The sequence below is a fragment of the Mesoplodon bidens genome, assembly GCF_964165515.1.
Source record: "Mesoplodon bidens genome assembly, chromosome: 7".
Lineage (NCBI taxonomy): Eukaryota > Metazoa > Chordata > Mammalia > Artiodactyla > Ziphiidae > Mesoplodon > Mesoplodon bidens.
The window spans coordinates 81996663-82068751 of NC_138164.1; the positions used below are offsets into that span (position 1 = coordinate 81996663).

Below are 72089 nucleotides of genomic sequence, written 5' to 3' on the forward strand. Positions count from 1 at the left end.
CAAACCAGTTCATTCTGGTTGCAAAGTTATGCCACTAAATTTTCTCTTCTGCTGTGTAAACAATGCAGAAATAAATATTGCTTGCTTTCCAATGGGCATATTTATTCCAGAACACCAATTTACTCTTAGGGTAGTGAGTAATTTTCTTTTAAATATTGAAACTGCTTTTCTTAATGTCCATATAACATTGTTTTTTTCCCCTAGACTGTAGAGAAGCACATTAAAAGCTGCAAAGTCCTGAAGACTTTCTATCCCTCCTCACACTAAAGCATTGTTGCCTCCAGACACACTTCACCTGTTAAGGACCCAGACTTGCCTTAGCTGATCTTTTTCACTGCCCTCCCAGAAGTCTTTGTCCATCTCTAAGAGACCACCCTAGGGCTAGAAACAAATTGGATTCTATGGACCTTTTATGTTTTAAATTCTGGTTTTAATGGGATTGTAAAAGTTATAATAGAGGAAATTATTTGGGTCAGAGGTGTTAGGCACCTCTTCCCTTGGGCTTTCTAGCTCCTTTGGTTAGAGAAAATCTCTAATGAGGACAAGGTCATAGGAGCATATTAAATTGCCACACTATTCTGCTGCACAGGTTGTATTCCTAGATTTGGACAATAACCTGGCTCATTCATTCAGTATTAATTCATTCACTTCCTCAACTAGATGCCAGAAACTGAAAAAAATATCAATACTAAATAACCATTTTTAAGCACTTGGATATACCAGGCACTGTGAGCTGTATGTTTTACATACAGGATCTCATTTGATTTGTACAATTGCTTGATGTAAGTAATGTTATTACAGCCATTTCATATGAGGAAACTGAGACTTGAGCAGATTAAGGAATTCACCCAAGGAGGAAGAGGGAAGGAGCCAGGATTCAATACCAGGTAATCTGAGTCGTATCAATCTAAAGAGAGTTCTCCACGGGGAGTCAGATACTAAAGGTTAATTAGCTAAGGTGTATTCAATTACTATTTGATCATAATCATTAACCAGCCATTACACAATTGTGATGAGGAATGAGAAAAGGGATTGAGGACTATTAGATTCTATTGAGATATCAGAGAATGCCTCCCTGAAGAAATGACACTTAAGCCGAGACACAAATATTTAGAAGGAGTTAGTCAAGTAAAAAGTGGGAGGACTAGTGAGCTTTCCGGGTGGACAGACCTACCCAATATAAATAAATAAATAAATAAAAGAAGAAACCAAGACTTATTGACTGATTAATAACAACCGGGCTATACTAAGTCCTTTATAAGGCTTATCTCTTTTAATCTACATAGAAACTCTTTAAGGTAGATATTATTATTTATCCTTATTTCACTTATGCAGAAACTGAAACTGGGTATAGCTAAGTAATGTAACCAAAGCCACAATCCAGTAAGGGTGGGACAGGGCCTGGACTTAAGCAGTCAGGCTAGAATTTATGTTCTTGATTACAATTTGTTGTAAATGGGAAGGAGCCTTGTACATACTTGTCGTGTGTTGAACAGTGTTTCCACAAAACTCGTCTACCCAAACTTTGGAAGGTGACCTTATTTGGGCCTTGAAATGAAATCATTCTGGATTTGGGGTGAGCCCTAAATCCAATGACTGATTTTTTTTGTAATAAGAGAGGACACGGAGAAACAGAGAAGAAAGCAATGTAAAGATACAGGCAAAGATTTGAGGGACACATCTACACACTAAGGAACTATAAAAATTGCCACCAAACACTAGAAATTAGGAGAGATATGGGACAATTTCCCCCTCACAGAAGGAACCAATCCTGCTGACACCTTGAGTTTGGACTGCTAGCCTCCTCCACTATGAGAGAGTCAGTTTCTGTTACTTTAAGCCACCCAGTACGTGGTAACCTGTTATGGCAGCCCTAGGGAAATAATACAGTACACTTTGCCACAGGGGAGCCTAGTAATAAAGTTTAGGAGGATTTATTTAGTTATTCAACCTTATTCATTGTTTATACTGTTTGTCAGATATTTTGACAAGAGTTATGAAAAATGCACATGATGCAAATATGGGATCCATCTTCAAAGACTGCAAGGCAGAAACTGATAGGTGTCATATAAAAGTATAGATTAATAATAATAATCACTCTCATGTATTAAATACTTATATGACAGGAACTGTGAGTGATGGCTTACACACACTAATTTAATATGCAAAAGGTAGATATAACTTATTACATTTAACAGATACAGAAACTGAAGCATGATGAAGTTTAATTACCTTCTTCAAGGTTGTACATTTCTGCCAATGTCAGGGCTGGATCTCAATTTCCAGTGAGATGATAAAGGAAGGAACTCAATTAAAGAGAATACGTTTGATCTGGATCTTGAATGATGAATAATGTTGGGCCTTGATGAACGAAAGGCAAGGAAAAAGGATATTATGGGTGAGAGTAACAGTGAGCCTAAAGGTAGAAAAACAGAGAATGGGGCTTTTGTTAGCGATAGAGTGCTCCAATTTGTTGAAATGTGTAGTACACTAAAAAAGAAACATGGGAAACTGATTTGGAATGGTAGATTCAGACCAGTTGTTGACCCTTGAGCAACTGTCAGGAGGAACTGGGAAATTATTCTTTGAAGAGATTGAAGTTCAGAAAGGTTGTGCTAAAGCAAGTAGAATGATCCGATTGTTGCTTCAGGGAGATGAATCCCACCGGAGTGTGAAAAACAGACTGGAGACTGGCACAGACTGGTAAGCAAAGATCCAGTTAGGAGCCAAATGTCATAAGAGAGAGGGGCAAAAGCCATTCACATTCCTCGGAAAAACAAATCGTAGTCCAAACCCCACCTTCTCGGTGCTCTGTGTTCACCTAGAAGGGTGGGATAGGGAGGGTGGGAGGGAGACGCAAGAGTGAGTAGATATGGGGATATATGTTTATGTATAGCTGATTCACTTTGTTATACAGCAGGAACTAACACACCATTGTAAAGCAATTATAGTCCAATAAAGATGTTAAAACAAAACAAAACAAAACCTGTTGAGCCTTTCTGTGCTATGCAAGCAGGGATTCATATGAAAATGTCCTGGTTTTACATCATAACTTAAAGGAAAACTCTCACAATGTCTGGAGCCCTTGCTATCCTGCAAATGAAGGAGGAGGATGTCCTCAAATTTCTTGCATCAGGAATGTACTTAGGTGGCACCAGTGTTGACTTCCAAATAAATATACACCTACAAAGGAAATAGGGGATGACATCTACATCATAAATCTGAAGAGGACCTGGGAGAAGCTTTTTCTGATGGCTTGTACCATTGTTGCCATTGAAAATCTGGCTGATACCAGTGTCGTATCCTCCAGGAACACTAGCCACAGAGCTGGGCTGAAGTTTGCTGCTGCTACCAGAGCCATTTTTATTGCTGGCCACTTTGCTTCTGGAAGCTTCACTAATCAGATCCAAGGAGCCTTCCAGGAACCACGTCTTCTGGTGGTTATTGACCCCAGGGCTGACCACTAGCCTCGTATAGAGCTGTCTTATGCTAACCTGTCTGCCATGGCTCTGTGTAACAGATTCTTCTTTGCACTATGTGGACATGCCATCCTCTGCAACAACAGTGGGTTGGACGTGGTGGACACTGGCCCAGGAAGCTCTTTACATGTGTGGTACCACGTGAGGACCCATGAGAGGTCGTGCCTTATCTCTACTTGTACAGAATCCTGAAGAGATTGAAAAGGAAGTGTAGGCTGCTGCTGGAAAGGATGTGACCCAGGAGGAATTTCAGGGTGAGAGTAACAGCGAAAATAAAGGCAGAAAAACAGAGAATGGGGCTTTTGTTAGCAAGAGTGCTCCAATTTGTTGGAATGTGTAGTACACTAAAAAAGAAACACTCTGTTTATAAGCGTGTTTGTAACACTCTAGCCCCTGAATTTACTGCCACTCCATCTGAGGTTACAGGCCCTGCATCTGAAGGCACAGGTGCCCTCTGTGCCTATTCACCAGTTCCCTAGGGAAGACTGCAGGGCTCAGCCTGCCACTGGGGATTGGTCTGCAGCTCCCACTGGTCAGGACACTGAATTGGTAGGAGGAATGACCACTAAGTGGTCTTAAGCTTTCTTCCACGGGCTCCTCCACAGAAAAATGGAATACCATTGACTGAAAATAAACATCAGTTTCTTTAAAATAAACATACAACAACGAAAAACTAAGACCAGATTCTCCCCTAGAGCATCTAGAAGAATGCAGTCCTGCTGGCATCTTGATTTTAGCTTCATGAGAACTGTGTCCAACTTCTAACCTACAGAACTCAAAGAAAATATATTTGTGTTGTTTTAAGCCACTAAGCTTGTGTTCATTTGTTACCACAGCAACAGGAAACTAAAACAGATAAGCAGGAGAAAAGATATTTTTAGGTAATATTAAGATCTAGAACAAAGAAAAAGTTTTAAAGGATAGTATGATAGTGAGCCAGTGAAAAGGCCCTCACACTTGGCCTGTGCTCTTGGTGTGTATAGAGCAAGAATGAGAACCATTAAGATGGAGATGGAGAAGTAGGCTTCATTAGAGAGGAGATACTTTAACATTCTGCGTGAGATCATCTAACTCTGATCTCAATGAGGAAATTTAAAACTGGTGTAGGCTCAGACATTAGAATTTTTTCTGTGATGAATGTTGTATTTTATCTATGCCTAAAAAAGAGAAACATGGGCCCTCTTTCGAGTTTTACACAGTAAAGGTAGGGATTTCTTTTTTAAAAAAATTAAGGCTTTTTGTAAGAGAAGTTTAAGGTTCACAGCAAAATTGAGGAGAATTATATAGATTTCCCATGTACCCCCTAGCTCCACACATGCACAGCCTCCTCCATCATCCACATCCCCCGCCAGAGTGGTGCATTTGTTACAATTGATGAACCTACATTGGCACATCATAATCACCCAAAGTCTGTGGTTTACTTTAGGGTTCATTCTTGGTCTTATGTATTCTATAGGTTTGGACAAATGTATATTTATATGTATCCAACAGCATGATATATTTTCACTGTCCTAAAAATCCTCTGTGCTTCAGTTATTCATCCCTCCCCCACAAACCCACCCCTACCCCATAACCCATGGCAACCATTGGTGTTTTTACTGTCTCATAATTTTGCCTTTTCCAGAATGTCATATAATTTCACATAATTGGAATCACACAGTATGTAGCCTTTTCAGACTGACTTCTTTCAGTTAGTAATATTCATTTAATATTCCTCCATGTCTTTTCATGGCTTGATAGCTCATGTTTTTTTAGCGCTAAATAATATTCCATTGTATGTAAATAATATTCCACAGTTTATTCATTCACCTACTGAAGGACATCTTGATTACTTCTAAGTTTTGGTAATTATGAATAAAGCTGCTAAAAACATTCAAGTGCAGGTTTCTGTGTGGACATAAGTTTTCAGCTGAGTTTTGTTTTAAATATAAAATGGACACTGATTTCCAGTTAAATTTGGATAATTGAACATATACTTTGTGTTCATTTTCTCCAAACGTTTCACTAAAATTATGGTGAAAAATTTTTTAAAAAGCTATAAACCCCCAAGAAAAAAGAGAATGGGACACCAGGCAACAATATTTAGAAGATGTTACCCAGCTTTTAGACAATGGAAACCTGATAGACAAATGAAAAGTGACCTAGAGAGTGGGGAAGGGTGATTTCTAAATGCCTTTCAGTGGAAGCCAAAAGGAACTCATCTAATTCATGCATGAACTGTGGAAAAGCTTGGGAATTGAAATGACCAGGTAACTCTGAAAACAGGATGGTTGACTGAGGCTTGAAAAATGATGATTTGCCACAATTGTATATGAAGAGGAGTTAGACCCACCCCAGCCTACACAGACCAGCAGACAAGCAAATGGATCTCACCTATCATGGAAGAATATTGAAATGTATCTCTGCAGGGTGATCATATACTCCCAGACCTCAAGGACAGAGGTGTAGCTGAGGTCTGGGGTGAGATAAGATGCCTTACTGAAGTCAGGAGGAAAAATGAAAGTTTTCATACTGAATAGTAAGACTCTATCCCCAGCTCCTTTCTCAGTTCATCTCCTAGAATGCTGGTTACCAGATGTTTAATCTTCTTCAGGAAAAAGCTTGGAGAACTCCTGTAGACAGGAGGAAGGGAAATTATGAGGAAGATTAAATAAGAATGTTTCTTGATTTGAAGGACATACAAGGCTCTGCCTCTTAGTGACAAGCACAAAGACAACAAAAAAGTCCCTTATTAAGTTTTCAGAACACTAGAGATAGGGTACCATAATGGTTCCAGAGAAGGATTAAAAAAAAACAACATACACAATGCTTCAGGAATCAGAATAGTATTAGTCTTCCCAATAGCAACATTAGAAGATGGAAAACAATGAGATAATGCCATCAAAAAATATTGTATCAATACTTAGAATTCATAGAAGCAAAACTATCAATCAAGTGTGAAGGTAGAAAAAAATCATTTTTCACATTTGCAGAGTTTCAAGTAACAAGACTTGTTATAAATAAATAAATAGCAGGCCCCTGTTTATATACATAAACAGGCTCCTGGTTCAGGAAACTGTGGGAGTATATAATCCAGGAAGGATATAGGATCCAGAAAGCAAGAAGGTGACACAGGAGAGAGATGGAAAGCCCCCCAGAATGATGGTGACTGAGGACTCCAGGTTGGCATCTATATGACAGAACTAGAAAGAATCTAGTGTAGACTGAAGGGCAGAAAGCTCCAGGAAAAATGTATCCAGGGGAAAAAAAGAAACTAATAGATTCCCTGATGAGTTTGATTATATCAAGATAACTTAGTTCTCTTGGTATGTTTTGAGATGGATTAATGACAGGAATATAGAAACATAATAAAACAACATCAACACATAGCAAGATACAGTTATGAACTCTAGGGAAAAGAAAATGGTATATAAGAAAGGAAATGAAAGCAAGGTAGCCCTATGGTTTGGCTGTGAGCAGGGAGAGGTGGATGGCTTGAGGTGGAATTCTAACTCTGCCACTAAACTGTGTGATTCTGTGAGAGTTGCTTGTCATTATTATTTTGATTGGTATATTAACATTACATTTTTATTTAAATAAAATTAGTGAGAGAATGGGGGATAGCAAGTGTGTGTGTGTGTGTGTGTGTGTGTGTGTGAGAGAGAGAGAGAGAGAGAGAGAGAGAGAAAGAGAAAGAGAAGTGTAAAGCAGAATTAAAATTAATTCCTCATCTTTCAAAAGAGGATGTCAATAGATGTCAAAAATTGAACAGCAGCCAACATCAGTGTAATGATTATAATAGCTGACACATATAGTACTTACTTATTCTATGCCAGGGACTCCCTTATCCTTTAACACACACATGCACACACATACACACACTCATTTAATCTTCTCCACAAAAGTGGTACCTCTTAGTAGCAAGAATTTTCAGTAGGTTAAATGAGTCAAAGGACTGCTGCTGTTAAAAAAAAAAGTTTGACTTCTAAATCTAGTTTCATATATCACTTTGATAAAATAAAAGTTAAACTAAATGTAAAATGTATAATGCATTAGAGATATGTTTGTATTGTCTTACTTGCTATGGTAGAAAAGTGCTTTAATTTCTGTTATTACCAACATTTTGCCTCCCTAGAATATGAAGTCATGAACTCTTGAAAATTGTTCTCCTCTCCCCATCTACCCTCTTCTGATCTTTTTTTTTTTTTTTGCGGTACGCGGGCCTCTCACTGTTGTGGCCTCTCCCGTTGCATAGCTCAGGCTCAGCGGCCATGGCTCACGGGCCTAGCCGCTCCGCGGCATGCGGGATCCTCCCGACCGGGGCACGAACCCGTGTCCCCTGCATCAGCAGGTGGGCTCTGAACCACTGCGCCACCAGAGAAGCCCCCCTCTTCTGATCTTATAGCCACTGGGATAGGAAGCACTATAAGAAAGCTGAGCTCCATGCAAATATCGGGGTTGATTTGCACCCAATTTGCACGTCCTGATATTGTTTCAAGACTCATTTCAACCTTGAGGACTATCCCTAGAAGGATAATACAAGTGGCTAAAGAATGGGGGGTTCATTTGCTCCTGAGTCATCTCACTCTAAAAGGAGTCAGTCACCTCAGATCCATTGTTAGCTGCATCTGTCCCGAGGAGGAATTTTTAGATGGTGAAGGGCCCAAGGGTAGAAGAGTTAGGGCTGTTGATTGATGCCATTTGCCATTGACGTTTTCCTTTTCTCCACTCACTAAATAAATGTGCTAATTTTTCTCTTTTAATGTCTGGGGTCATGCCAGTGATGAAACAGGAGAGTGGGCTAGGCAGAAATAAAATATACTTATTAGAAATTAGGTTATCTCACAGAAGCAATCTCCCAATGTCATTTGAGTCCATAATTTTCAAACTGATTTAAACAAGTGTTCTAATGATGGCTCTTTTGTACAATCTACGTGTCTGTGGATAATTTTTCCCCAATTCCTGAATGAGTTAAAAGTCTGATGATCATAGGGGAAAGGAGACTATTTTTTTAAAATATTTTATTGGCTCACACATAGACTGTTACAGTAGTTAGTTTCTGAATTGAGACCCCTTTACCTTCATCTTCTCTCCACACAGTTTATCATAACGCTGCCTGATAAACTTCTAAGAACATACTGTGCTTGATAAAATCATTTCTTTGCTCATGATTAATATTTTTCCCAATTATACATAAGAAAAAATTCTGAATTTCTTAATTAAAATCTGAAGTCTCTAAGAACAAGATACGTGTCTTATTTATTTCTTCTTCCCTGGTATCCAGTAAAAGCATGTAAGTATGACTTAGCAATGTTAATAAACATTTAATTGAATTAACTTGAAATTTAAGGCTATCTTTTGTCTTATCCCGTTCTGCCTTTCTAATATTTTGTTCTATAATTATTCTTACATGACCCTTCCCCCTTTCCAATACTTTTAATTTATATTCTAAACCTTGGATTTGTCTATCCATCCTTTTTCCATTCATCCATTTATCCATTCATAAAATACTTTTAAGGTGATAAATCAAAATACTCTGAGTCGTAAGTAATGGAAACTCCAACTCCAATTGGCTTAAGTATTAATTAAATGGGGTTCATTGACTCAAAAATTTGGAAGATCAGTCTAGTTAGAGGGCAGGTTTCAGGTATGGTTTGATAAGAGCTCTGACTCTGCTTCTCCACAATGAATGACCAAAGGTATTGGCACTCTGTATCCAGAGTCTCAGTGAATGACCACAGCCTCTCCATTTTATACAATAAAACCTACCCACTGTGGTTCTCACCACGGTGTAATGGTGTATTTACTGTTATTATAACCCCACCAACAGGCACAAAAAATTGTGTAAATTGCACAGTTATTCAATCCTGATTTATCAGTGCCCTTTTATTCTTTGTATTAGGGAAAAAGCCATACATATAATATAAATATTATTTCAAGCATGTTTTCCTGCTGACTTTCAAATAATTAAAATCAACCAGCTGTAGGTTAGCCTTTTTAGGTCAAAGAAAATTTTCTGCTTGATCACTAGAGGACAGCAGTTAGAAAACATTTATAGCTGCCTTTGCATTTCATTACATTTTTGTTGTTCCTTCTCCAAAATTATGAATAGAGTATGCTTATAGCAGTTAAATATTCTGTATTTTAAATATTCTATCCTATTATCAAACTATGTATTCAGATATTTACTCTGGAAAGGGTAAGTTTAAAAATTCTAGAAATGAAATCTTTTTACCTTCTGCCTCTCACAGCATGACTTAGATAACAGTGTGAAGAAGTTAAACAGACAATCTCTAGGTGTTTGCAGCCAAGTGGGTGATTTCAATAATGTTATATGCTTTCTTCCAAGGAATACCATATTCCATAATCTGGAATGATAAGCATAATGGTACCCAAGGGAATCAGTCACCCAGGATGATGAAAGCAAAATAGCATCCCTATAGAACTCAGAGAGAGAGAGAGAGAGAGAGAGAGAGAGAGAGAGAGATTTCAATTAGGTAATATTTCATCAAACCCAAAGAACTTGCCATTTAATCTATTTATTAGTCTGTAAAATACCTTAATTCAGGGTCATCTCTGTTTTAGACTCCTTCATGTTGAAATATGTATTTCTTTAATTCTCTTTACAAGTTGCATCTTTTTTCTATTAACTTTTTCCCAATATTCTCTTATACAATCACAGCTTTTACTTTAAGAAAAAAAAATTTTGAGAGTTTAAAGAGGCTAATACTTTCAAAGTCCTTTTGTAATTTATCTCATTGCTGTATGTATATAGTGTGGGATTCAAAACTAGGAATACTTTTCTGGCATTAGAAGAGCAATAGTTGGTCTTCATTCACTTTAACACTTGGGTTTTTCTAAGGCACAATGTTGTGTAAGTGAATGAGAATTTTTTCCCCTTGGGTACACAAAGAAAGAAACGGAATAAAATGTATACATCTTTCTAATGGTAAATTATAAAGAGTAAGATGCACACAAAAAGGACACATTACATATATGACTATATACATGTATTTTGGTAGTTAAATGTATATACTTAAGATTACAGTTTATTTAGAACTCCCTACTTCCAAATTTTAAATCAGACAGATCACAGGTAAATCAAAAGATAATTTATATTAGGCCATTAAATATAGCAGTGCAAAGTACTGAGTTATGTACACAGATGTGGGTAAGACAAACTAAATTATTTCTTCTATCTCTGTTTCTCAAGAAATTGTATAATCATAATTTCTTGGAAATGTCTCTGAAGATAACACTGCAAAGTCAAATAAAGCTGAACTAAAATCTGTCCACTTAAAAACCCTTGGTAAGAAAAAAGTCACAGATGAATCCTAGAGCTTATTTGTACAGCCTCAACCCGAAAGAAGGGTGTAATTAGAATGAACATTGATTTAAGTATTCAAAGTCAAATAAAGCCATACTATAAAAAACCTTTCCAAAGCAATTTTCTCTTTAGGAACGTGCACGCTGTACAACTGTTATGAAAAGCTATAAAACTGTGCTGAATCAACTGGTTTACTACACCTTAGAGAGAACCTAACCCACAGTGAGTGTAAATATCTGTTGAGTGAATATTTGCTGATAAATATTTTTTGAAATAAATTTGCCTTAAAAACACCTTACCAGTGATTTATAAATAGCCTTAATTATAATGCCTTTAAGTATATATATATATATATATATATATATATATATATATATATACATACTTGGTGATTAGAAAGGAAACTTATCAAACTTATATAACTATTTCAAAATACTTATAAAATTATCACAATTTATTCTATTGGGACTGAAAACATTAACCCACTTTTACCCCATGATTACCATGTCATTTCTAAATCTTAACAGAGTGAAGTTTCTTTATAATGACTCTTTCATTAACTGAGGGACTCCCAGACAACCAAGTTATTTCTAAGGACATTTAGTATTTGGTCAGGTAATTGCAAACATATTGCCCACAGAAGATGCTTCATATTTTTAGGTGTAGATTTTAATTTAACAAGTGCCAAAAAAGAAGGAGAAGGAGGAGGGAGAGGAAGAGAAGAAAAGAAGAAGAGGAGGAAGAGGAAGAGGAAGAGGAAGAAAAAGGAGGAGGAGAAGGAGAGAAGGAGAGAAAGAAGGAAGGAGGGAAAGAAGGGGGAAGGAAGGAAGGAAGGAAGGACGGAAGGAAGAAAGAAAGAAAAACAGTTTTAATTACATAAAGACAATTGCTTCTCAAATAATAACATATCCTTCCACCAGAGGGCAACATTTGCAAGACATTTAAATGATCTCTCAAAAGTATTTCCTACCACAAAGATATAAACAAATACAAACGTAACATTGCTATTGGGTAATAACGTATGTAAATTTCAAAGAATACTATGATGACAATTATTTAAGCAATTGCTTATAAAACTTAAAAATACTCAGTAAAACACAAACAATAAATTTACTTCTTTAAATATGTAAGAAAATAGAACTTTCAGAAAGGAACATATTTCTCTATATCATTGGCATTTTTTTTCAGTTCATTATTAGCTGTTTAGTTCAAATATAATAAAAAAATCTTAGGGTGGAAGAAATGAAGAAAATATTGTTCTACATCAATGAATAAATTAATGAAAAAGTCATAGACTTTTATAAGTGGAAGGGATGATGGAGATCACTTACTACAAGACTTCATTTGTACAAATAAGGAAACTAAAGTTTATTAAAGTTAAGTAATTGATTCAAAGTTGCAGGGATGCTAATCAGCAGAACCAGAACCCAAACGCAGGTCGGCTGATTTCACATTTCATACTCTACACCATTGATATTCAAATCGTGATCTACGGGTGCAGCCCTGAACTTGTTAGAATTGCTGAATCTTGGGCTCCACTGTAGAGCTATTGAATCAGAATCTGTATTTTAACAAAATCTTAAATGGTGAAAAACTACTCTAACCCATGCTGCTTCTTCATCACTGGTTGCATGACTTCAGGCAATTCATTAAATCTCATTTCCCTCCTCAATGAACTGGGAATAAAAAAAAAACTGGGAATGAAATTAGTTATTTTGAAGAATCATTTCAAAGAATAAATGAGATAATGTAAATGAAAGTCATTCATAAATTATAACACTACACACGTTAGTTATAGTCAATGAAACCTTCTCCTTTTATTGCTAAGAGTGCTTAGATAAAGGGGACAATTCTACCAGAGAAAGAATTGCCTAATAATGTAACTTAAGGCTAAAATTGGATGGAAAATATTAACAGTAAGGGAAGGTGTCCAGAGAATGGAAGACTTTTACAATGTCCCTAAATTAATGCCATATGTACAACTACTAATATTTCCTTGCATAAAGATAAATCTGGTGAAAGTAAGGTCACAAAAGTACATATTCAGTGTTTGGATTTGGGGACCATGCATGAAGAAAATATGTTGGATAAGTAAGTAATATCTAAATGTATGTCTCTTATATTGGGTGTAGCTGTTAAGAATAGCCTAAATTGTAGCCTAGTAACAATTCTTATAATTTTTCACATACAATATTTTCCCCTTGTTTATGACTTTGCTCAAGATGTCTCCTCTGGCTGGGATCTCCCCAAGTGCCACCATCATTCCCCACCCAATTTCCTGGGCTGTCATCATTTTTACAGGACTAAGTTTCTCTACAAGTCTTAAGACAGACAAGGAAATATCACCTCTTGAAATCTTTTCTGTACACTTTATACTCCCAAGCTGGGTTACTTAACTTGTCCAATTTCACCCAGAAGTATCTGTCATTGTATTTATGTGTCTATTTCCCATGCAGCTTGTGAGATCTTTCAGGGAACAGCCTCAGAACCTAGTGAAATTTTTAGCACTAAATAAATATTTTTAGTATGAATAAATTAATATTAGCAGTAATTCTGATTTAAACACACACTTTTATCAAGAGAATGGAAGAGAGAGCCAAATGACATTGATTTCAATGAGGTGAATGTAATTATTTTACTTTACAAACAATGCTTTTCTGTTGGATTTGTATCATTCATATATATGTGTATATATGAATATATATATATATATATATGTATATATGAATATATATACACACACACATATGACTTAGCAATCAAGTTTGCCAGTGGTTTAGATCTCTAATCATTTCGGGTGAAACTTAGGCAGGAATGCTTGGAAAAATCATTTTTATGTCACCATCGTAGCTTCACAGATAGTTGTTTGACTTCTATTTTTTATATAACTTTCTGGAATTTCAAAATAATGGATATCCTTAAATGAATTAAATTTAATTTAATGAATTTGGTCACTAAAGATTTGAAAAACTTAGATATTTTGAAAAACACTTGATGAGTCAAGTCCTGACTAGCTTGAATCTTTTGTTTGGAAGAAGGTATTTTAATGAGTTTTCTTTTTCCCCTTTTTACAGTTGATCACCTTTGGGGGTAGATACTATTTTGAGGCATTCCAGAGTTTTAGAAAAATCTTGTTCAGTATTGTAATAAGAAATATATATTTTAATGCACAACAAAATAAGAGAAAGATGCTGCCAGTATCCTTTTCTTTATTATAATTCATAGTAAAATATAATTTGATAAATATTAAATTTAATAATGGTAGTTTTAGCTACTTTTGAAAATTTTTTCAGCTATCCATTCAGTGTATGCATATTCATTGTATTATTTGGTCTATTTGGGTAATATTCTTACATGATCCTGTATTTAGATCCATACTTCTGAGATATGGTAACAGAATCCCTAAGAAAAATCTACTCCCCCTGTTGGCTTAAAGGAAATCCAAGGATTTTGACTTTGCGAATGTGTTTCAAGGACAATCTGTTTTGTAACTATTTGCCTGGATTTCATCTAAGAGGTTCATGATTCATGTCAAATGCATTAATAATTAACATTAAGCTGGCATTGTTTTCTTGCTTTGCTTAATGAAATAGATTCATTGATGCTATTCCTATATATGTGAAAGCAAATATCTTATATGAATTTCTCTCTGTAGTTCTGCTTTAGGAGAAGATGGTACAAAATAAAAATTACATTTTAAAAGATTATAAGTAATTTTAAATAAATCTTGAAAATATCATCAGTGATAATTTGTTAACAAGCACAAGGTATAGCCACAAATTTCATCAGTATATTGGTGTTTCAGTAGTGTGCTGAAAATTAGTTAAGTGAAGAAGCATACAATTCCAAGGAATATATATTAAACTGCTTGTCTTTTATTTAACCAAGAACACAGGAAAACTATTCTTTTTTTTATTATTTCTCTATTCCCTCCCCTGCCTCCCTCCTTCCCTCTATCCCTCTTTCTTGCTTCCTCCTTCTCTTTCTTCCTTTCTTCCTTCCTTTTTTTCTTACCTATTGGGTTAAAACAAAACACAGGAACAATATAATTATGCACTTTGTATACATATATTTTATATTCAAGGGAGCCCCGGTGCCCCAAATAACACAAACATAAGTAAAATGTGCTGTAATCTTCCTTCCCTGCAGCACTGTCAGAGATGGCATCAGCGTGCTGGGCAAAACATAGGAAACTAGAAGTAACTTGTCAATTTTTAATAAAGTCTTTCTCTTTTGCAGAGCTAAATGCACCATGCTCCCTGCAAACCCTGGCGATGATGACATCTTCTCACTTGGTTTCCATAGCATCCATTCCTGAAGATGCCCAGTATAGTCCTTGGTCAGGGCCATCCTCCCAGCTCCCCTAGAAAGTTGGCAACCTGGCCAGCCAAAAAAAACCTCCCCCTTTCCTGAAACTTACTCTGTCCGTGGTGCTGAACCATTTTCCCGCGAAGCGCCCAGACGGGCTCTGTCAGCGGTGCTGAAAACAAAATCTTCCCTGACGCTGCCCAAATCAGAACAGTGTATCTGTTATTTACTCACGTCCTCAGAGCAGCAAGCTTTCTCCATCTTAATTCGACTCTACCGCAGAGCGGAGTTTGCGCCGGCGTGATGGGAGGAGATCGTGGGCAAGGAGGAAAAACTATAGCAGTATCGCTCACTTGAGACCTAAGATGCTCCCACGAGTTTTGGAATTGCTCTGCTCCTTACCGCAAAGGCACCATTTTTAAAAGTACTATTCTTTTGACTTTGTCCTTACACAAGGGTTCTGTGGTATTTCCGCCCACGTTTAAAAGGCAGAAGATTTGACAGCAACAAGGCTTTCAAAACCGGGAATTTACATTGTTTTCCAGTGGACTGACTTCCAGGACAAGGACTCATCTGCACCCGCCCAAATACCATGGCACTGCGTGCGCCCTTTGCCACCGGATCCTCCCCTTCCAATGAGACTTTCTGATTGTGTCTACCAACTCTCCTATTAGGAAATCCGTGGGTTGCATGCAGCAATTCTGTTGTATTCTCGTTCTCACTCTCCCTCCCATCTCTCACTCGCACTCTTGCAAGAGGCACACCGATACCGTTCTGCTGAGAAGAAAAACCTACAACTACCGTAAGCGATTAAGACAGTATGCGCAACTCTCCCCTTTCCTAGCGATTTCTATTTAAATCTGACAAGAGCCGACACCACGCTTTGCAAGAATGGAATCGGTAAAACAAAGGATTTTGACCCCAGGAAAAGAGGGACTAAAGAATTTTGCTGGAAAATCCCTCGGCCAGATCTACAGGTAAGGAAAAGCAAACCTATGTTTGCCTGGGGCTCTGCATGAAAAAAAAAATCTGCAGAGCTATTTCCTTAAATCCTGGTTGCTTAGAGAGATTGTAATATGTTCGGAAAATCTTTTTTGTTGCTCATTGCTGAAGCGGGGCTGCTCTGGAAACCTACTTATTAATTCAGGAATGTTGCACTAAATTAACCTGTCTTGTGTGTGTGTGTGTGTGTGTGTGTGATTTTTGTTTTGGTACCTGCAGATTCTTATCCTTGCCTACCGAGGATTTATCCTCTTTACAATTAAGAAATGACCTACACCTGTTCAAAGAGCCTTTCTTTTGTTGCTTATAGTGACACCAAAAATTAAATTCCTTTAATGCAGAAAAATGAATAAAAAACACAACCGCCTAAAAAATTAATCAATAAAATTCCAAAGAGTAGTGGTGTAAAGAAAGCTGGGTCTCAGCTTTAAAACCACTTGAGTAGAGAATCCCCCAGTGGAATCTTCCTTCTGTACTGAAGGAAGAAGAATCAAAATATATCAATAATTGATAGCTGAAACAGTTCCTCTCTTTAAATCTGAAACAATGTATATGCATTTTTAATTATTTGACCTCTCCTAGAAGTCTATTTCTTGCATGGGAAATGTCATAGTGCTTTTAAGAAAAGCCATAATAATAACCAGCAAAATGACTTTGGAAGTACTAGAAATGATTAAAAATTTTAATCCTCCCTGTAGTCACTATACTAATCATTCTATAAATTTTACAACTTTAAATTTTTTCAAGAATATTAAATGAATACACATTTTCTTAATAATGTGAAAATCAAGAAGAAAGGGCAGAAACAAAAGGATAAATGATTCTAAGAGAGCGCTAATTTTTGCATTTGGGAAATTGAAGCCTTTGGAAATGTATAGGATATGTAAAGAAAATGACCAAGGCACCTCCCAATTTTCCAAATCTCTCTGGTTCTGGTGGGCTTCTTGTAGGCACCATCATGCACCTATGCGGCAGTAGATACTGCAAAGGCCCTGCAGTCCCGCAGCTGCCCTGGAAAGAACTGTTCTTTCCCAGCTCAACTGCCATCAGGTGGGGAGTTCAGGTGCAGAGTTTAACTTTGCATATATGAGCATATGAAGCCAATGTGAAAAAAATTCACATTAGTTGAATTTTTCTCTCTTAGAATAAATTGCCGTGTACGCTAACATTGGAATTGGGCTTTAGGAATAAGTATTAACATAGCCGCAAATACATTTATCATGTTTCCCCAGTTGGTATTCTGTAGAATTTGGAAGTTTGACATTTTTTTCTGGTAGCCTCAAATTGCTTGACAGCCATCTCCCAAGCTATTCATTCTTGAAATTGATCTAAAATTTTCATTCGCTTTACCTGTGGGTATGAAAACAATTCTGTGTGGATATAATCATTTAAAGGGCACACATAGGAAAAAGATATATGGTGGATTGGAAAACATCTGCAAATCGTAAACAGAGAGGTTCTTTGTTTAAATATCCATCTCAAGGGTCCACGGTGTGTTACCCTCCACATTCCTCTTCTTTTTAACAGAAATTTCGCTGATATATTGTGGACCAAAACAACACTATCAGCTTTTAGTAAAACCATTCTATCACTCTGCTTTCCCCTTTCCCCTCCCCCCAAGGACGAAAGCCTAAAAGCAACTGAATAAGTGGGGTGAAATCTTAGGAAATACTATGCAAGTTAAAAAACACAAAACGAAACATAAATGTGAGATCTTCTACCTTGATGTGGAACATCTTACCAGAGTTGATTTGGGGGCGCGTTGGTATAATCTGGGAGTCTCATTTTACGTCTTTGGAGATGGGTCCATGACATTTTTCGGTGTTTGTAACTGAGATAGTAGTGACACAAAATTGTGAATAATTAATTATTCATGTTCTGGCAGTAGGAATCTTAGGTGTCGGCCATATGTTGTGGAGGCCTTTGTTTCAAACTCAAGTAACAAGGGATAAAAGAGTAAGCTGTGTAACAGGAGAGTAAATGTTGAACTGGCATCCTAGGGGCTGGAGGAAGGAGAAGGAGAGTGCGTGACACTGAAAGAGTGTTCACAGACCTTCTCCGCCAGGGCACCGGACGGGACAGGCCTTGGTGCCAGGGGGTTCCCGGGCTTAGCTGGCGGGGAGTGGGGGGGATCCCGGTGTCCTTAACCCGGAAAGCTTCAACTTGGCTGGGAAGGAAGGGGTAGCGTGGGTGCAGAACTGTGCCTGGGCCCGCCCACCACGGAGCAGCCCTCAGGAGGCTGGGTGGCTGGATGAAAGCGGCTGTTGCCCGGGCAGAGCACAGCGCGCGGGAGGTGTCTACACAGGCGCTGAGAAGACGCCTTTCGGGTCACCCTTACAAACTGCAGACCCCGCAAGAAAGTTAGGCTCAGGCGGTGTACGTGAATCAAGGCGCTGTGGGGTGGATCCCGAGGGAATGGGCACTGGTTGCCATAGGACAGAAGATATTAAAGTTGAAGAGATGTTGCCGCGGGGAGGGAGCCTGGAAGAAGGCTGGAGAGCCCGGGAGGTCCTGAAGCCTGGTGGCGCCCCAGCACGCTAACCCCTGAGGGAGGGGAAGCAGGTCAGGGCCCATCCCCCGAGTCCTGACCGGTCCTGGGAACTGGTAACGGGCTGGCGTCGGGGGTCCCTAACCCGCGGCGTCCTTGCCTCCCCACGGTGTGCCGCGCAGGGTGCTGGAGAAGAAGCAGGAGACCGGGGAGACCATCGAGCTGACGGAGGATGGGAAGCCCCTGGAGGTGCCTGAGAAGAAGGCGCCGCTGTGCGACTGCAGGTGCTTCGGTCTGCCACGTCGCTATATCATCGCCATCATGAGCGGCCTGGGCTTCTGCATCTCCTTCGGCATCCGCTGCAACCTGGGCGTGGCTATCGTGGACATGGTCAACAACAGCACCATCCACCGCGGGGGCAAGGTCATCAAGGAGGTGGGCAACAGCTGGCCCTGTGGTTTCGCAAAGCCACTTCACCTGTTTTGAGCCCCACTAACCCCATTGAATGAGGAAGGCTTGTCCGGCCCCTCGAGCACTGCCCTTCTAGATTGGAACGCGACAGTATAATCAAGCCCTTTTCATGCTGGAGCAAGTCGCTTCTGTTCTCTGGGCCTTCCTCTTCTCCCCTGCAAAGTGTAAAATAAAGCATCTGGCTCACTAGGTTTTTGAGGAGAGTGACTTTATACAAGGAATTGGTCCTTAATACTGTCTGCTAAATCTAAATCGAACAATTTTCTTTTACTCGGAAGAATAGAGCAGCAGATTAGTTCTAATTTCCCCCGGCTTCCAATTCTCACCAACATTCTCCATAACCAACATGAAACGAAACCGAAAAACAAATCAAACAACTGTGCACACATATCGGCAGTTTTAGCCGAGGGGTCTTTAGGAGCGTCCCACCTGACGGAGAGGAGCCGAAGCAGCGCAGGGCAGTCTCGGGGTCACGGGGAAGCCAGTCCCGTACGTAATCTTAGGATGTGCGTTGGGTGACGCTTAGGGAGAGGAGGGTCAACGTCAAGGTCACAGAAACCCGTGGGTCCTGACTTCCTGTTTAGAGATCTGTGCTAACGTAAGCCAAGCAGAGCAAGGGTTGGGGGTTGGGATGAAAAATTTGGGACGGGCTGTGGATGGGAAGCTGTGAGCGCTGATGGGCCCTGGGTATTCCGGGAAACACTGCAAAGTGCGTTTGGTTTCAAAATTTTATTCAGAGAGGGGAAAAATAAGGGTCCCCAGTTCCCCAGGCCGGATAAGGGCTCTTTCATCTTTCCTGCGCAGAGAGCTCTCCCCAGTTTACTGTTAGGTTCACCTTATGCAGCGGACCAGGCTGGTGAGGGCGGAGTTAGGCCCCGACCTTCAGACACACCCTCTCCCGCTCTTCTGATCACCCCTGAGCAACCCCTTCCCCTCCACTGAGTCCCCCAGTTTCCCCGGGCTTTTCCAAATCTTTCTGGCCTATGCCCACCCCCACTGTGCTGGGACCATCCTTCCTACTAGGTCCTCCGACTTCAGCACCTTCCATCCCAAGCTCCCCACCTCCCTTCCCCAGAATTTCTCTAGCTGGGTTCCATTCTCCAAGCGATTCCACTACTGCGTGGTCGGCGTCGGCTAAGTGGATCCGCGTCAGGTGTCTCTTTCCCCAGCCAGCGAACAGAATCCCTTCGTGGGGAGTCCTCATTTCCCAAACTCAAGCCCTGAGGACTCCTCGCTCGCAGAGGCGATCCGACCTTCCAGGCAGTCGTCGGGGAGCAAAGAGCCAGGGCGCCCAACTTCGCTTTTAATCACAATCCATTTCAAACGAGCACGGTTTTTCAGTTAAAAGAGGCATTTCTTCTCCGTAAGAAGATACAGATTCAATTTTGTTAGGAAACGAAAATTAAGCCACCCCCATGCTCAGAATGCTGAGAGTACCCCGGGCGGTGAGGGCAGTTCGATCGAGAATTACTGAAAGTGAATTTTCAGCCGAATCACTGACTCTACTCTCTCCCTCCACCTGTTTTTTGTTTTGTTTTGTTTTCCTATTCCCCTAGAAAGCCAAATTCAACTGGGACCCGGAAACCGTGGGGATGATCCACGGTTCTTTCTTTTGGGGCTACATCATCACCCAGATTCCGGGCGGCTACATCGCTTCTCGGCTGGCCGCCAACAGGTAAAGCATCGGGCCCGGCGGGGGCTCGGGGAGGTGGGACTTATACCCTCCGAGGGGCAGCAGAGGCCGCGGGCAGGGGCGACGGCCCCGCGGGGTTGGGGAACTCCTGGGCGAGGTCTCCTAGGACCCTGGAACCCACTCACGGGGCTGGAACACTGTGCCTCCTTCCAGAATAAGGCGCCCCAAAGGATTTGGGTTTTCCGGGGCGGGCGCACTTTGTCGCCGCCGCCTCCCTGCCCTGGCGTAACCTACTTCTCGAGAAATGGTCGACGTGCCTCCGTGCCTGGTAGGAGCCGAGGCCAGGCGGGGAGCCGGGGAGCAGAGACGGTGCCGCCGGGCTCGCAAAGGGATGGGGGACGTCACTGCGCTCTGGTGTGCACGTCCTTCGGGTGCCCGTGCTCCGTGTGATGCTGACCTCCCCGTAGGGCGCAAAAAACAGCCCGCCCAGATGGTGCTCTGGGTCTGCAGGATTTGTTTCTATGGAGCCAGGCGGGATTTCAGGCGCCCAGGGTGCGACTCCACCTGTTAATGAGCTCTGCTGAGTAGGGGCGGGGGTGGGGAAGGCGCTCAGCTGCTGCCAGAGGCCTCCAGCCTGGCCGCGGTGATGGCTGCAGCCGAGGTCCTAGCGCCAGCCCTCAGCAGTGCCCCCAGCGCCACCTGCAGAGGTACCCCGAAATACGAGGCGAAAGGACTGATGGGATGGGGGTGTCAAGGAGCACAGCCTGGCACGCCGACTGTGAGAGTCAGCTTCATTTGCTTCATTGTGTGTATTTTGATAAATAAAACTAAATGCTTCTTGAATCTAAGTGTTAAGCTGAGAAAGAACAGATGCACTCCGCCCTTTCAGATATTGCTACATAGAGACCCCAAATAAAGACTTTGGGCCTTCTTTCAGACCCTGTACCTATGACTTCACCCCTCTCCCTCCCCGCAAAAGGTCAAGTTTTCATGGGAAGTAATCTAGAACTGGACACCTCTCTAGTCTTGATCTCCTCTCTGCTTTCCTAAACTGGTCTCTCCCTATCCCTCAGTGAAATCTCCAAGGCCCCTTCCCTGGCTTTTGTCACATACAATCCATTCACCAGAGGTGTTTTCCTGCGCAAGATTTCTCAGTCATCTCCAAGGCCTAGGGAGAGATTCTTGGAAATTTATTTTAGGCTTAATGCCCCTAGGGTGAGGATTTTTGGACTGGCCTTCAAAATGTCGAGAGGAGAGCACAATAGATTAGGAATAGTGCCTTTTGAATATCGTCTTTACCTTGACATGATTATGATTAATACTCAGACCCAACAGGAGAAAAAATATTCTTTTAAAAAATGAATCAGTTTAAACTGAAAATTATTAACTGTGTAGAAAACCCAATTTTATGGATGGGATAAATTTTAAAAATTGATATAAGGCAGAAAAATATAAAGGAATATTCCCTTAAATATTACTGGTAATGAACATGTTAGAGTTTTGACTTTTATATCCAAAATGCAGTGTCTTGAATCTCTTTTTTTCCTAAAAATATTTTCTAAAGCAAAACAAACTTCCCAGAAAGATACTCCAAACATACATATGTAAAATATTTTCACTTCAGTGGGAAAACATCCAACAAGTCACCAAAAAAGAAGAAAGGAAACTCAATAAAATGTGAAATAAAAATACAATGGCTGTGCCTTTAAGTTTTTTTTCAGAGTCAAAACCTTCAGCTTGCCAAATCTTAAAATGCTAGCATTTTCCTGCCAGGAAAAAACACCAGGGATGCTCCAGCGTTCCCTCTTTCTAACACTGGGAAGTCAGTAAACAGGTTTTCTTAGTTAAAAAAAAAAAATTCAAGCTCATTGCTAGCATTTGTGTCATGTTTAGTAAAGAAAAGACTGATGTTGACTCAGGTTCTAATTTATTTGGTAGATTTTCCTCAAGGGAAAAATTTTCTGAATTTTAGAATTATTATTTGAATCCAAAATCACCTTACCTTTAAGTGGATATTTAGGGGAGATAAACAATATTTTCATACACAATGCTTTGTATTCTCCAAGGCTGAGAAAATAAAGTCAAAATTTATTGTAAAATCTTGTGAACAGCTAGAAGAGTATAGATTCACTTCCTTATCACATTTTAAGATTTTTACATACTTGCTTTATTTTGAAAATAATATTACAAAACATACAGTGAGAAATATACAACCTCCTGTGAAAACAGGTTTAAAATGTATAACATTCCCTTTTCTGATTATAAAAGTGTTACATATCAAATAAAAATATATTAAAAAGAAAGAGGGGCTTCCCTGGTGGCGCAGTGGTTGAGGGTCCGCCTGCCGATGCAGGGGACATGGGTTCGTGCCCCGGTCCGGGAAGATCCCACATGCCGCGGAGCGGCTGGGCCCGTGAGCCATGGCTGTTGAGCCTGTGCGTCCGGAGCCTGTGCTCCGCAACAGGAGAGGCCACAGCAGTGAGAGGCCCGCGTACCGCAAAAAAAAAAAAAAAAAAAAGAAAGAGTAATAAAAAATCATAGATAACTTAATCACCCAGAGACACCTTTATTGACAAGTTGGTGAATGTCCAATTAGTCCTATACATGCTACATAGAATTTTGGAAGACTTTTTAACATAAAATTTTAAAGATTTTTAGAATTTGCTTGAAAGATGTATATTTCCTTTTTCAAAAACAGTAAAAACAACACAGCAAGACCAGTTTTCCATCTACAGGCATTGTATACCCATTCTCCCTTCCCTACAGATCATTTAATAATAGAACAAGATTTCCCTTGGGTGGGATACTGGGGACAGAGTCCTTTCCCTCTAGGTGTAAAAGAAGCTCATTTTGGAAAGTGTTTACCTTCAGCATTGTAGGTGGAACTAGAGCAGAGGAACTGAAGTGTGTGGAGACAGTTCCTCCAGAGAGAAGGGCTTCTGGTTACACCTCCTGGCAGATTTCTCAATGAAAAACAAATGGTGATGATTTGGCTTCTCCATTTCATGGATTAAGCAAAAGCAGCCCTACTCTTGGTCAGAATACAGATTCTTGGTCCTTTTTCGTGTCCTATTCTAAGTATGCTTGCTTTCCTGCTCAATGAGAAGAGAAGGTGGGAGAGCAGTGGAGAAAGGAAACTGGGTCTCAGGGAGACCTCTTGCATCATTTTTTTCTTTTGCCTTTCCTTAAAGGGCTATTGTACATCCTGGGTCGGAGAATTTAGTCAAATCCATGGAGAGCTTTAGAGTGGGGAATCAAAGGAAGATTCCTCACAAAATCTGTAATATTTAAGATGAGAACATATTTAATACAGTGATAAGAAGGTATTGGAGGCAAATTAATTTTGTCTTTAAACAATAAAGAGCATAGGGCTTACAGTAACTCAAAAATTTATGAATGTGAAATTGCTTAAAAAAGCTATCTTTATCTTGCATTTAGAGAGTGATGAGGAACCTGGTCAAGTATTTAGTGGGAGAAACAACAAAATTTTTACAAAGGCATAACCAAAGAGGTTCAGATTTACCAAAGGAAGTTTGGTCAACACTATATTTTTAATGGATGATATTGTATTCAAAAGACTATTCTTGCCTCTGTCTAGGTGGCAATATTATTTAGGCCCTATTTTAAAAATTTCCCTGTTCTGCTCCTGTCCTCCTGATTTCCCAACTCTGCTTTAATGTTTTATGTAGCACTATTGCCAGCTATCATACCACTATTTTTCTTTCTGATCTATAACTAAGAAATAACTGCCTTCCTACAATAAAATGTAAGCTCCATGAGTGCAAGCAGTTTTGTCCTTGTTATTTACACTGCTCTATCCCTAGCACCTCAAAGAGACCCTGACCCATGATAGATACTTGTGGAATAAATGAAATAAACATCACAACAAAGTGTTTTGCATCTTTTAAAAAAGGCAATATTACATAGTGGTTAAGATACAGGATCTAAAGCCAAATGGCATAGGTTCAGACCCCTGAATGTATTACTTAATAACTGATTGACATAAAACATTATTTAACATCTCTGAGCCTCAGTTTGCATTTCTGTAAAAGGGAGCTAATGAAACTATCTACCTGATATGAGTGTCATGACAGCTAAATAAGAGAATATGTGTAAAGTTCTTAGATATGCTTGGCACTCATAATTGTTGGCTGTTATCATTTATTTTCAATCACATCCTAATTCAGAAAAAATTGAAAGAAAAAACCTCTTATGATCACTCAATATCACTTGTGTTTAAATTTGCTGTATTAGTAATACTAAAAGATTATTTCTATTGTGACAAAAATACCTCTTTTCACATGTCAGATTTCTGCCTTTAAAATTATTTTCCCATACACACTATTCACAATTAAAATTAGTGTTCACTGAAAATGTCATAAGTCTCATTTGAAGGCTTGTAAAGGGCTGTCTTAAAAAATTACTTATAGCCAAGAGTGTAGAGAGTGCTTGTATTTCAGTGCATGCAATCTTTGAATTCTGACCAGGCATTATAAATGTGCTTAGAGAAATCCATTTAAGTTTGAGGTTAGGCTTCTCTGATGAAAATTAAAGATTATTTCCCCCACCCCTATCCTTTATTCAAAGAGGGTTCAGTTCCAAGTACAACATTTTACCTTTTCAAGTATTTCTTGAGTTTCTAACTTGACTTTTGTTAAAGAGAAAACAGTTCTTTATTCAGATAAGAGATTGAGCATCACATGTATCTTCTGAAGCATATAGTGAACTCCCTATAACAGAAAGAACCCATATTAGACCTGGACAGGGCTCATCTAATCCAATCCTCTCACTTTATCCATCAGGAAAGGAAATAGAGAATCAGGGAAGCGGCGGTGACTTGCTCAAAGTCACAAAGAGATTGTGACTAAAACTCAGGTGTCCAGTAATACATGACCACAGGCTCTCTCTACGTTGAAATTTATCATCCCTGCCTCATATTATGTGCTTTATCACAAAGTTCACTTTCAATAGCAAGCTGAGCCCTCTGCTCTCTGAATGAGTGCCTGCAGTCTATCATGTCCCAAATCCAGGAGAGAAATCCACGAATTAGAGAGAGAAGGCTTTAGTAGGCCCAAGGGATTCTTAGATTTTTGTGGCAGGAGAAACATACTGTATTTTTGTGTGTGTACTGGCTCTCAAATGATTTGGCCATAACATGAGTGCTTCTGTTCTTTTCCCTGCAAAAGGCAAATCCAAACTTGATAATGACTTAGACCAATAGTGTGATTTTTCTGGAGGAAAAAACATGGTATTTGGAACTTTTTCTCCTGATGCAGCCCTTTGGGAGTTTGAGTTTCTAGATTCTTCCTTGCAATTTTGATTGATACAGCTCAATTTGTACTACTGATATAAAAAAGAGAAGATTTATACTTAAAAATGAACAAATTTTAATACGTGGATTATAGAACTGTTTACTAATGTGCATTTGCATTTATGTAAGTGGAATTTGATATACTTTAGGTAAATATCCGGCTTGCCTGATTATGAAAATGTGAGAATAATCTTTAGGAAGATGAACAAAGATATTTTAAACACATTTTCATATTTTAAGTCCAGAAAGAAATAATTTTACTGGTGTTATTCTGTCATTTTTCTTTCACAGAAATAAAATAATGAAGATGTGCTTTATGTATTGTAATAAGCATTGGAAATAGATTCTTAAGTCTCATCACCAAACACCCTCTCCCTCTCCCTCTCCCTCTCTCTCTCTCTCTCTCTCTCTCTCCCCCTCCCTCCCTCCCTCTCACTCTCTCTCTCTTCTATCATCTTTTTTCCTCTACACTTACTTATCCATTGTAACATGGATTGCAAGCAGGGGTTTCTTAACACTTCCAGTGAGAAATATTTGCAAATTCCTTTTGGTGAGAAAATAATTCAGATTATGAGCATAAAGCCTGCTGCAAGAGACCACCATCCTGCTATGATGGAATTGGTTTATAATCCTCCAGTCTTTTAGGGCCAGAGGTGACTATCTCTATTTCACTCATCCAGCTGCCTATCAAACATCTAGCCATCTTCCCATTGTGGGCTCTATAGGTTAGGTATCTGGGGCAATGCAGAAGAGGCCTTCTTTTCTTCTGACAAAAGAAAATACCCTTTCCAGGAGATGAATAGATGTATCTGGGAGGAGGGGTCCCTAAGGGCTTGCACGTGGTTTGCTGACACACACTTCTCTCTCCTTCCATTCTCCTCTCCTCCCACCCTTACTAGGTCTGGCTTCCCCTGTGGCTGCCACAACCTACTACTGCAGTGCAGAAGCAGCCCCTGGGGGGAGGGACGTGATTTTGAGGGAGGAGAGAGTCAGGTGGGCAGCTGGTAGAGTGATTCTCCCGCTGCCATATGCCACTGTTGGGGCTGTCTAATTTCCCTGTCATGAGTGATGAAGTCATTTTTACAACATAATGAGGTACCAAGGGACCCAGAGGGCTGGCTTGTGCTTGTGTATTCCTTTTTTAATTTGGGAATGGGGGCATCAGATGTGACAAAGGGAGGCACCGGAGTCCTGATTTGATTAGATTAAATCCATTAAACAGCCTGAATCAGTCTATTCCTGCAGACCCTCTAGAAGAGGATTAGTGCCACACCTGGGGTGAGGAACACTAGATCCCTGTTAAGTGACAAGCCCGTACCCAAATGGAAACTGATGGATTGATTCTGGGAAAATAGATATCATCTGTAGAAATGACAAGTCACCAGTGTTCCTGTCACATCTTCCGGGCAAATCCTTTTTGGGTGGGCTTGATATGTGAGGTTGTTTGTGGCTATGGGTCATAGAAAAAGAAGATGACTGGGAATTTCACAGCTAACTCACTCTGGGTCACAATGAATGTTAATCATCAGGCAGGGCGTGATGCCGGTTCTCAGCAACTGCATTTGCTTTTCCAAACATTTCTGTTCAGGGATACTATATGCCTCTCAATTCTGGCAATCTGTTTGGTAATATAGAACCTCCTCTCCCTCTGTCTTCTCTCTCTCTCTCTCTCTCTCTCTCTCACACACACACACACACACACTTTTCCCTTTTTTGTCTTACAGTGTGAAATGATTATGTTATCTTACATATAATCACTTTAAGAACACTGGAGTGTACGTGTGTGTGTATAACAAGCAGAAGAGAAACAAGTAAAATGAGGTTTTAACTTGAAAATAAGCAAATTGAATTCATGTTAGTATGTCATTTGCTGCAAGAGAAATCATGAGGAAAACAACAATTTTAAGTAGCTTTCAAGTGGTTTATCGTTTTGAAAATCAATCTTAATAAGCAAATGGCTCTTATTTCATTTCACAGAAATTGTAATGATGTTCTTTGAGACATTTAGAGCACCCATCAGTTTCTAATCCTGTTCTTCAGGCACAGAAAAGTTAAGATTTTTCATATTTAGTTTGCACATTTCTTTGCTTTTCTTTCTCAACCCAGTTACTTACTTATGTTCGCACCAGGAGTGGGTTTTTAAAGTAGCACTTTAGCTGCCAATTATAAGGAGAAGGGCTTTAAACAGAATAAAATATCATTTTAGTTGAGATTCATCTTATTATTTGGAACTTCAAGTTCAGCAATATTTATCTAATTACTAATTAGATAGTTTGACTATTCAGCAAAAGCAATATATTAGTTTCATTTATTGCTAAAAAATTAGTGTAATTTGCTAGAATTTTCAGTGATGGTTTATTTTTACATATGGTACTAACATAAATATAAATACACTGATATAAATATACTGCCTGATATTACATATACTGATATAAATACTGCCTGATATTATAGATAACCTAGATTTACAAGCCAGAAAATCAAAAATTTATTTAAAAATGGAAAAATATTTATTTGGGGGAATTTATTTCTAAAAAGTTTTTTAATGTAAAATATAATATTTCTTTATTTTTCTTCACATTATTCACCTTTATTTGGAAGAAGCAGTGATCAGACCTTATATGACTTTCTTAACTGAAATGGATTATAAAGCAAAAAACAAAACAAATGGAAAACCCAGGCTATAAATCAGAAATTCGATTAATTTTACAAATGTGTAATTGGTTAATTATATTGAATAGAGTTTTAAATGTCTATTCTATAATCACCAATTCATTAAAACATTCTCAGATAAACTACATTATTATTTGATATGTTTTAAAGTTTAACATTTAACCTATGGCGAGGCATTGAAAAATGCACCTGAAAAAAATCCACAATGGAATTTCAAAAGACAAAAATATTGTAAAAATGAATCTGAAAAACAGCACAAATTTTCTCTTTGAGCCTCCGGAAGTCAAGCAATAGCATGACTGTTTAATTTATATAATGGAGTAGAGGACAGCCTTCTCCTAATCCATAGTTAAAAAGAGTCCAGAAATCTAGCTTTTAGATTAAAATGGGGGAAAATAGAAAGCCAACCTCATTGCATGGAAACACAGAAGAGACACTCTAATTATGTGAAGTGGAAAGGGGTGAGTGAATATCAGAAGAGCTTTTCAATCAATGTGAAGTAGATCATTCAGGTATAAAATTTCTACCTCACCCTAAACAGTACATTTGTATTTGGGGTGGGAAGAGAGAGGATATGAAATATAAATTGTCTTCATAATTGCCTTAGTTTTCCATTTCAGGAGGTAGACGCAATTAGAATTAAATAGAATAATAAATATATGTATCACTAAACTTTTTATACATATCATCATTGTTCCTTAGAGCAACTCTATAAGGCAGACATTATTATACTTGTTTTACTGATGAGAGAACTGAACACAGAATAGCAGAGTTATTTTCCCAAAGATCACTACCTGGTAAGAGGGAGATCTGGCATATGAACCCCAGTATGTCTGATTTCAAATGATGTGCTCCTTTACTAAATATATTTTTCCTATTGAATAGATTTGTGTGTATGTTCTTTAAAAAATCTATTTTATAATCTCTTTTAAAATATTACTATATTGCTTAGTGCTGGGCTAGGTCCATAGGAAAGAGCAGCACAGCTGTGGAATAATTTAAAATATTTATTTATTTGCACGGTTTTGATTTTTAGACAAGTCTTTTGATAAACTTGAAAAACAGGTAATGCTGGGTAGTATTTTCAGGGCAATATTGCCGTGAAATGCAATTGTGTGTCAGAGACTGGTGCTAGGGAAAATAAAACTCACATGAATATTAAATGTTTCTTAGTATGTAATCTATTTCACTTTGTTGAGATATCAAAAATATATTCAATGCTTATATTTGTTTGTTTGTGTAACATCAAGCCAAACAAAAATGATGACTATCAAGCATAATACAACCTACACAACTATGTTAAATATTGATAAATGGAGAGATTCTTTAAGAGGACAATATATCACCTCTGAAGCATTACCACCTAGTTTAATTTTGAAAGCAGAGCTTCAAAGACAGTGGTTTCAAAATCTAATGAGGATGTTGTGCTGAACAGAAAGTGTAGTGGCAGTTGGTTTCAGGAGATCCCACAATGTTGTCTGGAAGATGGGTCATGTACTTGAACTCAGCAACTATTTCAAGTGAGGATTTATCCACAGGAGTACTCTAAATTCTATAGTCCATAGCTACCAGCCTACAGTTATTCTATGAGAGTAACTCAGCTTCCTAGAATTGTTAGGATACCCAGAACAGCAGTTTGTCCCCATTAAAAACTCAAGAACAAATAAATGGCCAATTGATTTTAAGGCTATTGGGATAAAGAAAGCTCAAAGAAAAAAAGACCTGTTATCACATACGTAGATCTCAGGAGGGAAGATTTCATTTCCCTCGATTTAAAATCTTTATAAAAAAGTAACTGGTGATCATTTCTTAAGAGCATGCCACATGCAAAGTATTCTGCTACCATCAAGGAGTTTGAAGAAATGAAAGACCTAGACTGTCTCCGCCAAGAGACACAAATAATGTGGGGGATGGAGGAACACATGATATCTTGGGTTAAGTCTTATAAAAATGATCTACAGTGCTTCAGGAATATCTGAGAGAGGCAATTAGCTGGAAAAGAAAGGCATGCGTGCATGTATGGTGGGTAGGTATTGGGGGGCAAGTCTGTGGGGATTCCAAGACAAGTAAAATTGATCTGAAGAAGGCTGTCAATTTTTGTTTGTTTTTTTCCTGTCTGTCAGGTATTTTAGGTAGACTATTGAGGCACAGATTGAGAGGCTGACGCATTTTAATAACTCTATATGCCCTCAGAATGGTAGCTAGAATTCATGCACTTTAAACTTCTAGAATTTCAGGATAATACAGAATGACTTTGAATCCATGGTCACAGAAATAGCATTATTAATTAGGGCAAAAACATTCTGGAAGAAAAAGACAGAGAATAAAACTTCTCTGAAAACTCTGTTGAATGTTAGGGAATTTCTATATCATGATAACTGATATTATAAACTACTTGCTGTTAACCAGATACTGTCTCCTTTCATAATTGATTTATTTAATCTTCATGATAATCCCTTGAATTATGAAGACATATTATCTCCATTTTACAAATGGAGAAGGTAAGGTTTAGAGAATTCAAGTATTAACAACTTGCACAAGGTCAGACATAGTAAGAAATTAGAGTTGGAAATTGAATTCATACAGTGTAACCATAGAACGTGTATTCTTAACTAATGTTATGTCATGCTGTTTATATGTCCCCAAGAAAAATATGGCAGCTGCTCGGTCAATTTGGTTAATGAAGACAATCAAAACCAGGTCAAAGAACTTCACTTTGGGTCCTGATCAAATGATCTAATTATGATTTGTATTTTATAAAGGACATTGTCCTTTTCAGCAGGTGTTTCCATTCCACCCATGCTGCTCCCCTCTATAATAAAAGGTAAGGCTCTTACTTCAGCTGTGACAAGCTCTGTTCTCTCTGGGCCTGTCCCTTGCCCCAGATCTGTCTCTTCTGTGATGGCTGAGGGAATATCTAGCATAGTACTGCTAAATCAATGATTCTAATATCAGGAAGAGCGACATCAGCATCACCAGGGAACTTGTTAGAAATGCAGATTCTTAGGCACCGTGCAAACCTAGGGAATCAGAAGCTCTGGCACCCAGCACTCCGTGTTTGAACAAGCTTCCTAAGGTGCTGATGATACATGAGGAACTCTGGAAATCGTAGTGCTGAACTATGTTATATCCTAGAACTTCTTTTCCATACTCAGTTTTACTATTTCTTCCACTTCTTTTGTGAAGCTTAGATTTTGTTCATAAAAAGACAACCCTCCTGAAATAAGCCTCTCCATTTACCTACTTACTTCAAAGCCAACTACTCGGTATAAATTAAATAAGTTACAAGGATGTAAGTACAGCACAGAGACTATAGGCATTATTTTATAATAACTTGGTATGGAGTTTAATCTATAAAAATATAGAATCACTATGTTGTACACCTGAAACTAATATAATGTTGTAAGACAACAATAATAAATAAATAGACAAACAAACAAACCATAGGAAGGACAGAGTAGAATTCTGCTCTCACTCCCCACTGCTTTGACAATCCATCTTTCAATAATGTTTTGGTCTTTCACAGTTTTTGTTATTTTATCTGTTGCTGCTGGCACTATTAGTGCTAGTATTAGTTCTGCCCCTATTAAAGTACAATAGAGCTTAGTGGTTAAATACCTAGGATCTACAACCAGACTGAGTCATTATAAGTCATAGTTCCCCACTTAATGTCTATGTGACCTTAGCAACTTATTTAACTCACTGGGACTTGGTTATTTTATCTGTGAAATAAGAATAGTAGTGGTGGCCCTCTAATATAGTTTTTAGTTTAAAATGAGAATTTAGAATAGTGTCTGGCACACACTAGCATAACACCATTGGCTATGATTATTTCTACTTGACTGACTCACATTTATGGATTTATTTTTATGTGCCAGGCACCAGACTAAGCCTTTTAGGTATATTATTTCATTTAGCCTCACAGCAATCCTATGAAATATAATAGATTAATATAATCATTGAACAACTAATACCTCTTAAATGCTTAGGACATGCCAGACATTCTTCTGGGTGCTTAATTTGTCATAACTCATAGGTTCTGTAAATATCCATGTTTTGTAAATGAGGAATGAAGCATAGATAGTAAAATAAACTGTTCAAGATCACTCAACTAATAAGTAACAGAAATGGGCTTTGAATCCCAGATGTCTGGCCTAGTAACCATGCTCTAGACCATTACACAACACTGCTCTTTTTATAGACAAGGAATCAGAAGCCTAGAGAGATTAAGTAACTTTCCAGTCACATAGTTATTAAGCAATAAAGCTAAAGTTTTACAAAAATTTCTGTATACTATTTATGTCATCTTTTTTTTCTTTACCAACTTTACTGACCTTGGCCCCTTTACTCCCCTGGAAGCCTTCATCTTACTTGAACTTACATGCATGCTGGTCACCTTCTGTCTCCCTGACTTCATAGTTTCCTCTCCTCAATTTCAGTAAGCTTCATATTTACTTGACTTTAGGGGCATAATTGACTTCCCTCTATGATCACCCTAAACTCCATCATCTCCAAGATGTCATGGACTTATGGTCTCTTCTCTTGCCTTCCTTATCCTATCTACATTTCCTCAAACCCTCTTCACGACTTCCCTGTTCATCATCTCACTCCTGATGTTCTTACTTCTACTCACGTGTACTACTGTGTCCAGCCATTTTCAATACTGCCCTAGTTTTTGATATGTAATGTAATCTCTTCTATGTTTCAAAACTTTGCTGATCCATTTCCTCTTTGGAATTTCTTCATTCTTTTTTAGATTAATCTTCCAAAGCCCAACTTTAAAGTTTCCTCCTGATGGACTTCTTTCCTGGTCACCCCAGCTGGAATGGACTTTTCTCTCCTTTGCTTTCCATTTGTACTCTTGTTTTGCCCTTTGGCATATGTTGTCTCTTGGCTACTTGTCTTTCTTTTTCTCTTCTATTACACCAAGGACATCCTTGCCTTTTTCTAGCTGCCTAGTTGCATCATGTAGATGAAAGAGTGCAGATTTACAGATTTCCGTATCTGAGAGTTCTGGATTCAAATATCAGCTCTATTGCTTGCTTTTTTCTTGCACAGTCTGTCTCTATTCTCTGATTTATAAAATGAAAAGAAAGTGTAACTCAGAGAGTTGTTGTGAGGATTAAGTGAATTAATGTAGGTGGAGAAAGTATAGTAAGTGCTCCCTTCTCCTCAACACAGTACCTTAAATATAGTCTCACAGAGGTTTGGAGTGTGAATGCATAAATGAGTGTTGAATGAAGTGGCTGCTTCAGTTTTGGCTGTATGTAGTACATCAAGAAAAAGTGTAAAGTCTTCCCATATTGGCCAAGAATTTTGATAACCATAATTTTAATAACTTGGCTGTGGATTTGGATATCATTTTCATGAAAGGAGAAAAGAAGACTAAGTTCTGAAAAGTTCGATGGATTGTATTCTTAAATAGTTAGAAAAGAGTCAATCCATTTTTAAAATTTTATTTATTTATTTATTTATTTATTTTTGGCTGCGTTGGGTCTTCGTTTCTGTACGAGCGCTTTCTCTAGTTATGGCGAGCAGGGGCCACTCTTCATCGTTGTGTGCGGGCCTCTCACTATCGTGGCCTCTCGTTGTGGAGCACGGGCTCCAGACGCGCAGGCTCAGTAGTTGTGGCTCATAGGCCTAGTTGCTCCACGGCATGTGGGATCTTCCCAGACCAGGGCTCGAACCCGTATCCCCTGCATCGACAGGCAGATTCTCAACCACTGCGCCACTAGGGAAGCCCAGTCAATCCATTTTTATGATGCAATGGCCACTAATAATAAAAATGGATTGTTAAACAGATTAAGAAAGTTAAAAGTAGGAAGCATTTAGAAATGTCACAGATTACATAATTGGAAACACTATATTCAGGGTAAGAGTGGAAAATAAACATCTAAAGTGATCTGTTGACATTTTATCTCAGGAATAATAGTGTGATTTCAAGTAGCTTTGTGAAGATGATTATTTAAATTTACGGTTAGAATACTGAAACACATTACGGACTACATATTATGTGCATAAATAGATATAAATCCCAGTGGCAAAACCCACTGACTTTGGAATCAGACAAACTAGATTTGAAACAAGGCTCCTCTACCTAGAGCTGGTTAACAACTTGGGCAAGTGATTTCACTTATCTCAGGTTTAGTTTCTTCATCTATAAGATGGGTATATTAATAATGCCCATGTCATTAGGTTGTTAGATGGTTGTGGGTTTTATGGCATGTGAAGTGTTAGCATCATGTCTAGCAAGTAAAATAAGCACTTATTAAATTTAGCTCTGAGTTGAGTAACAAATAGTTCATAATTGATTTAGCTCTACTAGCAAGTGATTTTATCCCCCAGGGGATATTTTGCAATTGCTGGAGACATTTTTGGTTGTCACAACTTGGAGGCATGTGCTACTGGCATATAGTGCATAAAGGTCAGGGGTGCTCTTAACATGATACAATGTACAGGACTACATCCCATGACAAAGAATTAACCATCCTAAAATATCAACGTGTGGAGGTTGAGAAATCTTGAGCTAAAGAATGGATAAAATTCATCTCTCTCTAGTTTATCTAGAGATAGCAGTATTTTAAACTCTTTCAAATAGGGAGAAAGAAACTGATGATTAAAAGCTATATTCATAGAAAATAAACATCATGCATCATTCTTTCAAAATAAGTACAGTATTATAAAAGAATTCACATGTTAGATAAACCTGGATTTTAAAAAGTACTATGTTCTTAGGGCTTCCCTGGTGGCGCAGTGGTTGAGAGTCTGCCTGCTGATGCAGGGGACGCGGGTTCGTGCCCCGGTCCAGGAAGATCCTACATGCTGTGGAGCGGCTGGGCCTGTGAGCCATGGCCGCTGGGCCTGCGCATCCAGAGCCTGTGCTCCGCAGCGAGAGAGGCCAGACCAGTGAGACGCCTGCATACCGCAAAAAAAAAAAAAAAAAAAAAAAAAAAAAAAGGTAATACAGCCATACCTGCTTGAAAGCTAATTCAAATTAACAAGCAATAGGGTGAAAGATGTGAGCAAAACAAAGATTTATAAGACATGCTTAAAGAAAAAAAGTACAATGTTCTTTTTTGTTGTTTTTATTTTTTTTGTAAAACTTAGCATGCAAAATGATCACTTGGACTACTTATTAGAACAGATTTCCAGGCTTCACTCCTAGCACATTCTGGTTTGGAAAGTCTGGAGTGAGAAATCTGCATTTTTAATAGCACTCCAGGGAATTCTAATGCAGCTGGTTCATAGATGACAGTTTGAAGGAATTCTTCCAAAGGGCTGAATGGGGTGGATGCATAACTCATATAGACAATTTTGAAAACCCTTTAGCACCCTGTAGCTCTGGTTCTCTTTATCCTTGATGTCTTAAGCAGCCCCAGTCTCATTATTACCAAGTATAATAAGCAAAATGGGATGGATCTACAGAAAGATACTCTCAACACTAGTTTTTCCGTATCAAGACAGCCTACCCATATGCCCAAAACTCCTGTGTCATTTGCACTTTCTGCCTTCATCCTCTCTGTTGCACATGTTCAACATTCAAACTCCCAGAACAGGGGAAAAATATGTTTTCCTCATTAGGCTTTGGGATCAGGTACCATTTACCACTAGGTCCCGGAAACTTGCCACATACATTTCCTTCTATCTAGTTCCTCTCAGCCCTAAAGGAAACCTCCAAAGTGTTCTGGGGTTTGCACACAAGAACGTGTGGATTTCAGTCTTAAAAGAGGTGAAAATTCCTTCAACTTGAAAGTAATCAAGCATGAAAATACATTTTAAATCAATTTAAATAACAATTTTGGATTTTTATTTTATAAAGACAGGTTATGGGATTTTTGCATTTATTTTCTGAAAAATAAATCCATATTTGGCAGAAGTTTAATATCACTGCATGTGTGGCATTTTAATAGGAATAAGCATTTCTAGGAATAGAAAGTTTCTATTTTGTGCTAAACTTTTAGGAAATAAGTTATTCTTTGACTCAGACTCAAAGATACCTATTCAACAAACAGCACAGAGGAAGAATGGAACAGAATATTCACCTCCTGAGTGACTAGTTACCTCTGAGGAGAAGCCATTGAGGACAGGAGGATATTAGGCTACATCAAGTAAATAAATGTATTTGGCCCAGTCTGTGATTCATAGAAAAAGAGCTGATCCACTTCAGCCCTTCATAAAGCCATTTCTCAAATTTCAGGAGCAGATTAATAATGATCAAGACCCCTTTCAGAAACTTACATCTTTAACAGTTACATTTCAATGTGGCCTTGGAAAAATAAGAGTTTCTATGAGGCAACAAATCTTGACTGAATCCAAGGCTCAAAGTTTGACTTGAAAAAACTTGCACAGAACACACAGGTTAGCTCATTAGATAAAACGTGTCCCCAAATTTCTTTGCCAGAAAATATTTCTAAATTTACCCAGTTAAGGGGATGTTTTTCTTGCTTAGTATTAGCATTATGGGAGATTTTTTGGTTGATGATGGAATGGAATTTTTACTTGCAGATGGATAAAAGTGTTAGCAATTTTGAATTGTTGTTTAGATCTATGCAAGGACAGGTGTGCCTCAGACAGAATCCCACCACCTACCCATCTACACAAAAAGACAGACAAACCTGAGATAGATATATTAATTGATCATGATTTCTATTATAAACCTGTCCTGAGGGAGCTGATCATGAGATTTTTTTCATAAAATTTTATGAATGGAATCATATTTACCATACTTCATGGTATCACATGAGTTACAATTCCATTTAGGCATTTATTATTTCTTCAACAACTCTTCAGTGAGCATCTACTACGAATCAGGCACTGTGCTATGCATTAGAGATACAAAAGTGTATCTGAAAAACAAGCTCTTGCCCTTAAGTGCCTTATATTGTAGACTGATATATAGACCAAAAACATATACAATGATTAAGTATCTATCTGCAATTTGTAATTAGATCTGTGAAGAAAGTGAATAAAATTAAGTATAACCAGATTTATTGGGTCCTTCTTTTATTTCTTGTGCTTCAAATGACGTAGCAATTCAAGGTAGTCCAAGTATCTATTTGCAGTGGCTAACCAATCAAGTTCAGAATATTCTTATTCTTTTATTTATTTTATTTTTTTATTTTTATAAATTTATTTATTTATTTATTTTTGGCTGTGTTGGGTCTTCATTTCTGTGCGAGGGCTTTCTCTAGTTGCGGCGAGTGGGGGCCACTCCTCATCACGGTGCGCAGGCCTCTCACCATTTTGGCCTCTCTTGCTGCGGAGCACAGGCTCCAGACACGCAGGTTCAGCAGTTGTGGCTCACGGGCCCAGTTGCTCCGTGGCATGTGGGATCTTCCCAGACCAGTGCTCGAACCCGTGTCCCCTGCATTAGCAGGCAGACTCTCAACCACTGCACCACCAGGGAAGCCCCAGAACATTCTTATTCTTTTAGAAAAAAACAGTCTACCTTAAAATTGCTTGCAATTAACTTGATCTGAGAAATGTATATCTATTAACTCCTTTTATTTTTCAGAGTTTTTGGAGCTGCCATACTTCTTACCTCTACCCTGAATATGCTAATCCCATCAGCAGCCAGAGTGCATTATGGGTGTGTCATCTTTGTTAGGATACTGCAGGGACTTGTTGAGGTATGCAACTACAGGATGACATCACTTTAAGGTTGGCATGCTAGTAAGAATCAGAAGATTATCTTTGTTTTGATCTACAAATAAATATATTTTATTAGGTTGTATCTACAGAGTGCTAAAAAAATTGGAAAATTAGAAATCAGTTGTCTTTAAATGATGACAAACTACAACTGTGACTGCCTACCCCCACTTCTCTAGAATTTAGTGGTGCTAAAGAAATGTCTAGTGACTATTTGACTTAAAAAAAAAAACAGGCACTTTTGTTAATGTGCTGTGATAAAAATTTTGAGTCCATCCTCTGCTGGTGATAACCTTGGATTAATACCTTTGGAGAGTTTTATAACAAGTCCCTGTTGGCTTTAAATCACGATCTGAGTTTTCACTAAAACATTTCATTGAATGTATACTTTTAGCATCTAACTCTAATGATTGACTTTTGCTCCATCAGCCTGTAGCCTTTGAAAGAACATCATTTAAAAACTTGAGAATGGCATACCTGTTGCCCCTTCTCTTTCCATGGAGTATGGTGGGAGTAGACAATCCAGATAAAGTGTTAAGGCACTGAAAACAATTTCCTGTCTCTCCATAAAGAAAGAAGAAATGATAGGATCAAGATAACAGAAAAAGAACATTTTAAAGGTTTTAAGTTCTAGACACTAATTTCAGGAAGTATGACCTTCAAGGATCTAAGCATCACCATCCTCTGTAGGGATTCCTTATACTTAGGAATAACTGAATTTAACGCCTCACAAAAATGTCTCTCAAATTACTCAAACTGTTCAGAATTGCAGATGAACTGAGTAATAAAGGATCTTTTCTTTGGCCTTAATCAGAAGAAACTTGAGGTAGCAGGAAGCCTTGAAGGGTGGGAAGAATTTGAACAGGTGACTAAAAAAGAGGCCATGTCTTACCTGGTCTGGGTTGAAAGTTTTTAAAATGGAATTTCATGGAATGAGCAAAGAAAGGCCCATGAGTGGCAGCTTTCCCTAAGACCTTGCACCCATTCTAAGGAAACAGCATTGCATCAGAGAAGTGAAGGTACTTATTTTCCAATGATCCTGCATCCTAAATGGTGATGGATATCTTCTCCCATCATAGGGCGTCACCTACCCAGCATGTCATGGGATATGGAGCAAATGGGCCCCTCCTCTAGAGAGGAGTAGACTGGCAACCACCTCTTTTTGTGGTGAGTATTATGTGCAGATATAGTTATGGCAGGTAAAAGCTTAGGAACAACTTTGATAAGAGTTGGAAGTTGGTAAAGCTCACCTGTAAAACCATTTGTGGTGTGTCTGTCTGTATACGTGAGGAAAGGTTTTTGACCCACCATTTCAATTTCTGTAATTATTATTGGTCTCCTCAAATCCTCTATTCCTTCTTACATTTTGTATTTTATAGTAGTTGGTTCATTTCATCTGGTTTTCAAATATATTCATGAATAATTTTTATTATAGTCTTTTAAATGTTTTTTTTTAATTATAGTATTGTATTGTTTTTATTTATCTGACTTGGGTATGTAGGTAATATTCACTTGCATAGTCTTTTACTCCTAAGGCTAAGTACATAGACATATGTATGTGTTTGGATGTGCATAGGTGTGAGTGCACACGCACCCAAGTGTGCAAGGGTGTGTTTGTGTGATCCAACCAAGGAACATGAAATGAAGTCAAGAATTTTATTGATTTCACTTACCTTCCTCCCATTTTCTCTTCTACTTTAGGTTCCTATGCTGGAGCTGTGATTGCAATGCCTTTAGCTGGCATTCTTGTACAGTATACTGGCTGGTCTTCAGTATTCTATGTCTATGGTATGTTGCATTTCTATACAATAGAGTTAAAAGAAATGTGCGTAAACTAAAACAGTAAGATAGATCTGTGACTATACTGTGTTTGCTAATTATTATTTTTTCATTAAGATTCCTTTCCTTTTATTCTGAGAAGATCAAGGAAAATGTTTTATCTCTGTGATTTTCTCTACACTGTTATTTTTTGTTTTTAAAAGCAACAACATTGCTGATGGAAACTTTGTAAGGTATGTGTTGTCCTTGATTATGAAATAATTAAATTAGCTCTTGATTCAAAGCTGATTAAGAGGAAGAAGCTGGGATACACCCACTTCTCTTTTTTTGCTACTGCTTTTTTGGTCATTTCCCTAATCCTTCTTCCTCAAGACTCAATAGGGGTAGAAAGCTGAAAGGTGATATTAGTGCTAATGCAAAAATTCAATTTTGTGATGAAATATTAGCAGTCAGCTGCAGCGGCAGCACATTTTAGTCCACATTTCCCCAGAATTAAAGAAGATTAAGTGGGAAAAAAAATGACACGAAACCCAAAGTCCAAACTCCCTTTCTGTTCACTTTCTAACCAGAACCTGGAAGCTTACTACTTGAAAGTATCTCTCTAGTCTCTCTCTAAGAGAAGCTTTTTTAATAAAAAAGAAAGAAGAAATATAAGAGATCTGGATTCCAACTGATGTTGTCACTGATTAATACCATTTTTGAACATGGGCAGGAGAATCTGAAAGATTAATGAAGTCATGGCGAGCAGAACAGGACCTGGCTGCTTCCAAATTTGCTATGAGCCATTATAATTTTGAAATGTTCTCATCAAAGCAAGTTCTTGTATTTGCAGAATGTTATTAAATGTACTTTATGGTAGGGTCTCTTATCCTGGTTCAAAAGCCATGGTTGGTTCCCACTAGCTATCTATTTTACATTTGGTAATGTATATGTGTCAGTGCTACTCTCTCACTTTGGGAAACAACTGCATAGCACAGGGACATCAGCTCGGTGCTTTGTGATCACCTAGAGGGGTGGGATAGGAAGGGTGGGAGGGAGACTCAAGAGGGAGTGGGTATGGGGATATATGTACACATATAGCTGATTCACTTTGTTATACAGCAGAAACTAACACAACATTGTAAAGCAATTATACTCCAATAAAGATGTTAAAAAAAAAAAAGCCATGGTTGGATTTTGGATTCATGAATGCCCTAAATGGTAAGCCATACATGTACTTGTACATATTTTTGTGTTCTAGGGAAATCTTTTTTTTTTTTTTTTTTTTTTTTTTTTTTGCGGTACGCGGGCCTCTCACTGCTGTGGCCTCTCCCATTGCGGAGCACAGGCTCCGGACACGCAGGCTCAGCAGCCATGGCTCACGGGCCCAGCCGCTTCGCGGCATGTGGGATCCTCCCGGACCGGGGCACGAACCCGCGTCCCCTGCATCGGCAAGCGGACTCTCAACCACTGCGCCACCAGGGAAGCCCTAGGGAAATCTTTTTATCAGATTTTAATCCATACCTTTTGTTTGACTTTTTTAAAAGCCCATAATTCAAAGAGGTTTAAAGCACTTACTTATAGGGTATATATTACAAGTTGGTATTGCCATCCATTAAATTATCTGATTTGTGCCTTAGTCCATTACTTAATTGAAGATGTGCTGTGACTTTAAAGTAAGAATATTAATTTCCACAAAGGACTCATGAAAACCAACCTCATTATTTCAAGTTACATCTCAGTATTTATCATTGAATGCTACAAAGTTTAAATATTAATCTGAAAATGTCATATAATAGTACTTGTTTACTTGCTGTGTGTAACAAAAATTTGGTCTTTGAGCTACACATTCAATATTCATATTTTAAAAATTAATGAGATAAGACCCATATGGCAGCTTAAGTTAAAAAAAGATAATGCATATATAGCCATTAGCTGAGTGTCTGGCATTTTAGATGTATTCAGTTAGTGGAAATGATAATTATTACTAAATTACAAGAGTTCTCATTTATTGAGTGCTTATTTTGTGCCATCCTCTGTGCTAGCTGCCTTATGTATTACCTCCTTTAACTTCTGTTTGCAACAATCTTATAAAAAAAAGGAATTATTTCATAGCGGAGATTTTCAGGGATTTAGTTACTGATTAGAAGATGTAACTAATGAATGACACAGCCAGGAATCTCATCTGGGAAGAACCATACTCCATAACTGCTACACTAAACCAAATTTTCATACACCATCTGATTCCAAATAGTGTTTGCTGTCATGTTCAGTAATTAAAAGGGCACAACACATCAGAAGTTATGGTATTCAGGAACACTTGGAGATTGAATAGTAAAAAAAAACCCAAAACAGTATTATAGAGATCAGGGACATTTATATTGTTACCCAGGGGGAAAATAGAACAGCATGAGGCAGAAATGAAATGGTCAGTTGCTGGGAAACCAGAATAAATTATGTGAAAATATTCTATTATTAATGCTTCAGATTTATATTGCACAATAAGGGCATATTTTAATGGTGAGAGTGCTATATAAAGGGATGAAAAAGAACTTGCAGTAGTATATTTATTATATCGGAATTCATAAGTTTCATCTGCCCAAACAATGATCAATAGGCGATAGTATGTGCTGTGGTATACAGTCACATACACTGCAGAATGTTATCACATTAATTACAGAAGGCCATTTTTCATGTATAATAGTTATTCAGGCTAAAATATTCTTCTAGATTTTATTTAATAGTCTGTTTACTAGATCTGGAAGTGCTAACAGGAGAGGGAAACAAGCATTTCTTTTGCCTGGAAATGCAGACCACTGGCACATATTAAAAACAGACAAAAATAAAAGGATTCACTCCTAGAGAAATTTTTTGAGGACAGGACTTTTGTCCTATTTATCATATTTCTCTCACTCAGCAGAGTGCCTGGAAGAATAGCTTCTCAGTAAATCTTTGTTGGATGTATGAACATGCTCCAAACTACACCATTCAATAATTGTTTATTGTGAATTTCCTGTGTATCCACATTATTTAATAGTGACAAAGGAATAAAACTACAGGACCAATCTTCAGGATGCTTGAAGTCTGGTGGCAAAAGACAAGCAGAGATGGCTAGATTCATTTGGAGAAACATAAGCTTGAATTCATATTCTATGGAATATCACAAGATTATTGTAGTTTTATTCCAGTAAATGACTGTTAAATGGAAGTATTTATGATGGCTTTTCCTTTTGAAATTTTGCTTTCAGGAAGCTTTGGAATGATCTGGTACATGTTTTGGCTTTTGGTGTCTTATGAGAGTCCTGCAAAGCATCCTACTATTACAGATGAAGAACGTAGGTACATAGAAGAAAGCATTGGAGAGAGTGCAAATCTTTTAGGTGCAATGGAAGTAAGAACTTTATTATGGTGTATATTCCTATTCTTGTTCTCCATCTCACCTCCCTTCGACCAACAAGATTATTTTATGAGTCCCTATTCAACAAAACTAATTTGGTATCAATCATGATTGTTTTCTTTACTCCATGCATATTCCCTGACTTAGAAATGATTGCTACTTCTTCCATCTATGATTTCTTTTCTTTTCTTTATCTTTTCTTATGCATCTTCAAATTTCAACTGAATTATAGCTATGACTTTAAACCTCAGCAAGTTTTTAAAAACAGTTCAACATAGCTCATAATTGAAACAAATTCAACGAATATTTGTTAAATTTAGATTATAGGAAATATCAAATCACCTAACACAGTCATGAAAAGGGCTAGTTTTGTTCATTGAATATTCTAAATCTAAGTTTTATACATGTGTATTTCTATGTGATTTAGTAAACACTAACATTAGTAAGCATTAGCATGCCAACCATAGGTAGCTAACCTGAAAAGTATTCTTAATATAATATAACATTTTTATTGATAAAATGTTACCAATTTTTTAGGACTACTATATGAAGATCAAGTATTATAAAGATAATGTTGTGAAGCCTTTTTCTGATTATTAGTTTCTTGGGGAGGATTTGCTGATGTAGAGAGAAATGCAGTTGTATATCAATAAGTAAATATTTTAGCACACATATTAATACATCATAAATAGTAATTCATGAATAGCCATCTGATGCTACAAAAAAGAAAAGAAAAGAAAACTGTTAAGCAAAAGTAATGTATTTAGACAGGTTCAGTAATTCAACACCTAATCAGTAACTCAATTTCTTTATGCTAAGTGCTGGAAGTTACTCTGGCTGAGGAAGTTACATTGGCTGAGGAACTAGTGCCCCTCATGCATTATGCTTCTCTTTCTTTTAAAATCTTCCCTCCAATTTCACCTGTATTTTATTTCAGCTCTGATTCTGTACTTCATTTATTAGGGAAGGCCTGTCTTTGACATCTCATCCTAGGTAAAAAAAAAAAAGGTCTGTCACCCATTGTTGCTGAGGGTATCTTGGCCTATAATGAATAAGAAAAATGCCATATTGGATATCATTCAGAAGTTAAACCAGTACTTAAAAAAAAACCTTACATTATAATTGCTCCATTAGCTAAATAGAGTGGCATTAGAACGTGCCCTTCCTGTTTCCTTCTGTAAAGAGACTGGTCATTTCTTTCTAATGGTAGCTACTCAAGAAGCAAGTGGTGATGTGCGGGGTGGTATGGATGTTGGCAGTAAGCTCTGGTGCCCACCAGCTCCAGTTGCTCTGAATGGAATCTAAACATAGACTAATCTATGGTGAGTTCAGTACTTCGCTTCAATTTCTAGTCAAAAATAGTCTGATTGGCCCATATCTTCAGTGATCAAATATACTTCTTTTATTTACCAGTTCTCGAGAGGTTGTGTGTCCAGGTCAGGCATAAATTTTTTAAAACAATAAGAAATTTAGTCTAATTGAAAACCAATTTCTGGAAATTACCCAAAAAGGAATAATTGATAGATCGATAAAACAGTATAGATAAGCTCAAACTCCCCATTTTCTAGACCTTACTGTGTTTCTAGACACAATATTTTACTTCTTACTGATGTTTTTTACTTTCCTGAAGTAAATTTAAAAATGAGATCAAGTGGGAATAGGACTTGTACTTTAGTTATTTTGAGCTTTTTATTGTGATCAAGTTCAATAATAATTGAAAGAATCAGTAACAGGAACATCCATATATCCACTGTATAGAAACAAGTTTTTAACATCTTGCCTTATTTATTTCACTTTTCTTTTTGCTGAACGATTTTAAAATAAATGAGGCATCATAACTCTTTACCCAAAAATACATGCATCTCTAGAAAAATAAGAATATTCTCCTTCACAGTCTAAGTACTATCATCATACCTAACACAACTGAAAATAATTCTCTAACATTATCTAATAACTAGATCATTTTCAAGTTTCTGATACCCGACTCAAATCCTAATACCTAGTCAATATTCATGTCTTTTGTAGCCATTTGTTTTGAGTCTGGATCCAATTAAGGATCACATATTGCAGTTGACTCTAATGTCTTTTAAATCTCTATTTTTTCTTTACAAGATAATTAAATATAAATACATACAGAAAAGTGCACAAATCATAAGCAACTAGCTTGCTGATTTTTTATAAACTAAACACACCTGTGAAGCAAACAGCCAGTTCAGTAAATAGAATGTTATCAGAATACCATAAGCCCTCCTACAGCTACCAACAATTTTTAAAGATATATGATTAGACATTTTTCTCTTATATTTGTTGAAATGTTTTGCAGCCTGAAGAGAAAGTACTTAATAGAGATGATCCTGGTATGAATTAAAAACACCTTCTCAGCAGGAAAAAAATATTTTCTTCTTATAATGTTCTGAAGTTATTACTTATTCAACTATAATGCTATAATAGACATTCCTGCATTTGGCCATCTTTGAAATAAGTAGATTCATCTGGCACCACTTTTCTGGAACACATCAGAAAAAATTCTTTTAACTCTGCACTTTTTGAATCCATCTATGATGGTGTCACTAGAACTTTTATCTAAAGCCACAATACTCACTGTTTATTATTAGGACAGGTTTTTGTGTTTTGATTTGTTCCTTGTGATCACCACAATATATCTTCCTACTCTATTTCTTTAAAGTGATCTGTAAGAAGTTTCATTAGATTCACAATTAATACTAGCAATTATGAGGTTCTATAACCAGGAATAATTACTAAATCTGTGTAAAATATGTATGCCACCTCTTTTACTGATTTGGTCAGGTTAATAATCCAAAGCTAGCATTAAACACAGTTATAGTAGGCTATTGTTTCTTCACCAAACAGTATTTCAGTGTTCAAAATAAAGAATTGAGAAAGTGTTTGGAACTATGAGAGATATGTTAAGGTCTAAAAATATTAGTCTTGGGGTAGATACTTGTTTTATATTTGGGCATACACAGGATCTTTAAGTATACTAGGTGTAATTTTTTGAGTGTCATAAGCAAAGCCAATCATATTTAAGTTAATTTTGAATGTCTTGAATATCATAAATAACTAGTTATGATGTACCCATGGTGTGCTGGGTGGCCACATGCTTTAACCCAGGTGTATACCATGTGAATTTTACCGAATCTTGCACTCCAGTGTCACAGAGTTTATACTGATATGCACTGGCTGTCAAGAGAATTTGTAGTTAGGTAATGTTATCATTGACTTTTGATAGGGTCTAGACTATTGCACTCTTAATTCTTCTTATTTTTCTCCTCCTAACTATTGATACATTGAATTTTCAACATTTTAAATAAAATATGTCAGATACCAACAAGGTCACTGATTCGGCAGTGAGTTTTAGCTGAGACCTGATCTATCACTGCCAAAACAAAACAAAGATCTTGGAAACTAGGATCTAAGTTTTTGGAATTACTTTTCTATAAATATAGAATCTTGTATATTTCTAAAACTAAATCAATTTAATCAGAAGGAGATACTGATATCCTTTTTTTTTCTTCTTTCAACAATTATTCATGCAGCTAAGGTTGACTGGACTGTTGCAATTAATGATTCACTACCACCTGCCTACCTCCTACTCATGCCCCAACATACATATCCTAAAAATGCGAAGTATCTATTATTCCCATTTAAGTTAGAAAATATTTATAATGGTCAGAATGGCTCTCTTTTTGGGATTTCAGAAATTCAGGACTCCATGGAGGAAATTTTTTACATCTATGCCAGTCTATGCAATAATTGTTGCAAACTTCTGCAGAAGCTGGACTTTTTATTTATTGCTTATTAGTCAACCAGCATATTTTGAGGAAGTCTTTGGATTTGAAATCAGCAAGGTATGTAAAAATTATCCTTCTTTAACTAAAGCATTATTTTTGTACTTAAGTGACTATTAAGTTCCTTTGCCAAGATTTTACCTTCTAAATTTCATGAGTTATTCATTTATTTGTTCAACAAATAACTTCTAATAAACAAAGACTAAGTAAGGTGTTTGAGTGCCTTCTACAATCAAGTGCCTGATAGAAACGGCTCTTTGTTGCTGGGAACAGACAAAACAGACCTAGTCTCTGCCCTCATAGAGCTTACATCCTGGTTGAGGTGGGCAGCAATATAGCCTTTTCCCTGTAAATAAACATAATTCCCTTTAAGTTTCAGGTCAAAGACAATACAACAGTGAACAAAAATTATTTTATTAAAATAGAATTTTATTTATATCATTATCAATCTAACTCTTCTTCAATGCTCTCAGAAATCTGTCTGGCTAAAAGATTTGAGGATAGCAAAAATATCTGAAAACATTCTTGTATGTTATTTATCCAGTTTAATCATTTAGCAGGCATTTGTGGAACATGATATGTGAAGATTTATGTGTTAGATTCAGAAATAAAAACGTGGTTCCTTTCCTCAAGAGTTCACAGCTTGGTGGTGTAGACAAAAATAATACATTTCCAATTATAGCACAGCATTCTCAATGCTACAGACATTTATTTGTCGCTATGAAAATATAATCACTTTGAGATTTTTAGAAGGATAAAATGAACATAAAAATACTACTTTATATGAAATTTACAAGGTCCTTTCATACTCATGAACAACCTTGTTTGGTCTACCAGCTGGATAACTTTCGTCATTTCTATGGAAATGACGGAGAAACAGAGACTAGGGAAGGTATTTAAATTGCTTAAGGCCAAGCTAACAATAAGTGACAGAATCAAGTGTAAGCCCATATCCTTTGATTTATGTTTCAATTCCCTTTACTATGCCATTCAAATTCAGGTAAACCGTAATTCATTTAAGCATTTCACAAGTATTTGTTCAATGCCATCCTTGTGCCAAGCCCTTTGCTGAATCCATTTGTCTATACAGGCCATGGACTCGCTATTTCTCTTCATGTCATTACGTAAGTCCAGCTGGGCTCGCTATTCATATTATGTCTCTACTTGAAAGACTATCTAAGGCCTGGAACTGAAGAAAACCTGAATTTAGGAGTCTCTATTCTAAGAGCTCTTTTGTAATCCCTGTTTCTAAGGAAACTGTTTCCTCCATTCTTGAGAAGAATGACTGCTTTAGACAGGGCTCCTCTCTCTGGAGCTGATCAAATATTGCAGGGTAGCCTTTGGGAGCTCTGAGAGGTGTTATACCTCTCAACAAAGGCTGCTGGAGGTGTGAGTCCATTTTCACAATCTAGGACAAATATGACACTGAGAGGCTATTAATAAAGTCAGGTCTCGTGGGGGAGAGTGAAGGAGCCAACTGATGTTAATGAAACTGTGTGGTCATTCTGGCCTTGTAGCTCCAATTAATTGAAAATGCCTGAGTAAAAGCAACGATTTCTTGCAAAAACTAAATATAATCAGATATGTTGTTCTGATTCACTTACTATATTTTTAACTAAAATTTTGGATAAATTCTACACACACAGATTGGCCTGAAGATTTTAATTATACTGGTTAAAAAAAAGTACTGACTTAACCTGAAAAATGTGAAAAGGAGGTGATTGAGGAAATAAAGCATGGGCTTTGGAGCCAGGCTGACTTGGTCCCAAATCCAAGCTCTGCAAGAGACTGCTGATACATAATATAGTCTTGGGCCTGCTCTTGAATAATTGTCATCCTCAGTTTTCTTACCTATAAATAACGGTATTAAGACCATCTTTCAGAAGTGCAACAAAATTTAAGTGAACTAAAATATTTGCATGGTGAATGGTTCTAACCAACCTTAGTTAAATTGAGTATCCTGTAGACAAAACCACAAGTGCAATGGCTTTTTCATACACACACACACAGAGTCTCAGCCTATACTCATATATAAAACTTCTCAACCCCTTGAGAATGTCATAACACTCCTAAGTCAGAGTTTCTTTGTCAATGCACTGAGAATAATAATATTAAAATTTTTCCATCTGGAGTGAAAGATAGAATTAAAGCACTTGGATATTTAAGGTATTTTAGAGTCTTTTACTACCTCAATTAATCACTAACCATACCAAGTCCATGGTTGTGATACCACAGTATACAGCATTATAAAATGTAATCTTTTCTCAAACCTTCAGTAATCTAGTTCGGAAGGGCATGTTTATACAAATAATAAACATTTATCTAATACTTACCATTTTCCAGGAATTGCAATTCAAAGTATACTTAGTAAAAATCTTCCTTGTATCTTTATATATACAAAATTTACTAAGTCCATATATGTGATAATATACAATTAACATGTATTTTGTTCATAATTTCTGCCCCCATGATGTCCAGAGGACAATGTCTTACACATAATTATTGATCAAAACATGTGTGTTGAATTGATGCTGGCAGGTTAGGCTTTAGATTGGGCCATTTAGTATGAAATTAGTACAGAAACTATATACCGCTCTATGACAATGTGACCAAGTATTGGTATTTGACAAGGAAATGCCTAAAATTGAGAATTGATCTGCATTTTTCTGGGCTCTTAATCTTTAGAAATGAAATATAAACTCATAAGAGATGTATATTTAAAATGGAATTAGGGTTTTAGCCTTATTATAAATTAAAATGAATTTTAAAATAGGCTCTTCAAGGTTTGTTTAATGTATTTCTCTTCTCTCTGACTCTGTCTCTTTCTCTCCCACTCTCTTGATAATGATGATTTTTTGCAAACATATTTAAGACTATAAAATGGATATATAAATGTGAATCACTCTGTGATAAAATTCAGGATAGTTTACTCATAAGCTCAAAATTTACTGACTCAGAAAAAAAGTATTATCTTCTAGAAGATAAAAAGGCATCAAAGTAAATTTGCTTAGCTTTTCTCATTTATTCTGTGGAAGTTTTTGCTTATTCTGGGACTAAGTAGGTAAGTGGTCATTTAGAGACAGTATTTCTTTTCTTCCTTGTCCACAAAGAGCTTATGAGACTATTAAATTGCCCATATTACTTATGGTCACGTATATTTCTCCCCTTTCTGTTTTTCATCAGGTTGGCATGCTATCTGCTGTGCCACACTTAGTAATGACAATTATTGTGCCTATTGGAGGGCAGATTGCAGATTTTCTAAGAAGCAAGCAAATTCTTTCAACTACTACAGTAAGAAAGATCATGAATTGTGGTGGTAAGTACTTAAGTGATGTTAAGAACATGTTTTTATTTCACGAAGTTCCAACTGACATGAGTGAGTCAACTTTTTCCATGCATATCAAATATGCTGTTAAATTTGCACCCTCATTGTTCATTCATAATCATTCTCCCATCTTCAAATTTTCATAACTCCTAGTTTTAAATAATTGCATGACTAACTTTACCTTTCCCACCATTGAAACTTATGGTTGTTTTTGATGTTTTTATTAAAACACAAAGAAGGCTTCAGTAACCTCTGTGCATAAATTATTCCTGTTATTATTATTTTTTAATATAGACTCCCTGAAGTGGTTTGCTAGGTCAAGTGCTGATGTGTGATCATTTTTAACAGTTTTGACTCATCAGAAGAATTTACATAAATTTCTGAAATATTTTCATGTGTCTGTTTCTGAAGGTTTTGGCATGGAAGCAACGCTGCTTCTGGTTGTTGGTTATTCTCATACTAGAGGGGTAGCAATCTCGTTCTTGGTACTTGCAGTGGGATTCAGTGGATTTGCTATCTCTGGTAAGATACTTTTAAAAAAAATATGTACTTGTAACACTTTGACTTTTGTTAGTGATAAAAAGTCTATACATTCTACTTTCCCCTTTAACATTTTGAATGTTGAGAAGGTTTACTCAACATATTTCCACTAGAAAATAAAACTGATAAAACATTTAGAAATTATTATTTGGATATGTTACGACTCACTACTCATTTTTCCCCTGCTTACCCTTTTTTTTTTTTTTTTTTTTTTTGCGGTACGCGGACCTCTCACTGTTGTGGCCTCTCCCGTTGAGGAGCACAGGCTCCTGATGCACAGGCTCAGCAGCCATGGCTAACGGGCCCAGCCGCTCCGCGGCATGTGGGATCTTCCCGGACTGGGGCACGAACCCCTGTCCCCTGCATCAGCAGGCGGACTCTCAACCACTGCACCACCAGGGAAGCCCCCTTACTCTTTTTTTTAAGTGAATATCTCCTCCTCTCTGTGGAGTGACTATCACATATTAAGTATTGGATAACAAATCATACCTCCTTTCATTCTCATTATATCCCTGAGCTAAATTATCAAAAAGTAGTTATTAAGCACATGCTATGAACCTGGTATCTTTTAAGGAAGGTGGTGAATGTGGTAGAGGATATTCTATAGTCACCCACTTCTTAGAAGTTTGGGATTCTCTGAGTCACATCTTCTGTGTGTATTTCAGGCTTCAATGTTAACCACTTGGATATTGCTCCAAGATATGCCAGTATCTTAATGGGCATTTCAAATGGTGTTGGCACACTGTCAGGAATGGTTTGCCCTATTATTGTTGGTGCAATGACAAAAAATAAGGTAAGATATAGCAAAAGCGATGTTCATTTGTAGAATATCTCTCTCATGGTTGGGGAAAAGCATTAAAATATTCTCTTTGGCATTCTCTTTGTGATCCAGTCACCACACCTCTGAGTAGGGGAGATAACTGAGGTTCAGAAGAGAATTTCTCTCTAAGAGCTCTGAGGGAACCCTCTTCCTCAACCAATAAGTGTTATGCTTTTCAACACCTTTTAATATTTCTGATATTCCTGGTGAGGCAAAACAACAACAACCTAGCTCATTAGTATAAACAAGTGGAAGTCTTCTGAACTTTATTTGTAAACATCAATTCAGACTTCTCTGCAGTAATTGATGGAAGAATATTGTTATCAGCTATTTGTCTTTATAGGTAGAGTTTCTAGATTATGGTTTACCAAAAGTAAATAAAAGAAGTAGGAGAAAAAATAAGTAACTCAATGGAAATTAAAAGATAGGTTATGAATATTTTAAAAATTAGCAGACCTTGGATATATTTGGAGTTCTATTTCAGAACTTTAGATTAAAATTTATTTTTTAATTTTTGAATGAAAGTCATAGTATTATAGAACATTTCTATCACATTGTTTGCTTTGTGTGATCAGAACAGGTGTTTCCCCTGAAGATAGCATTTTATGAAAAGCTTGATGGTGGAACATTCAGAGATGTTAGGCTTTTCAAACATGGGGAGTTTGTTCTCACAGTGCCACTTTTTGTCACTGCAGTCACGTGAAGAGTGGCAGTATGTCTTCCTGATCGCTGCCCTGGTCCACTATGGTGGAGTTATATTTTATGCAATATTCGCCTCAGGAGAGAAGCAACCCTGGGCAGACCCTGAGGAAACAAGTGAAGAAAAATGTGGATTTATCCACGAAGATGAGCTTGATGAAGAAACAGGGGACATTACTCAAAATTATATAAATTATGGTACCACCAAGTCTTACGGTGCCACAACACAAGCCAATGGAGGTTGGCCTAATGGTTGGGAAAAGAAAGAGGAATTTGTACAAGAAGACGTACAAGACTCATACACTTATAAGGACCGAGGTGATTATTCATAACAAAGCTAATTGCTGGATTTATTTTTAGTGTTTGTGATTAAATTAATTGTGATTGCACAAAAAATTTTTTAAAAACGTGGTGTAAACATGTAAACATATCAGCCAGGCAAGTCTTGCTCTAAAAATGAAATCAAAACAAACTCATGAAGTTACCACCAAGTGCAATCTATAGAAGTTGTGAAACTCCATCATTTCCATTCAAGTTATCCATTCTTGCATTTGTGATTTAAAGGTTGACTGGTCAAAACTGTAGAAGCAAGTAGTTACCCATTGGATTCATATGAGCTAAAACTCATCACCATTTAATAAAGCACAACTAAAACAGTTGGCATATCCCATCCTACAGAGGTTAGGAAGCCAAAGCTACTTGATCATGCAAAATGCACTTATGTATTTGTTACACTGTATGGCAAGATATCATGCAGAAATCCTGCTAAAAAAAGTGAAGTTGTCATGTTGGCTGCATTAGATGTTGGCAACATTTACTGAGTTAAATCATGGAGTTGAGATATTTGTCATGCAGAGAAGAATGTTGTGGGCTAGCAACTAGCAAGGTGTACTAAATAATTATTGTTATTACATAATGTAGAATATTTTGTTGATTCTCAAGAGGAATATCTTCCAGTGTTTTATATGAAATGCTTTGGCACAAACATTTATATCTGTGAAAAGGAACTTGTAAAGTGAGGGGTATGCTTCATGTTCTTCCATTCATTTACTTAACAGTATAAAACACTTCACACTTCAATAAAATCTGACTTTTCATGTAGCATATCACTTAACTTTTTTGCAAAAAATATTAAAAATAAATAAACTCCAATGTATTTTTTATTACAACTTTGTACTGGTTGTAACTTGCATTAGAAAAAAAAGATGCATACACCATAAAGAATCTGATAAGAAATTTACTATGGAGATATAGCCCTTAAAATGCAATATTAACAACAAAAGAAATAGAAATGATATAGATATCCTTCTTCCTTAGTAATTAAATATATATAAAACTTGTGCCACAGAGCTATATATAATATGAAAAGATAAACTTAATAGAGATATTATAAAGTAGACAATTTTATTACTTAAATTCCCATTAAAATATTTGTCTTAAATATATAGGACAATAAATTATATTAAAATTATATCTATCTATATATCTGTATATCTTATACATATCCATACACAGATATATAATAAACAATCTTCACAAAAAAACAAAAATAGCATACACCTAATGTTGGGTTAGGGGACTGTAATTTCTACTTTCATAGAGTCATGGAATTTTAGATGGGGCAGAGGCATATTGCTTGTCATTTCTTAATATAACTCAACAGGAATTGCAACATTTGTGTACTGAGCAATAAGTGCAATGAATAAAATTTCCTGTCTGTATATTATCTTCATTTTGCTTGTGGTAGCTGTTTGGGTGGTTGGAATGATTTTTTTCCTTTAAAAAGTTAATATCAGACCTCTTTATAATGTTCTAAAATGACAATGATGCATTTCCCAATTCAACTTAAAATACTCTTGGTGTGTTTAATTGTCTATTCTGGATATTTGATCTGTTCATTGTATTGTGCTAGTGACTGGAGGCCCTGCTAATGCAAATATAAAACATAAAGTTTGTTTTAAAAATGCAAACCATTCTTGACCTTAAGATAATAAAAATATCTTTTGCTTTGCGTCTCAAAGTGATGTAATGTGATCATCGCTTCTGTTGTGTTGAATGAAAAGATGTGGACTATAATTTTGTTGCTGCAAAAAAAAAGTGTTAATAAAATGCTCTATTTATCCTTTTGCAAAAAAACAGTACATTAATTTGGGTTTATTTTATGTTGTTGTAGCTTGGCTTTGTAATAGTTTAGCTTGTGTACGTCCCAACAAAATCAAATGCAGGCTCAAGAACATCAGCCTTTTCAGCCACTTGAGGTTTAATGGAAGAACATGGCATTCTTTAGATTGTGTGGGATGTGGTTCCACAAAGAGAGTTTTACATCAAGAAATAGGAGGTCTCTGAGTCAATCTCTATCTTTCAATGCCTGTCTTCTCACAACTTGTGCTAAGCTTTAAGAAAATTGGGAAAAAACTCAACACTTGTCAGGTCAATGATACTACCCATTTATTTATTTATTTATTTATTTATGGTTGTGTTGGGTCTTCGTTCCTGTGCGAGGGCTTTCTCTAGTTGCGGCAAGTGGAGGCCACTCTTCATTGCGGTGCGCGGACCTCTCACCATCGCGGCCTCTCTTGTTGCAGAGCACAGCCTCCAGACGCGCAGGCTCAGTAATTGTGGCTCACAGGCCTAGTTGCTCCGCGGCGTGTGGGATCTTCCCAGACCAGAGCTCGAGCCCAGGTCCCCTGCATTGGCAGGCAGATTCTCAACCACTGCACCACCAGGGAAGCCCCGACACTACCTAATTTTGACTGTACATATACCTTGTGTGGGAACTGCCCTAACCATTTTGTGTGGAGTATCTTATGGAACACCACAAGGACCCTCCAAAGTAGGTACTCTTTTTGTTCCCAGATTACAAATGAAGGAATTGAAGCTCACAAAGTTTCAATAACTTTCCCAAGGTAAAATTGAGTCATGATATTTTAGTATAACGTGTCAGCCAAACCAGCAAATAGTGAGCAAGATTTCTCAGGGAAGCCAATGGAATGTCTATGTCACTGGAAAGATGATCATTTGCCCTGATTTCCAATTTTACAGATACGTAGAAAGGGAAGACCATCATTATATAACATTGGTAACTGAGATTCATAGTACTTATTACTTAATGGGACTTATAGGATGATTTAGCTGACACTCCTTATTTAACAAATGAGAACACTGAAGGTCAATAAGGGAAACTGACTCGATCAAGAGGACACAGAGTATATTATGGATTTGGAAAGAAGTTGTTATAATTAGCTGTGCTTTTGCTTTTACTTTGATTTTTTTAAACTGGTTTTTACTTAAGGAATTAAATAAGAATATTTATTGGTTCAACCACTACCCCATATCCACCACTCACATAACCTCAGAGTGGGAGGTGAGGGAATATATTTTCTCTTCCCGTAATCCTCTGCATAAAGAAACAACAGCCAGAGGCCTAGCCTAATTTTTAAGGAGGCCCACAAGCCATCTCTGCATAACTTGAGGGCAGGAATGAAAATATCTTAATCTAATACACTGTAATTTTTCCAGTTCCATAATACAAAAGTTTATAGTTCCTATAAGAAAACAGTTCTAATGATGTCTCTAAATTTTACCACTGGCCACACTCATTTACTCTGATCTCAATCATGCAAAGTCACTTTCCCTTTCATTTTCCCCCTCATCCCAATGCCCATTCCCATCTATACTGTTGTATGCATCTAGTATTTCACAATTTACAAAATGCTTTCCCATGCATTCCTTCATTCCATCCACACATCTGCCTTGTAAAATTGAAAGGCCCCATATCAATATTAGTATTTCTATTCTCCAAGTAAGGGAACGGTCTAAGCAGTATAGTTCACTTCCTAAAGATTCCACAGGCAGGATTAGAACAAGAATACAGGCTATCTGGCTACTGCAAGAGAGTAATTTATTTTTTACTTTTAAATCACTTTATTAATCTTCTGATTATAAATGTAGGATGGGGGAGGGGATCTTCATTAAGGAAAGAACAGTACTAAGAACAGTGAAAATAAGGGTAATCAAAAACCTTACTATCCAGGGGCTTCCCTGGTGGTGCAGTGGTTGAGAGTCCGCCTGCCGATGCAGGCGACACGGGTTCGTGCCCCGGTCCGGGAAGATCCCACATGCCGTGGAGCGGCTGGGTCCGTGGACCATGGCCGCTGAGCCTGCGCGTCCGCAGCCTGTGCTCGCTCCACAGCGGGAGAGGCCACAACAGTGAGAGGCCCACGTACCGCAAAAAAAAAAAAAAAAAAAAAACCACTGTTTACATTTTTAGGTTATTTTCTATGAAAAATACACAGAAAACTCTCATATACATTGTGATTTATAAATTTGAAGTCATACTTGATCTACTGTTGCCAACTACTTTTTTCATTTAACAGTGTGGCATGCATATTTTCCTATTTGATTACTGGAGCTCTATAGTCTAATATTATATTACATAACATAGGCTATATTTAATCTATTTATGCAATACCTTAGTTATGAACATTTCATTTTTGCACCCTTTTCCCTTTATCTTTCTGCTTGCATGGTGTTTTGGGGAAACCTGACGTCACATATACATATACTTTTAACTTCTATAACCATGATGGATATTTAAGTTACTATTTGTAGTTTATCGTTCCTGTGTTTGTCTACAGAGAGTACTACTGTCAATTGGCTTTTCTGGGATTCATTTACTAGTATTCACTCAATAAATATCTACTAAACAACTACACTGTGCAATCAGGGGGGGATACAGGGGGGAGAAAACTGCCCCTGTTCTCTTGGACCCTAAAGTCCAGTCCCCTTCTTGAGATGTTGGCAACACCCCCAGCTGCCCAGTCAGGCCACACAGATGTGACGGAGAGACGAAGCTCCTGCCTAGACACCAGAAACTTGCTAACTTTCCTGAGAAAGGATTTTTCTTAATCCCCCAAAGACCTAAAGTGGATTGCATTCAATGTGCTCCCTATAGCATTTTTTAAAAAGTTTCAGGTGAGGAAACTTTTCTCAGCCTCAGAGATGCCTGTGCTGCAAGGAGCCTAGGCTGTGGGGTTGGGCTGGGGTGGGGATCAGTATCAACCATCTCCAGTGCCTGACTCTCTGCAGGAGGGTAGAGGGATGGACTGAACTTCTAAGTACATTTTTTTCTTTTCGAAATTTCTTTCTGTTTGTGCTCCTCCCCTGGTTTTTTAAGGACCTTTATATTTTCTCTTTTCATTTTTTTCCCCTTTATCTACATGCTGCCTCCCTAAGTTTTAACCTCAAATAGGGGTTATTGACATTTAATTCTACTCTAGTGATGTAATTAGTGGGTTTTTCTTTTCTCTCCATCTTCATCTCATGCAAGACCTCAAACCTCAATTTTCATTCAGCAGCTGTCAAAAGCACTTTGTTTGTGAAGGTTATCGGTCTATGCTATACAGTCCCTTCAAATGCTCAAGCTTCTCCAAGCTTTCCCCTGAATGCAGCAGGCACCTGAAAGCTGCATAATCTGGACTCTTACCCTGTCTCGTTCAAATTCAGTAGCTTTTATGAAATGAAACCCTTGGCTTTCACCAAGAGCAAACAAAATGAAGAAACCCCTCCAGTTTTGTTAAATCACATTTGAGAACATGTTTTATTACTTTACTTAATATGCATTAGATAAAGATCTAAGAGTTTGAGGAATGCTTTTCCTGATGCATTAGAGCACTGTCAACGATTAGATAGGAAAGGACCTGGGATCCACCATGGCTCCTTTGTCTGCTTCTCAATGAGCTCTTTTTGGCTCAACTGCTGCTTTTATCTCCCTTTCTCATTTTCACTTAGTTTTCATCTTTTACAGTTTGTTGGTTTGTTTAGGTGTTATTTACCTTTGATTTTATTTTGAAGGAGGATGTGAATGAAGTATCAAGTATAAAAATTATGATAATAGGAATTACTTATAGCTTATGAAATGCCAGATACTATTCTCAGCGTTTTATTTGTATTAATTCACATAATGTTCACAATAACACTTGATGGTAGATATTACTATCAACCGCATTTATAAATGAGGGAACTTTGGCACAGAGAAGTTAAGTAACTTATCCGAGGTCATACAACTAATGGAGTAAATTTAGAAAGTGAACACAAGCCATCTGGTTCCAGACCCTGTACTCTTCATCACTACCATACACTGCCTCTAAATAGTCGTGTGACTTTGGGAAGTTACTTAACTCCACTGACGCTCAATTTTTTAATTTGTAAAATGACAATCTAACACCTCATTAGTAGCTGGTTTTGCAACTAAATCAAATAACAAAGAACTTGTTAGCACAGCAAGCTGCATGTAGTGTTTAACAAATGTCCTTTCCCTTTCCCCTTCCACATTATACTAAGTAAACACTAGACATTAACTCTTCCAGTATAACTTTGTCAGATTCATCAAAATGGACCATTTTGGAAACTATCTTTAGAGAAATTTTTATTTTTACCGTAACTAAATTACTCAGATTTGTTCTCTAAATTAGTTTTTTGTATTTGTATGTTATCAGTTATGTGACACAAGTGCAGAACATTAAACACTGTTGGATGCAACTTATGTAAAATATAATATATACTTATACAAATTTGAGAAAGTATATACTGCATAATGAAAGGATAAAAACATAGATTGGAAGGATACACACAAAAGTATTCATAGCGGTTGCATCTGGAGAGGAAGGAAGAGAATGGACCTGGGAAAAGCATAAAATAAATTTCAGAATTGTCATCTTTTAATTTCAAAGAAGATCTGAAGCAAATATGAGAAAATATCAATTATCGTTTATTCTCGGAATTCACATATGGCTTTTTATTATATTTTTCATGGTACTTTTCTATATTTTAAAGTGTAAAAACAAGCAAACCCAATAAGATATATTTCCCAGAGAACACAAGTCTTATCTCTCTCCAGTTTTTTTTTTTTTTTTTAATCTCTGGGCTGCCAATGGACATATTGTCATGATCTTCAAGAGCATTTGACAGTTTTCTGAAGCCACAGAACTTAATGCAGCAGTTTTGGGAGAATTTTTTTATTTTATAAAGTCAAGGTAAAGGTAGAAATATATGTGTTCATGAACAGATTTATGAATCCAAATGAACATCTTCTGTACAAAGCCAACAAAAGTGTGCATGAGAACAAATGTCACAGATGAAAGCCATGGTTCTTGACAGATCTCATCATAGTCTATTGGACTGCTTCTCAAAGATTAAAAAAAAGGAGTGTTGGCGGGTGAGGGACATGTCTATCACTATGAATTCAGGGTGGAAATTAGAATATTGCCATTAGTCTAAAGGCACATCAACTCTTTCAATTCCAGTTGCAGTGGGATCACAGATAAAACAAAATTATTGGGGTTCATGCCCTAGACCTGCCACTGCCCCTTTATATAATCCAAGACAAGTCATGTTGGCTCCCTGGTCTTGGGCTTTCTCATCTGGAGAATAAAGGGATTGGTTATCCTGAGTGGTTTTTGAACATCCTCCCAGCTCTGAAGCTCTGAAATTTTCTGACATTATTCTTGCTGACAAATAGCTGATTTCCTCAAGTTAACTTGATGAAGTATAATTGTTCTCAGAATTCTGCTGAATAGAAGACTAAATATTTTCTGCTTACATTCCTATTGACTTTTAAAAAAAATTAGCCACCCATCTCAATAGCTAACAGGATGGACACTACTGGAGGCTCCCTTCATCCTAGTGGGCTTCTTACTGAGATGATGCTTTCATTCTGACTTGAGATTTGAGAAATTCATGAAACCATTTATTAACTAAATACCCTGTAGTGAGTTGAAATACTTGTATGACAAACATGAGTCAAAGTTTCCATAACAGGTCACACTCACCTTTTACTGGTTTAATGGAATGTGTTATGGAGCCCTGGCACTGGAAAGGATGGAAATACATGCTCAAACCCCTTCTTTCAATAGATGGGGAAGCTGTAGGTAGAAAAATGAAAAAAAGACAGGCTTAAGTCTATACAACTAGTTAGTGACAGGGGGTAACTTGGACTTTTATCTTGGGATTCACAACAGTGCTCTTGAGATAAAAACCACTCTTGCATTAAGTTAGTTTTTCAAGCAATACATATTGATTGATAATGTATTATATGGCTGGTCCTAGGAATACAGTGGGGAAAATGACTAAATGAGTCCTGCCTTCATAGAACCCTTAATACAGTGGGGTGACAGATGGTAAAAATAATGAACAAAAAATTCTATTACAATTGTGATAGGTACTATAAAATAGAAGTATAGGTGCTCTGAGGATTTCATAGGGGACTTGATCTAGTCAATGTGTTGAGGAAAATTTCTTCAGAGATGTGACATACAATGTGAGACCTCAGAGGTGAGAAGGAGTTAGCCTGGCAGAGCACTATGTGCAAAGACCCCAATGTGGAAAGATCTTGGCAAGTATTTTAGTATTTAGTGTTAGCATTCCCCAAATGTTAATGAGTATATATGGGATTTAACTAATACATAGAAATGTTAATCAGCTAATGCTTAAATCTAGCATGCTAAAACATTTTTTTCAAGAGCTACAATGTTTGCCTATTCATTACCTCATTCAACATCTATTAAGCTATGTGCAAGCATATATTGCACTATGAGGATACAAGAAGGAATTAAACATGGTCTCTGCTCTGAGAAATGCTTCACTTAGAGGAGAAGAATGATATACATAGAAATAGGTATAGAATGTCTTCAGAGCAAATGAAAGATAACTTCATGTATATAGAATCTATCATTTGGGCAGCGAATCCTGCATATCAACAGGTTTCACAATTATTCCTTACATAAGTATACCACTTAAAGTTTTCAGGATACTCTTAAATATGATTTATCACAATTTCCACTTAGACATTTGTTTGTTTATAACTTTAGCATATATTTCTCCCACTAAACCATAAATGCTATGAAGTATATCTTTTGTTCTCTATACTATATCCAAGGTCTAACATAGATTAAGAACTCAGCTAATACTTAATGAAGGGAAAAATGTATGGTCATATTTGATATGCACAGAAAATTATGCACATAGGCAGAAGGATATTATCCTCATTAAATTAATTCTTCTTTCTAGAAAGGAAGACAGAGAAAGAAAGAAGACATAGAACTAGAATTTGAAAGTGGAATAGTTATTTGTCTACCTTATAAGTGGACAACAGGCATAGAGGCAGAGGCCCCATCAGTAGCAGATCATGCAGGTGCATCTACCATAGTGTGTCTGGAGGAGTGAGTGTGGTTGGACTATCATGTGTGCTTAGGAGAAGATATGAGGATAGATAGGACGGTTAAGCTAGTTGTGCAGTGCCATAGATGCCAGGCTAAGGTGTCCAGATGTTGTCTTATAGTTGAAGGAATTTTAAGTGGGGCCTGAGTGATAAGATCTGTCTGGTAGAATGTTGCACAGGAGTGGGAAGAGACTGGAAGCAGGTTCTGGACAAGAGTGTCAAGGAAGACATGGTGGGGTGGTGGGTGGTGGGTGGCACACCCTGGGGACCATGGTGTATTTACAGATATCAAGACAAAAGCTTGGCATATTTATTTCCATATCTACCCACTGACAACTCAATCCCCAGAGCAAGATGTGGATAATGCAAATATATTAACAAATATACAATTCATGCTTTCCGCACCTTGAATAATGATTCCAAGGCAGCATGATCCACTTGTCCCTGGCTTCTACAATGCTAGACAGATAGAACCATGCACAATATTTATGAGATAATACTTTCTTCTTTTTCAAAATTCTGTATAAAACTCAAGGTTTATACACAAGAAGAAGAAAAAGTATCTCAATTTTGACTTTGTTTTCTCTCTCATGTCAAGGGGCATATTTATTCCAGAAGTATCCCCAGGTTAATCTCTTTCCTCAAGGAAATTGATGCATTCAACCAAGGGAACAATAGTCTTAATGGTAGATTCACATTAAACTTTGGCCATATCCCCATCATTTTTTGTGCTTTTTCCCCCCCGTTGTATTTATTCCTTTTTCCTTGACAGAGCATAATTATTCGTGATGTGTCTAGAAATCTAAATGAAAACTTGATGTATCATGAGGGCTTTCAAGGTCAAAATCACACTTTTTCATCAGTAATAATGGACATTATGGTTGCCTGTATTGGGATTTATTTAAAAAAAAAAAAAAAACATAGAAAGGGCTGGGTGATCCAAAATATCCCCCTCACTAGGTGTTGCCAAGTGCAATGATACGAGCATTGGACTTGCCTCCACTTAACACCTCTAATCATATATAAACAAACCACTTCATTTCTTTGAGCTCAGTATCCTCATTTGCAAATGAGAATAACAATGCATATTTCACCCAACTATGGTAAAAATTGAGTGAGGTGATTTGATTTGCATGTTTTGTAAATCTTTCTTTATAAGGTGTCAAACAAATACAGGGTTTTCAAGTTCTTCCATTTAGTTGAAGGTAATACTCTCCCAGAGGCTCCCAGTAAAAGTGAAATATAAACTGGATGCCAATATATTAGACCACTAATAACTATGAATATTTTATGGTCTGTTATATGTTTTCAAAGTTCCTCTAGACATTTTCTCATATTTGATCCTCACTCCAATGCTCTGAGGCAGAATGGAGAAGGATCATTATTCCCCGCTTTTTTTCCAAAAAAAAAAACCTTAAGACTCAGAGAGAGTATTTGATTTGTCCAATGTGGGGTTAAAACCCAGGACTAGTGCTAATTCATATACACCACAGTACTCATTCTTAGATGAGCGACCCAAGTGAAATAACTCCCAAGAGGGGTGGTAGTTGGGAAGAGCTGCTCTCTAGGAAGGGTAGGTTTGGTAGGGAGACCTCGGGTAGGGGTAGGCAAGAGAAGCCACGTGACTGCATGGGACACCTGTGTGGCATGAGGAGAAAGGGAGCACTGAGAAGGAAGGGAATCGGTCTGGTACGTCATGCTTTCCTCTGCTCACTGACAGCAAGTTACTTTATTTCCATGTAGCCCTTACTTATCATTGTCTCATTATTTGTGCCTAAATTAGTGTGCCCCAGAGAACTCACTGAAAGTAGGAATCATGTCTTATTTTCTTTTCATATATTCCCATGTTACCAAAAACTATGCCTCCCACCTAATAAATACAGAATTGAGAGGAGGGAAGCTCAGAATACCTCTGTACAAGTTTCTTCAGGCTGTTGTAATGAAGTACCACAAACTGGATGACTCAGAACAACAGAAGTTTATTGTCTCACTGTTCTGGAGATCAGAGGTCTGAAATCAAGGTGTTCCTGAAATCAACAGGACCATGTTCTTCCTGAAGGCACTATGGAATGATGGCTGTTCCAGGCCTCTCTCCTAGTTTTGGGTGTTGCCTTGGCTTATTGGCAGCATAACTCCAATCTTCACATGGCATTCTTCTTCCTGTGTGCAAGTCTGTCTCTTCATGTGGAATTCGTTTTCTAAAGGTACCGGTCACATTGGATAGGGGACCCACCCTAGCCCAGTATGACCTCATCTTAACTCAACTAGTTACCTCAGCAATGGCTCTATTTCCAAATAATGTCACATTCTGAGGTACTGGAGGTCAGGAATTCTACATATGAATTCAACCTATAACAACCTCCATCTGGTCTTAAGAGAGCCTACCAGGCTCTCCATTTTTCAGAGCTTGTTCAGTTAGTGATAACAAAGCAGCTATTTTTTATACTCTCTCTCCATTACTCCTCTTTACTAGGGGTAATAAGACTCTTGCAAAATATTGCTACACTTGGCTTATTGTGGTCATTGGTTTCCCAGCATTTTCTCTAAGACATGTAGGAATGTGACCATCTGATATTACCACTAACATGTCCAGAAATGGGAGAGTGAACACGCATTCTGGACAGCAAGAAAAACATCACAGAGACACTGCACGGCCATTCTGCTGACAAGGAGTCCGTCTGACAAGACATGTTGTCGATCCCCTCAAGGATCAGATGGTAGAAGTCCTAGATCAAAGGGCAAGAAATAAAATGAACACTGAAGACAAGGGCATGAAACAAGTGTACTTGGCTGTGTGACTGGTATCTCAAATCACTCAAGAGGCTGATTACTTCCATTTGGCAGTTCATGTCTTACACTATGCTTAATGTCACTCAGAATATTCAGCAAAGCTATTCAATATAATGGCAACAGCAGTCACTGCAGGAGGTAGAGCATTTATTTGGTGTAAGTGTTTATTTAAGAATCAACAATTGTGTATATCTCAATGTGAGATATGCAGAGTATATGAAACTGAATAGTTGCCTGAAAATCAAGTAAAACCTAGAAGTATTCTAGGTCATTCTGCTTCTGGCGTCTAATGAGGTCACATAACAGTTAAACTTGAAGTTCTCTCCTGTCTCAATGTCCAACTTTCTTTTGGGGGAGCTTCCCTTGGGCTGCCATAAGCATCTGAGTGGCTGACGGGACCTCTGTTGTATTTGGTACCAGGGAACTGATTCACCCACTGGTCACTGACAGTGCTACTGCTGGAAGTTTCATCAGGGACTCTTCCTGCTACCACCATGCTGACCTGAGGGGGTATGGTTCTCCCACAGACATATCTTCTACATATGGCCTGTCTATGACTAATGAATTACAAAAGGGCAGATAAGATTTGAAAGGGACATTGTTCCTTCCAGTTCAGGTGGACTGATGTCAGGGTATATTGCCTGGCACACAGGATTCTAGCTGGGTTTCAGCCCTCGATGGCTCCCTCAGCCAGGCTCCTTTGTGCGGGCTATGCCTTGCACCAAGCTATGAGATGGCTCTACAAGCTCCTTTTTACCACTCCAATCTTCCCTATAGTCATTCACAGCACACATCAAGACAAACTGAAGATTTTACAAAGAATTATTAAAGAAAGGATCCAGGATTATAGACGAGGTTTTCAATAGAGAGATTTTCAACTGGTCACTACCGGGATTAGAAACTCAGTAGGTACCAAGCATATTATGCAAAAGAAAGAAGGCTAGTGTGGATATGATGGTAGGAAAAACTCATGCCCAGCCGAAAGGGGGCAGCAGCTCCTCAGTTCCAGTAGACTGTGGCCATGTAGGAACAATGCCACTTTTTTTTCCAAGAGACTGAAAATCCATGTGACATCTCACAATTTTTTTTTAATGTTGACAAACATATCGGCAACTTAACAATCTATGTTACCTTACAAAATTTCTCCAGGACAATTTGGCCCGCAGGTTTCCACTTGGAGATTTCTGGGCTAACAATTTTGGAGGCTTGGAAATTCCTCAGTCATCTCTTAGGATACCCCACACTCATTACAGGCCTGATTTGCTAGCAATATCTAGGGATACCTCCCTACCTTCCTCTTAGCCTATCTTCCTGTGGCAGAGACCACATTTTTCCTTTACCTGTAACTATGCTCAAAAACATCTACCCACATCAGAGGCTAGGCTCGAGAGATCAAAGTCCAGAGAGAGAAAGCATTTCCCTCCTTATCTAAGTCTAAAGCCTGAATTCCATTTATCCAACAAATATAGACTACGTGGCCACACATCGATAGGCAGGTATTGTTCCAAAGATATGTATGTATGTCATGGAGATTATTACATGTCTAGGAGACAGATTTTTCTAGGTAAATAAATTAAAAAGATAATTTCAGAATGGTATGTATTAGGGCAAAAATTAAACAAGGTAGTGAGATAGAGAAGAATAGTGGGAAGGTGGAGTTCTACTTTAGATCCAGCTGTCAAGAAAGCCTCTGAGGAGGAATCTTAAGGTTTTTAGAAGTAAAACCTGCGATGGGGATTCCTGAGTGATTTGTTGAAAGTATACTCTGAGGAGAAGGGGAACTAGGGAAAAAAGAGAGTAGGAAAAGAAAGCAAATCAGGGATGTGGTTTCAGCTGTGGGTCCCATAATCCTGGTCCCACCAGGAGCTCTAGAACATGAACTGCACCACAACTGGTACCATCTTGAATCAAGAGGGCTGGCGTCAGTCAGTCATTGACTTCAGTCTGCCCCTTGGTGAGGGGAGCACAACCTCTTAGGCTAGGGGACTGAGGGCAGTTCTTTGTAAAATGTGTCAGCTGTGAGCTGTTAACAAGCAATATACCCAACAGTTGAGAATGGGTGCACTGGCATAGCAATGGGTAAGTGCCAGCCATGTTCACTATGGGGAATGATATTTGATCTTGGCCCTGGAAGTAAGAAACAACCAGTCATGCAAATATCTGGAGGAAGAGTACTTCAGGCAGAAGAAAGGGCAAGTGCCCTTTCCATAATGGGAATGAGTTTGACCAATGCTTTTGGGGCCCAGTGAAATGTGGGCCATGGGATGAAATGTAGCTGGAGAAGTAGATGGGGAAACAATACTTGTATGTATTTTCTTGTGCTATGGGAAACTCACTATACAGTTTTAAGTGAGTAGTGACATGATTTGACTTAAATTTCAGAATAAGATCTGAGGTTCCCTTGTGGAGGATAACTTGTAGGGGAAACATGAATGAAAGCAAGAGAACAGTTATGTTACTTTAGTGTCTAGTTGACAGACAATGGGGCTTGGACTAGGAAGGTAGCCATAGAAAAGAAAAGAAGCTGTTAAAGTTGCAAGATATGCTGAAGGGAAAGGTGACAGATTTCCTGGTGGATAAGATGTTGAGGTGAGGGAAAAAGAGGAGTCAGTAATGACCTCTAGAATTTCTGGCCTTTGGATAGTTGGTGGTATTAGTAGTTAACTCAGGTTAATATGGTAGATAAAAGAAAGTTTAGAGTAGGGAGATGAATAATTCTATATTGGACATCCTAAATATGAGATACCTATTCAACATTCAAGTGTAGATGTTGTATAAAAAGTTGAATAAATGAGTCTAAAGCTCAAGGTGAAGTCAGGGCGAGAGATATAAATCTGAGAGTCACTAACCAATAGATAATAAAGTTATGGGAGAAAGTGAGATCAGCCAGGGAAACAGTATAAAAAAGAGAAGGAGGTCCAGGACCAAGCTCTGGATTGTGCAGTATTTACAGCTTGGATAGGAGAGGGGAGCCAGTAATGGACAATAAGAAGGAAACGTGTGGAACAAGAAGAGACTATCTTACCAAAGTTGTATTTGACTAACCTTGACTAATGATCATCAATTTCATCCCTTCTTCATGGTGTGGCAGCCACGAAATTTGGGGGGGATTGACTCCACTCCATAAAATGTGTCCCAAGTAAATATGTTGGGATAATCTCATCCCCCTTGACTCAGTACCTAATTGGGTTTGTTGCCCTGGTTTAAGTCAAGTAGTGCATGACATTATCTTGACTACAGGATTCCATTCTAGTCTGTTCTAGTCAATATGAAACAGATATCTTAATTTTTTCATAGTTAAAGAAAAGCTGACTTTTCTTCCTGATTGTAAGTGAGGAAGCTCTTAATCCTAGATGTGTCTGGAAGTATCTATAACCATAAAAAGCACACCTGTGGATGAAGCTGACTCTTGGAGAAAGGTAGAGGTGAAAGAACTGTGTATAAATGGAGTCAGTGCCTGGACCAAACTCTACCTGAATCTATCCTATGCTATCTCTGAATGTTTTATACTTGTATAAGCCAATAAATCCCTTTTATTTTTTGAGTCAGATTTTATAGCTTTAGTAACTTGCAATCCAAGGCCTTCTAGTTGATGCATAATTCAGAAGAGAAGAGTAATTCAAAAAGGAAGGGGTTACCACAGTGTCAAATGCTGCTGAGAGTAATTTAAAGGAGGACAGAAATTAATGCTTAGATTTTGCAACATGGAAATTGTCAGTGATGTTAACAAATGTTCTTCTCTTGCAAAAAAGTATGTTTTTTTTCCATTTTTTAATGTGTTCTGTTATTTACTAGATGTCACTTTGTTTCCTTTTCTTGGAGTCGTAACTCCTTGAACTTAACTACTCCTCATGTCTCCATATTTATTATCAGTTGGGCCTCTTTATTAAAAGAGGCAGATAACCAATCCAAATTGGAATGTGTTGGTTTACAAAAAACTTAAAAATCCATTGGCATACAGATTTCAGAAATCTGAAATCATGTATCCAATAATTAAAATGTTAAAATGTTAAAATTAAGAACGTATCTACTTCCCTCTTGAGTTTCAGACTTTCTTACACACACTCTCCTTTCTCTGAAATAACTACTTTGAAGAAGAGAATATGATGTTCTAACCAACAAGACATGGGTTTGAATTCTATCCCTGGACTTATGGGTAGAGTCAGTTCCATTTTAAGTTCATGATGTGAGAGCAGTGGATGGGGATAGTATCTCCAAATAAAATAGGGAGCTATTCACAAACAAAGGTGAATGGTTGATAGATTCCAGATATTCCTTCTACTTCCCATTTCTCCAAATGAACATCAACCTTTGGAGCTAATTAAGTTCCTGCAGGCTCAAATTGAGAGTAGAAAATTCTTCATGAACACTGTGATGAGATGCTGAAGCAAGAAGAGAGAACAGAATCAAGAAATGGATAGAAAGACAACATGGAAATTTAATGGTACTTCTAAAACCAGAAATGGAAGCTAGGATACACAGTCAGCAATACAAGGACCAGGGATATGAGTATCTGAATAAGCAGGAAACAAACCTATGTAATCATTTAAAGTCACATTTTCAAAGAATATTTAAGTCACATGGGAAAATACCATGTTGTAGAGATAAAAGAGATGCTCATCAAAGCTGTGACATTTTCTTCCTCAGCACACAGCTAAACTGCATTTCCCAGACTCTTGAATTTAAGTGTTCCTAAATGTCTGAGTTTCAGTGAATAGAATGTAGTCAGAAGTCATGGGTGCTACTTTTAAACTCCTGACTCCTGAAATCTCCTATGATCCTATGAGATCCTCCATGCATTCAGTCTAACTCTTATCTCCCTGCCAGATCCAGAGAATTTCGTGTAGGACTTCTGAAGCACCAGAAGATGGCATAGCCACTAGATGGAAGGAGCTGGGTCTCTGAATGACCGAATGGAGTAAATGTCCCAACTGAACTGTACTCTGCTATTAGTTACATGAGAAATACACCTTTGTTACATTAAGCACTGCAACTGGAGTTTGTTATAGCAGTTAGCAGGCTCTAATACACATAATATAGAGTTTAGTTAGTTTTTAAATATGAAAATTTTATATTGGTATTACATTTATTTTGAAAAATAACAGAAACAAAACAGGAAGCTATACACCAAAAATACGATGAATGGTTAACACAAAATACTATGAACGATGCCAGGCTTATTGGCAATTTTTAGTTATTTTTTTTTCTGGGATTTAAGATGATTTTTAATGAAAATGAACTAATGTTATATACTGTAAACAAAGTTTTCAGAAGGCTGTAGGGAAATTATTTAAACTTTGCACTCCTCTTTATTGGTTTGATTTTGTACGCTATCTGGAATGCAAAGCATGAGCAGAGGGATTGAGTTTAAAAGACCAGGGATGGTACAGACAAATACACCCCAAAGAGTCTCCATTTGCACATTCCAGAAACCTCCATACCTGCAAGCTTCTCTTCCAGAATGTCTATGAAAACGAGGAAAGATTATTTCCTGCATATGAAACAGATTACAGTAGGTACATTGGAATGAAGAAACTCTTATTTAAATTTGGTGGGTGGCAACTCTAAAACCCAAACTTTGGGCAATTACAAACCAAGAGCTTGATTAATAGTAAAAGATCCTGGTACATGGAATGACCAATCCAATGAAAAATGGTGTGGGGCTTCCCTGGTGGCGCAGTGGTTGAGAGTCTGCCTGGCGATGCAAGGGACACGGGTTCGTGCCCCGGTCCGGGAAGATCCCACATGCCGTGGAGCGGCTGGGCCCGTGAGCCATGGCCCCTGAGCCTGTGCGTCCAGAGCCTGTGCTCTGCAGCGGGAGAGGCCACAACAGTGAGAGGCCCGCGTACCGCAAAAAAAAAAAAAAAAAAAAAAAAAAAAAATGGTGTGGGACAAGAACACAATATAGTTGTTAGGATGTAGGCTTGCTTGTTGTAAGAATAAGACTCCAAACGTAATGGCTTGAACAGTATGAAAGTTTACTTTGCTCTCATCTCTGAGCAAGAAGTCATGTCCAAGGCTGGTAGGGTGACTTTGACCGTATTTAGGACTGAGACCCACTCATTCTGTTGCTCTTCTCTCTTGAGGGTATTGCCTTGTCTGCACGTTCACAGATGGCTCTCCTTCACTTCCACAGGACAGACTGCAGGAAAAGGCATGTTCCAGAAGTTAAACATATTGCCTTGACAAATTCCATTGGCCAAACCCTAATCACATGGCCATACATATCTGCAAGGGAGGCTGGAAAATGTAGACTTTATCTGAGTGACCACATACACAGCTAAAATTTCTCTTATTAAAAAAAAATAAGGAAGAATGGGTATTAGCAGTTAACTACCATTATGCAGTATATGCACAGAGAAAGATCCTGGTCAATCAGGGAAGAGAAAGAACAAGAAAGAATCAGATAAAACCAGAACTAACAGTAGTGGAGAAGGAAGATGATTTAAAATTAAATCTACACTGTGTATTATTTATAGTTCATTGCATATAGTTGTGTTAAAATTATCTTTCTTGTTTAAAAAAAGTTCTTAGGTGGATTTTATGACTTTCAAGTCCTAGATAAGTGAAGGAAATATTCATAATACATTGATAAATGTTGTTGGACTATATTGACTTTTTTTGTTGTTGTTGTTCGGTACGCGGGCCTCTCACTGTTGTGGCCTCTCCCGTTGCAGAGCACAGGCTCCGGACGTGCAGGCTCAGCGGCCATGGCTCACGGGCCCAGCCGCTCCGCGGCATGTGGGATCCTCCCGGACTGGGGCACGAACCTGTGTCCCCTGCAAAGGCAGGCGGACTCTCAACCACTGCGCCACCAGGGAAGCCCTATATTGACTTTTGTCATGAATTTTAGGCATGTCACGTATTAGGTAAACAGAACTTTGGGGGGACTCAGGAGCTGATGTAGCAGCGGTTGAAGAGTCTGAGAGAGAAGTCATTAGCTAGGAGATTCAGAGAAACAAAGAAATACTTTTTGGTATACCCAAAATACCTTTTGGTAGCCAAAACAGGTAAACGAAGGAAAAGACCTTGATGCCAATACTACTGCTAACCAGCATTTGCAGCCTTTATACAAAGCTCCTCATCCTGGTAAGATGCAATTCCCCCAAGGAAAGACATTGTCTAGTAAGTGACAGATAGGACTTAGAGAAGGATTCAGACTCTTCTGGCAGGATCTTTCCCTAGACCCTAAGAAAACCTTCTTTGAAGGGACTATGCTTTGGACCTGCCCTTTTCAGCTCTACAAATATGGACAGTGATAAGAATTAGATTACTTTCCTCCTTACATTCATCAACCCTGACTGTCCCCCATTGATCCAAATGTCTTCCCGCTGGGTCTGCTATTTCCTTCTGCCACAAATTCCCACTCCTTTCCCTTGCCATTTCTCACCTCTTCCACTTGTAATTTATCTTGG

The 72089-nt window shown here is 37.8% G+C and overlaps 1 protein-coding gene and 1 pseudogene across 2 annotated transcripts; both read left to right on the top strand.

Moving 5' to 3' along the window:
* The first annotated feature begins 3072 nt into the window (after positions 1-3072).
* LOC308619754 (small ribosomal subunit protein uS2-like) lies at positions 3073-4058 on the top strand (annotated as a pseudogene). Its single transcript has 2 exons — positions 3073-3739; positions 3870-4058. The product of its transcript is annotated as a small ribosomal subunit protein uS2-like (transcript).
* An 11926-nt stretch (positions 4059-15984) lies between these two features.
* SLC17A6 (solute carrier family 17 member 6) lies at positions 15985-52999 on the top strand (the record flags this gene model as incomplete). Its single annotated transcript, XM_081239304.1, has 12 exons — positions 15985-16070; positions 18766-19018; positions 20611-20729; positions 38186-38300; positions 39399-39486; positions 40021-40107; positions 43326-43468; positions 47194-47343; positions 50467-50599; positions 51020-51130; positions 51814-51941; positions 52664-52999. The coding sequence occupies 12 exons, from the start codon at positions 15985-15987 to the stop codon at positions 52997-52999; spliced, it is 1749 nt and encodes a 582-aa protein (XP_081095430.1).
* Between the last annotated feature and the right edge of the window lie 19090 nt (positions 53000-72089).